Source organism: Mus musculus, chromosome 5 (genome assembly GCF_000001635.26).
Source record: "Mus musculus strain C57BL/6J chromosome 5, GRCm38.p6 C57BL/6J".
In the NCBI taxonomy this organism is placed as follows: Eukaryota; Metazoa; Chordata; class Mammalia; order Rodentia; family Muridae; genus Mus; species Mus musculus.
This window is the reverse complement of record NC_000071.6, coordinates 72,591,265-72,663,353: the sequence shown is the minus strand read 5'-3', so window position 1 is coordinate 72,663,353 and position 72,089 is coordinate 72,591,265. Positions and strand designations below refer to the sequence as shown.

The 72,089-nt window shown below is 42.7% G+C and overlaps 2 protein-coding genes and 1 pseudogene across 3 annotated transcripts in view; 2 read left to right on the top strand and 1 right to left on the bottom strand.

The window, feature by feature from the left end:
• The window catches only part of Nipal1 (NIPA-like domain containing 1), a 23,283-nt gene extending 7,725 nt beyond the window's left edge, over positions 1-15,558 (bottom strand). Inside the window, exons 1-3 of the mRNA NM_001081205.1 lie at positions 15,421-15,558; positions 4,406-4,672; positions 2,542-2,598 (exon numbers count right to left, since the gene is read on the bottom strand). Of these exons, the coding sequence (NP_001074674.1) occupies positions 2,542-2,598; positions 4,406-4,672; positions 15,421-15,466 (370 nt within the window). The 5' untranslated portion in view covers positions 15,467-15,558. The remainder of the gene's footprint in view (positions 1-2,541; positions 2,599-4,405; positions 4,673-15,420) is intronic.
• Positions 15,559-20,601: 5,043 nt separating this feature from the next.
• Positions 20,602-59,658, top strand: Cnga1 (cyclic nucleotide gated channel alpha 1). 2 transcript variants are annotated; one of them, NM_007723.2, is made up of 9 exons: positions 20,602-20,852; positions 44,222-44,342; positions 45,085-45,186; positions 46,570-46,632; positions 50,952-50,993; positions 51,083-51,193; positions 52,438-52,545; positions 53,793-53,899; positions 57,825-59,658. In NM_007723.2, the coding sequence occupies exons 2-9, from the start codon at positions 44,236-44,238 to the stop codon at positions 59,237-59,239; spliced, it is 2,055 nt and encodes a 684-aa protein (NP_031749.2). In that variant the 5' UTR covers positions 20,602-20,852; positions 44,222-44,235; the 3' UTR covers positions 59,240-59,658. The 2 variants fall into 2 exon arrangements, with proteins under 2 accessions (NP_031749.2, XP_006503772.1); XM_006503709.1 differs by lacking the exon at positions 20,602-20,852 and adding an exon at positions 33,766-33,844.
• Positions 35,324-36,593, top strand: Gm5297 (annotated as a pseudogene).
• Positions 59,659-72,089: the final 12,431 nt, after the last annotated feature.

Sequence of the window (72,089 nt, the reverse complement as noted above, 5' to 3'; positions counted from 1 at the left end):
TAAAATTGCCTGGTGGTAACAATGTATCAACGCTGATGGACAAATGTGTGCTTTATACAAGTTTCGATTGAGACTTGAGCAACTTAGATGTTGGAAACGTATTTGGTCAGTCAAATGGCATCTAGTAGAGGTAGCTTTGGAATAGATTGGAAATGACCCCACTTGCAATCTAACCACAGCAACAACACCAGCATCTTATAAAATGAGAGGGTTTGTAGGGGATCTGGTGTCTGGGTGGCAGATAGCTAGCAATCCCCACCACAGGCCCAAGGCTGGAATTTCTGAATTGGAGATGACCTACAGGCAATTGGTGGTGTCTCAGGAGCTCAAGAAGAGCCGAGGAGCTGTTTGAAAGTCCTAAGGACGGATGCCTACATGTAATCCTAGCTGAGAAACTTGAGATCTGCACCAAGTACTGTATTGCAAATAACTTTCAGAGTGCAGGAGACTCCCCTCAAGAGCTAGCTTTTGTGTGGAAGCCAGCTTATTCTCAGAGACTGCAATGGGATACATCTCCAGAGATTGTAGTATTCCACGCTGTCCAACTGCAACGTGCAAACACATAGTGGAGAGTATATTCCTTTTCTTTGAATACCCAGCATTAGAGCACCATAAAGACAGATCTAAATTTACAGACAAATTAGGAGACTACTCTCATAAATAAATAAATAAATAAAGCAAGCAAGCAAGCAAGCAAGCTGTGGTACCCTTTCTAGACTATTTAGTTTCCTTTGGTGACATTATATTGAGATGGTTTCTATTTTTATAGATGTTGTTCTACACAAATTTTAACTTCATATGCTAATAGCCAGATAGCACCCCAGTGTAAGTTCTTATCCATATGATCACAAGCTTTTTTCTCTTGGTATACATGGCATTGTAAATATAGCCATACAATTTTCTCCTTAGATTTTCATTTTAAGATTTGTTTTTACTCCATGTATGCAAGTGTTGGCATGTATGTATATCTGGGCATTTTGTGGGTGTCTGAAGCCCATGGAAGTTAGAAGAGATGGTCAGGTCCCCTGGAACTGGAATTGAAGATAGTTGTGAGCCTCCGTGTGGGTGCTGAGACGTGAACTTGGGTCCTCTGCAAGAGCATCAAGTGGTCTTAACTATAGAGCCATCATTCCAGCCCCTGTATTTTCCTTTGGAAACATGAGGGAAGGCTGAGGAGATGCAAGTAAGACATGAACACAGAGTAAGAAAATCACTCAGATCATTTTTACTAGAACCTTCCCAGGGTAGGCCAGTCAACTTTTATTCAGCAAATGGATATGAAAACACCTTAAAAAATAGAAAGGGCTCTGCAAATTTAAATATCAACCCTTTTAGCTCCCAACATTTATTAGGGAAAAGGTACTCGAGATGCTTCTTTTTAAAAATTAAAAAAAAATGAATTCTTTATTTTACGATGGGTGTGCTCACATGCATGTCTGCGCACGTGGTGCCTGTGGTACTCAGAGGAAGGTTTTTGACCCCCTGGGACTGGAGTTATAGATGGTTGTGAGCTGGCATGTGCTGGGACTCCCAACAGCCTGCAAGAGCAGCAAGTGATCTTAACTGTCCAGCCATCTCTCTAGCCCCCAGGTTTTGTCTTATAATAGGATTTTTTTTTTTCCAACGTTGAAATCAGTGACTTGGTTTTGGAAAATAGGGAGGCTTTAGGGTTCTGGGTACAGAGCGCTGAGCTATAAGCCATGTGAAGCTACCTGATGATGTCCTGCCCTTGGGAGACTTTTACTTGGCATTGAATCAAGTTTGCGGGAGATAAGAGAGGTGGGGAAGTCAGGGAGAGTGGCAAAGCAGACAGCCTGCCTCTTAGGAGGACATCATAGTAGCGTTTGAAAAGTGCTTCCAGTCTGCAAGGTCTGCTTCTATCCTAGAGTCCTGTTAAACTTGTTCCCCCCCCCCCCACTTTACCCCAGTATCAATAGCCAAAGAATTGTTTTTTTTATTTATCCATGCTTGGTCCTGATAAGGAAGACACACCCATTTCCAAGAGAATGTGCAGTCAGGATAGCCAAAAATGTCAAGTAAGAACTCAGAAGAGGGGCTGGAGAGATGGCTCAGTGGTTTAGAGCACTGGCTGTTCCTCTAGAGGATGGGGTTCAGTTCCAGCACCCACAGGGCAGCTCACACAATCTGTAACTCCAGTTCTCCATCGGATGTCCTCTCCTGGCCTCCGCATGCACTACATGCACAGGGTACACAGACAGCCACACAGGCAAAACACTCATGCAACACAAAACATAAATAAATAGATGAGGAAAAAGAGAACTCAGAAGATCCAGGAGGGAAGACATTTCTCAATTCTCTGGGGAAACAGGAGAGGTTTGTGATATAAAATATAATATTTGAAACACTAACGCCTTCACTTGCATTCTGGGAAAGCACAGAGCGGGCTCTGTCAAGAGAGTGAAATAACTCTTTGTAGATAGATGGATGCAATAGGTCACCACAATCCTTTGCAGATGTAGGGCCATTCTCCACAGGAGGGAAGAGCTACTGAGCATGAAAAGCCATGTGCTTCATACTTACTTGACAGCAGTCCTGCCCACCACAACCATTCCTTGAGGTAAGAATGTCCACCTTGCCCTGGGAAATACCAAAAACGAGAATCAGGCTTTCACCCCAGGAGATGAGGGTAGAAGCCCAGACTCCCAGGAAAGGTGTTAAAGCATGAGGGGAAAGACAAGGCTTTTGGTCACCTGTCTTCTCTAAGTGAGACTACTCTCTGTTCTTTCCCAAGGTCTTTTCAAGCTTTCTGCTACCTTTCATTTCTATGACAGCTATGGAAAAGTTCCTTTGACTTGTATGAAATTTTACTTAATCTTCAGGTTCTCCAACCATGTCAGTTGGCAGTACAGGCACAGGGCACTGTAAACTCTAAGCTTGTTTCAGCCATAGTTTGAAGTTAGAGCCTAAACCATAGCTTGCAGCTGAGGCTGGTCCTAGAGGGAAGAAGATAACTAACATGGAAGCCTTTGAGACTCTGGGAGAGCCAATGAAAGTACAGCAAGAATCAGACAGGTGGATTATCTTATCTTTATTAGCTTATCTTTCACTTTGACAGACTGAAAAGAACAAGCTTTTCTGAAACTGCCTGCAGTCATTTCGCCGTGAGCGACCGGTGACCTGAATCACTGCTAATATGCTGGCTATAGACAATGGAATTTCTCAGTCCCTAACCTGACTCTGACCTGGACAGTTTTGCATAACTAAACTAAGCAGGACACATAAGCAATAAAGATGATCTTGCAAGGTAGTTTATTTCCCTTCCTTAGTAGTTTCTCCTTATAACAGCAGTCGTCACACCGGATGTCTGCACCTCTCACTTCTGTTCTCTTTTGCGTGCTTTGCCATTATGCTAGGGTGTTTTTCTTATTGCCTGCAATTGCTCTTTATATATTAGGAATTCTATACCACTGTATCCTGTACTTCATAGCTCTCTCTACCACCAAGATCATCTAATTGTTTAGTTTCAAGTAAGTTATTTCCAAAGAGGATGTCTGTGTGTGACCTATCCATCCATTCACAGAATCTCTTAAATTACATAGAATACCTTCTTCCTTTACCCAGAACAGATTTATGCTTAAGAAGACTTTATTTCAAGTTCAAGGAATCTGACATATGTTTTGCAAAGCGGTAAAAAGTAGAATTCTCACTGGTTATCTCTCTACCTTTCCCCAATTTTATTTTTCCTCAACACTTTTAATTTAATAATTCATTTTCCTTCACTGGTCTGAAATACTACTTTTAAAAGTTATATATTAGCTGCTATATGTAATCTCTTTCCACTTGTATGTCTTCAATAATCCCTTTTTATTTAAATTCCAGTACCGAATTGTTTTCACTAAGACCATATATTTTCTGATAGAGCAAATCTCCCTACCCATTGTTCCTTCAGAAACTTATTTACATTTGTAGCCATTTCTTTTCCCATATTGACCTAGGAAAATACTTGAGTTTCTTATGCTATGACACTTCATGAAAATGAATATGAATGTGTAGGTAATAACAGTGAGACAGGCTACTCAGTGTCTGAAATGCCATTATACAAAGCGGGATGCTATCATTATCCACTCATTGACTCACCAAATATTTGGTGGGTGCCAAACACTGTGAGCGCATGGTTTATAAGTCTACTGTCAATAAACAAGTAAATGTGCTGACTAAACAATACACACAGCACAGGAAACTGGTCCAACGATAGACACTGAAGGACAGTGGTGAAGGAGACCATTCTAGAGTGGTGGACCACGGCAGGATTCAGTGGGATGAGTCAGCTGGATGAAGGGCAGGGGGAAGAGATTTCTGTGGCAAGGGAAGAGCTTTTAGGGTAGGAGGGAGCATGCTCTATTTCAAGAGCCCTAGCGAAGACGCTGTTGGATGTGTCCCTCACCTGCTCTGGTGATGCCCTTGTCGGCCAGTTGCAAGAGACCCTTCTTTTTGAGTATGAAACTAGAGCCAATGAAAACGCTGGAGCTTATGGCCAATACCAAGCCCACATACAGATTGTATTTGTTTTCTACACTTGCTGAAATGCTGAAGTTGGTTTTAGAGGAATTCAGGTTCGTGTAGACGACAGGATAAGGCAGCGACTCTGACACATTTGTGATCTCGCACGAAGCCCGGGAAGAGTTGGAGCAGACCAGCGACAGTACATACCCTGGTAAAAAAGAAAGATGAAGGGGATGGTGAGAATGCACGGGAGCTGTGCAAACGCGTACTCCTCTCTGCCAAAGAGAGACTTGAGTGGATGGAAACACATTTCTACTCTAAACAGGAAACCCCCGCCTAAGAGATGGTCCACGGGCCAACAGACACTTTCAACGAAGCTGTCCCACATTTAAAAAATGATTTAAAGATTATTTAGTTGTCATTGTTCAAAGAGGAGAGGTTTCACACGAAAGTTCAGGTCCTCTGATAAGCCCAGCAACCTGGCAGCCTGTGGGTCTTGGTTTCAGTAAGGAAGGGGCCTGCTGGAAATGGGAGCGCTCGCTTAGGTCTGCCGTCACCATAGCATCCCCACCCCCACCCACCCCACTCCTCATGATCAGTCTGCCTGTCTCTCAGAAAGCAGAGCTTGTGACAGGCGGGTGGAGAAGGCCACAGCAATGCCACTGGCCTATAAATTACCCCTTTATAGGAGATTTAGCTGGCCCAGTCATGGGGTATGAACTGTGCATTCCAGAAAATTCATTAAACTTTAATTTTGCATACCGCTTAGCCCAAAGAAAATCGTTTCTCAGTTTAACTAATTGACTTGCTCCTAAATGAGCAGAATTATTGTAGAAAAATGAATTAAACATCAGTAGGCTTTAACAAGAATAAGATTTTAGCAAGAATGCAAAAGCACTAGGACAGACCCTTTCTGTGCATTGGAATTTTTAGGCGAAACTCTAAAACATGAATGAGAGACATGTTACACACCCCGAGAAACTTCCGATAGCCCACCACCTGAACAGCTAACCAACAAGGTGGCATTGGGACTCAATCTCTACTTTCTCATCTTATTTCCTTTCTTAAAAGTCAAAGTGTCCCAACATCACTTATCCAGAACAAAAACAGACAAAGGTAGATCATGGAATTCAATGAAAAAACCAAAATCCACCGTGGTGAAGAGTCTCTTGGAGGGAGAGCCAGTCCCAAGTGATCAGCCAGAAGAGCAACACTAAGGGAGCCCAGCAGGCTGTATTCATACATTTATACGTATAATAACTAAAATAATATTTGAATAGGCCATGACGTTAAGAAGGAATGGTGTGGGATAGAGGGGAAGTTGGAAGGAGGAGAGGTTACTGCCAGTATAGTACTCACATAGGAAATTCTCAAAACTAATCAAAAAGGAAAAGAAAAAAACAAAACAAAACAAAACAAAACCGTAAAATCAAAACTAAAACAAGCAACAGCACTCTGATTTAACATCTCCGATTCCAAGAAGGTATACTAACACATCACTGACAGTGTCTGAAACACTTAGCAAGGAGAATCCCATAAGGGGATCTTCACATCGTTCTGAAGCGATCATCATTTATAACATGCAGTTAGGACATCACCTTGTCTTGAAAAGGCTGAGAAACTGATCTCAAACATTTCTTATTTCATATATCTGTGTCACTTAAAGAGGAATTGGCTTTACTTGAGAGATATAGAACCGATTCTGAGTCAAAACTTTTAAATATGCCAAGTGAATTACATTACCTAAGGGGTTTCTAAAAAGTAAAATAAAATAAAATTGAGACATGCTCTACAATGTCATCTTAAAAGAACAACCATGAATGTTCATAGTAGTGAGGTAGTCACAGTATTCTTACCTTTCCCTGTGGGCATCTCATCTAAACCCAAGAAATGAGCCAGGCATGTAATTCAGTCACTTGGGAAGGAAGTTCCCAATTTTGAGGTCAGACTGACTTACAGGAAGAGACAACAGAAAACAAAACCGCTAACCAAAGCAACAACAACAATCAGATGGAAAGCCAGCCTGAGCAGTTTTGCTAGTTACGATCTCGATTGCATTCATTCCCAAGAAAGCTTTGAACTGAACTTTCCACTGAATGCACGATTGTCCCTCACTACGAGCTTAACATAACCCTTCCAGAGCTTCATCTCTGAAATCAGGGTGGGTGGACCTCATTCCAGACAAACAATATGCCTTCTAAGCAGCTGACGAAGCAAAAAACATTTCCTACACGTCAGGGATGTGGGGACAGCGGTGCTAAGGGAACACAAGTCATCTTGTTTGCATTTCCCAAGTTCTCTCAAGACCGACATGAAGCCTAGGAGTTTTATGGCAGGAAGAATAATAAAAACCTTGCTTGGTTATTGACCTTAGAACTTAAATCGTTTTATGCTCTGGGAGTGTATTAGGGAGGAAAGCCCACAGAGGCTGTGGCTGGAGGAGGAGGAATGAGGGTTTGGAGGGACCCAGGGCACAGGGAAGAGAAGGGCAGGGCAGACTGTGTGGGCAGAGACCCTAGAGGGTTTTAGAGGATGCAAAGCAATCTCTAGTCACAGTGTCTCATGATTTCAAGAAGCAAAGTATTAAAGGACTTGAAGCTAGACTTTACTCCACACTGAAAGTCTGTAACAGTCATTTAAAGATTGTACTAGACAGTCACTTTGAAAGTGAATACAAGGGTGTATTTCTGTCAGCAGAGAGCTTGCTTAACTTCTTTGTTGCTATTGTTCTTTAAATATGAAGTAAAAAAATAGCAGATATGTGTCATTTGTAAAAAAAAAAATAATCATTCGTTTTAAGAAATATTACTCCTTACAAATGATGCTGACCCTGGATTCCCTTTAACACTTCACTCCTTAGAAAAGTGATTTCCTGGCTGTAGTGCCAAAGTTGGGTAATTGGAAATTGGTGTAGCTAAGCAACCCAAGTCAGTCTTTTTATTTCAGAAAATGATAAACATAACATAAGCCATTAGAGTCTTAATGCTCACAGAAAGGCGAAACATTCATCTCTCAAAGCTACGTACACCTACAGAGTGTCGTTTAATTGCACAGTTTATGGCAGATCATCTGATCGCTGGGAAGTCTGTGATTGAGCAGAGCTTCATCTTAGTTAGGGAAGCGCAGCAATGCCTTCCCAGGTTGAAGACAACACCATTGTCTGACCGTCTTCTGTGCTTGATGAGTCTTAGCCTTCCTTCCCGTGGTTGGCACATAGTTCTTCTCTCCGTGTAGTTTGGATGTTAAATGTCCATGAAAGGCCTGATCCCTAGATGGTACTTCCAGGAGGTACTTCCAGTGGCATTGTCAAGAGGTGGGGTCTAGTTGGGGTAGGAGGGCCTTTGGGTCAATGGAGGTGTGCCTGCCTGGGGGTGGGCGGAAGGATTATAGAACTCTGTCATTTTCCTCCCTCTTCCATGTGGAGGTGGGCAGATTAGTCCTACTGTGATGTGCTGCCTCACTGTAACCCCAAAGCAATGGGTAACAGGCTCTGTGCTGGAACCTCCAAAATTATGAGCCACAATGTATCCTTTTCCTTTATAAACTAATTTTCTTACTGCATTGGCTCGCTCACCAGTATCAAGAAGTCTGATGAGGTGATCTGAATTCAAGCTTCAACATGCTTATATGGTTGGCTTTTCTACCTCTTCTTCCCTCAGAGGTCCCATACATTCCAGGTTGGCTTTAAACTTGCCATGTGATCAAGCGTGACCTTGAACTTCTGATCTCTCTATAGCCCACCTTCCAAAAGCAGAGAATACAGGCATGTACCATGATACTGTATTCTGTGTACTTACTTGGCTGTGTGTGTACTTAGTAAGTACTCTGCCAGATGAGCAACGCCTCTAGCCTGAGTTTGCTCTCTTGCACATCTGTAACTCTCAAGCTGCTGCTGGCCCTTCAACCTGAGGCCCACTCACGAAGAAAACACAGAGAAGACCTGGGTACACAGGTAGGAACAAGTCCTAGGCTGTCTTAGTTAGGGTTTCCATTGCTGTGAAGAGACACCATGACCAGGGCAACTCTTATAATAAAGATGACAGCATTTAATTGCGGCTGGCTTACAGGTTCAGAGGTTCAGTCTGTTATCATCAAGGCAGAAAGCATGGCAGTGCATTGGCAGGCATGGTGCTGAAGAAGGAACTTAAGAGTTTGACATCTTGTTATGAAGGCAAACCAGGAAAAGACTGGTTCCCAAGGGGGGTTGGAGGAGGGTCTGAAAGCCCATCCCCACAGTGACACACTTCTTCCAACAAGTCCACACCCCCTAATAGTGCCACTCTCTGGGCCAAGCAAATACAAACCACCACATAGGTATATATACAGCCTGAAGCAGGAACCCAGTCCAGTCCACCCTCAGCTGACCTCAAGACACATAGACAGGAATAAGAGAGTACAGCTACCTATTTCATTGACATAGAAAATCTTTCTGGCCATCACAATTCATTCTGCAGCTGTGAGCTGCTGTCGACCAGGTCACACCTTCCTGGTTTGGTCTCATTGACTCCGTTGTAGTTTTCCATGCCAATTAAATAAAGGCTCAATTCCTGCCAACCCTAAATGTTAAAACCCAACGCGCTCAGAAACTTGCTCACCTCTGACCTACCTTTCGCTGCACTCCTCTTGTCTCATTCATCCCTCAAGCAGCACAAGCTACACGTTCATTCATTTATTCATTCATTCATCCACACAGTTACTGTCTTCTGGCTGCCGTGAATGTCTTAGACACCGAGGGCTCAGCGGTGAACATAAATAACTCTCTGTATTCTAATGGGGAAGGGCTAGAGACGTGAACCACGTAATGCGTTTAAATGCCAAGAGAAGCAGCAAAGCCTGCATACATGTACATGTACTTATACATGTACAGTACATATACATAATTCGAAAGCAGGATTAGGAAGAAATCTCTGTTACATATAAAAGACAAAATTCAAGGCAGACGTACGCGTGAGTGGTACGTCATCAGTGGGGTGGAGGGCAGGAAGGAGACGGAACAAGATGTAGTCACGGCTCAGTTGGGACAAGATCGGGTGAGATGGGCTGGTAAAAAAAAAAGAAAGACCAAGGTCCTATCCTGTCTTCCTCCTTCCCAAAGCTCTACAATGGCTTTCCTTTACTTTCAGAAAAAGGTGAGTCCACCCACCCCATACACAGGCTCCAGACCTGTGGTCCCGCTTCCTCTGTTCTGGGTCCCGCTCTCTCCTCCGTAGTTGTGTTAAACTCGTTCCTCCTCACCTTACCGCTTTTACAGTGGCTATTATTTAGCCCTTTACAGTGTTGACACACATAGTGAGCTGCTTCTTGGCACTGAAAAGCCTCCTCCTGGGTGGAGGTTGTAGCTCAGTGGCAGAGCACAGTACATACACGTCCACCATACTTCCTCACACAGCTGCTCTCTGCAGTCCCAGTCAGAAGAAACCTTCAATTCCCTTGCAGCCAATGACCCTATTTAGTGTACCCTACCAATCACAATTCTTCTTGCAGCTTATGTTTTTATAGCGTATGCACATCCATATGGCTATGGGTTTGCTCAAACAAAACAGCTGTTGAAACCCATACCACCCAAGGTGTTAGCTAAGCTATTTATTTGCTCACAGGAGAGTCAGCTCCTCTGGGAACTGGTGAGGCACAGGTCAACAGGACAGGCAAACAGAGCAGATGGTTTAAACGAAAGCACAGCAAGCTAGAATAAACAGAGAAGAAGGACACATCGTGTACGCCGATTTGGAGCCGAATAAGTGTTAGACATAAATTAGAACAGATTTGGAACAAAATGAGACCTTTGGACATCACAGCAGGCAGATAGATGTACGTGTAAGCTCTCATGCAGAGATGCTCATTATTTCAGTTAACCAAACAGAATTGAGGGCCAATGGTGTAGCTCAGAGGCACAGCGACTGCCTGGCATGGGGAGGCCTTAGTTTGATCCCCAGAACTTCCAAGCCAAGTGAACTGCAATGGAAAACTCCCACCACCATAGCCTGTGCAACAACCACAAAAAATGCTTCAGATCTTCACACCTTGAAGATGTTGCTGGTTTAAACCCCTCTGCCATCTTTTGTTGTTCTTGGTTGGTTGGTTACAGGGTTTCTCTGTGTAGCCGTAACTGTCTTGAAACTCTGTGAACCAGGCTAGTCTCAAACTCAGAGATCTGCCTGCCTCTGCCTCCTACCTGCTGGAATTAAAGGTGTGTGCCACCTCTGTAGCCTTAGGGCCTATCTTTAAAGTCTTCTTTCTTTAAAGGGCCTGAGGGAGCAGGGAGGAGCTGGGAGGATGTGGGAGGAGCAGGGAGTGTCAAAGGACTGCTGGCCCTGGTGTTTCCATAACTAGTCTCTGTTTTCACACTTTACCATCTGTAAGAAAGGTTACTCAAATTTTCCTCTTGGAGAAAAGTAAAAGGGAAGCCAGGTAAGGTGGCACTCACTCTGAATCCAGTGCTGGGAGCAGAGGCTGGTAAGTCTCTAAGTTCAAGGTTAGCCTGATCCTCAGTGAATTCCAAGCCAGCTAAAACTATGTAGTGAGACCTTGTCTCAAAACAAAACAAAACAAAACACCCTAAAAGTGAATAAATAACTAAACAAACAATTTTAAATGAAAATGCAGGAAAGGAACTTAAGAAACATTCCAGTAACCTTGCATGCATACTTTAAGTTTTTAAAATCATTTATAGTTCCTACTAAATACCAGGCTCAACAACCTACTGCTAGTACACACCAGTGTTTCCTGATCAGCTTTTAGTGGAGAATCTTATTCTGTTTTGGGGAGTTAGAGGGATGTTTTTTAAGTAGTGCTTAATTTTGGCACGCAAGAAATCTTTTAGGACTTAGAAACATTGTGTTTTAGTCTGAAGACATGGTGGAAATCTTTCAGAGCATTTGATAAACAGTTATAGTTTACAAAGAAAACCAAAGTGTCTTAGTAGCAAAAACTATCACCATTTCACAGACTTTGAGAAATGCCTATCACATGTATTTTTTGGAAGAGTGATGTGTCCAATGCTAAGAAACTTGTCATGTCTCAGAGGCCATGGGGTAGACTCGGGGTGTTGTGCCAGTCCCGTGTCTTTGATGATGTAAGCAGCAGTGAATTCCAGCAGCTCTGGAAACTGGGAGTCTGAAATCAGCATGGCCTCAGGGTTGGGCTCCTGGTGACAGCCTCCCCTTCCCCGTGTCTTCTTAGGGTGAGCTTTCAGGCCTCTTTCATACACAGCGACTTCAGGTTGGACATCTGTATTAGTCAGGGTTCTCTAGAGTCACAGAACCTATGGGTAGTCTTTATATAGTAAGGGAATTGGTTGTTGATTTACAGTCTGTAGTCCAACTCCCCAACAATGGTCAGCAGCAACTGTGAATGGAAGTCCAATGATCTAGCAGTTGCTGAGTCTCACAAGGCAAGCAGGCAAAGAGAGATAATCTTCCTTCTTTCAATGTCCTTAAGTAGGTCTCCAGTAGAAGGTGTGACCCAGATTAAAGGAGTGTACCACCACACCTGGATCTGGGATTTGCTTTGTCCCAGACTAACCTTGAAATCAGAGATCTCCAAGCCTTGCCTCTGTCTCCTGGGATTAAAGGCGTATACTACTTTGCCTGGGCCAAAGCATTTCATGGCCACTACACCTCAAGATCTCCAGGGCAAGATCTAGGTCAGAAACTTGTGTCTTCTAGCCTCAAGATCTGGATCACAGGTGAGCCTTCTAATTCTGGATTGTAGTTCACTCCAGATATAGTCAAATTGACAATCAGGAATAACCACTACAGCATCCACCATCAAAAAATTCCAAATGCTACAAGATAGATGCTTTGGTGCACTGATAGGACATTACTGAACAAGTCCACATCAGGAAACTCAGTTTTATCTAAAAATACTTCTGATCCTAAGCATTTTGCATGAAGGATGCTCGGGATGTAGTTTCTTGCACGATGGCCCCTGATCTTATAAGGTATTTCTCCGAGGCCCCATTCCTCACTCCAGCCACACTGGAATAAAGGCTGCAATGTGAATTCAGAAAAGATGCACCATCCAAAGTACTGTATGCACCTACAGGTGAAATACAGGCCCAAGGAATGCCATGTTTCATTGAACACTAACTATGAAGCCATTTTAAGTTCTCTGGTTCACTTTCTGTATCTGTAAAAATGGATACCAAAACTACAGAATTTAGTTATGCAGGAATGTGAACGGATATGTTCTATAGGAATGTTTTGAATTTTCAAGATACACACACACACACACACACAGACACACAGACACACACATACATATCAGTATAGAAACAGAAAAGGATACAGCCAATTCTGAGTCACTATTCCTCAATTGCCTCATCTTAAACTTTTCTGAAGTTATTTTTGTCTTATGTATATAGGTGTTTTGCTTGTGTGTATGTCTGTGCACCACATACATGCCTGGTATCCTCAGAGGTCAGAAAATGGTGTCTGATACCCTGGAACTAGAGTTATAGATGAGTGCGAACTGTCTCGTGGCTGCCGTAATCAAGCTCATGCCCTCTGAAAGGGCAGTCAGTGCACTTGACCACTGAGCCATCTCTCTAGCTCCTGATTTCTTTTCTTAAAACCAAAGACATTCAGGTCAGGAAGACAGGAAAGGTCAGCTTTAAATATCACAGGCATTTTCCCTCTGTTGTCAAGCTATGGTCTGGACAAGTGGCTTCACTCCATGAAAGAAAACTTTGAAAACCCTTGATTCTCCTCTGCCTGAAGCTTGCTTTTTGAACCCCAAGTCAGCTAAGAGCTCCTTAGACGTGAGAATTTATGAATGTCCTTTTGGCAGCCCAGGATATCTGCCCTTGAGCCCATCATAACATCACTTCCACGGTCCCTGACACAAAATGTGTGTTCCAGGGGATGGCTGTTAAGTCTGGCATTCGGTTTCCCCAGGGCCGTGTTTCCTCTGCTAATAAAAGCGGTTTTGGCTGTTGAAGTTGATTTGAGTTCTGTTAGAACACTTGCAAATAGTACTGAAACCAAATTAGAAAAAAAAAACTTTGAGTATTTAAGTTTGTCTTTTTATTTTGTGATAATTTGGGATTATAAGATCTTTTGAAGTATTCAGTCATGGTTTTAAAAGTCAAAATCAAAGTACTACTGTAACTTTTGGGGGGCATCTTATGAAACGACTTTATCCTCAGACTCCATGATTAGCTCATCATTTTGATCTCGGGTAGATTAAAAACTTTCTCTAGAGGATCTGGGCCACCCAATCTGCAGACCACCTCCAGCTTCAGTACATTGACTGTTAGACTTTGTCACAGCTCTACACTCTCAAGTCATTTGCTTCTCGGAATGTCCTGTCATCAGGGTAGTAAACAGATTGGGAGTGCTAGCATTGAAGGCCAGACTGATGACAGTCCTTTAGGACCTAGGCCAGTGCTCGGCTCACAGGATTCTTGTTCATCACCTCAAACAAATCAAGGAAAACCAGACTCCATTTAAGACCCGCCAGGGTTCTGCCCTGTAGATTTCCTGAGGTAACCCAGTGCTACCTACTCTGTCAACAAGATTTCTTCCTACTTTAGAGAGGAAGAAAGAGAGCCAAGTGGATACACTAGGCCTAAAACCTAGTCTCCTACTACTGAAATTACAGATTGGCCTCTCCCATCTTTCCCAGTACCTTCCTGCACGGTTAATCATCGGGTGACACAGAGCTCCAATACTTCTTGTAGTTACTAAATGCATGAGCAAAGCAGGAAAAATATCCAGAGGTCAAATGAGTGGGTGCAATCTGCTCTCAGATCCTTGAACAAACAAGGGCAGGGTGCATTAGTGACGATCTGACTTGGCAGCTCCAGAATTATTTAGAAAAGGGACCAACTGCCACTAAGCGCATGACTGTCTAGGAAACAACCCTAGATGCAGCTGCCTTAGGGATACCGGTCTCAATGTGGGGATAGTTTGTGAATTGTTGCACATTTTCTTTTACACACCTTTCCCCTTTCTTACTAGCTGGGATTTGATGAGTCCTCTCTCTTCTTCTGTCTCTCCCCCCTTTTCTTTCTATTCCCTCGTTAAGTTATAAGCTGGAAAGGCCAAGAAGCAAGGACACGAATCTCTACAACACGAGGAGCTGTAGTTACATGGTCGTAGCATTAGGCTGGGAAGCACTCACTGTAAGGCACAGGTCTTACCAGACAGCTTCTTTGAGTCGTTAGCAAGTAGGTTAGAAATGACCTGACACCAGTGGGGATTAAAAAAAAAACCGATAATTTCGTTTGCAATGCACATTTCCCAAGGTTGCCCCACCTTTCCCCTTACTTCCATTCAGTTTTCTCTGACCTTCTGTGTAGAGACTGCAAGAAGCCAGTGGAAGTGAGGAACATCTGGCAAAGGTCAAGGGGTGGGGCCCAGGGGTTTTACCAGGCAAGGTGTGGGCTGGAAATCCCAGTCTAGCCCTGAGGAAGAACTAACAAAAGGGCACTCCCAGTTCCCTGTTGGAGTAGTCACCCTACTCAAAGGATTGCCCAGTAAGTCATACCTGAGCGATCTCTCCGTGGGACTCAGGCACAGTGTGTTCAGGGAGCACTGTGGGAAGCCCACGGGATCCCCGGCACGCCCTCTGCCATGTACTCCGGAGTTGAGGCTGAGCCAGGAAACCTCCTCCTGGATCAAACCCTGGAATCTGCCCTCAGCAAGCATCCTGAATTTCCCTGCCACACACTCAGTAGGACGTAATCAACATTGAGCCAGCCGGGGGACTAAGTGGGCGTCACTTCTGTCCTGCTCCGACTTGGGCTTCCCCACAGAGTCTGGAGTGCAGTGGGCTCAGCTAAGTATTTACTGTCCCGTTGGTGGGACAGCCGACTGGACGACTGGAATACTAAATGATTAGAAGACGGCGCGTTAAGAATCCGCACATTTTTCTGAGTCTAGTTTTGAGACCTCGCATCTGGGCTCCCAGCTACCCAAGTGACCCAACTGTCCCACCGCTGGGACTGACACTCACCTTCATGGCAGGGCTCTCCGGGTGGCAGCCTCAGCTGTACCCCCATGGCCTGGGGACCGGGCTTCCTCTGTGCTAGCAATAGTTTCTCACACACCAGTGTCCCGGGACCCGCTTTCGTTCCGGCGGATCGGTGGAGTCAGCGAAGGGTGTGCGCTGCCTCCGCCCCCGTGGCAGGCTCAGCCAATGAGAGTGACTGGGTGGGGCATGGGGTGGTTTGAGGCTCATTTTCCGCCCACCGCTCGCTCATCGCCGCAGAAGTTCCTTCAGTCACCGGTGTCTGCAGGGTGGACCCGGGAGCTGCACAGGTGCTTAGTCCAGAAACACCTGCCAGGAGGAGATGAGGTTACAGCGTGGATGCTGCCGAAGTCACTCGGGGAATTTAGTGATGGAGAGGCTGTCCCGAGGCCCCCTTCTGGTTGTCCTGGAGCAGACGAAGTGCTGGCCAACGTCAGTGGGTCTTTCTCATCACTGGCTTTTGTGGCACAAGGCGCTGTCTGCTGGAGTTCTGTGCTGAGTCCATGCTAAAGTTTATTCTGGGATTTTTTTCGAACAGGCTTGGTGCTTCTGCTCTCTCGTGCACGCCGTTGTCCTCCTTGTCTTACAATACCCGTGCTTACCTGTTTTCAACAATCAGGCATTTCCCTCTCCACCCACCCAGCTGCCTTATCCCCACGCCCAGTCGTATATGAAATAAGCTTTTCAGGGATCAGCAATGCCCAAACTGAGAAGACCTGTTCCCACGCTGAAGTTCATGATATTCCAGCAGTACACTACATAACATGCATGAGTCAACTCATTACAATTTACAGCACAATTTATTAACTACAGTTTGCAGGTGAGGGATAAGGATAAGGTAGAGAAAGCGGTGAAGTAACTTAGTCACGAGGTATTTATTATGCCTCATGAAGTGGTCACACTTACTGCTGAAGCCCTCAGCCGGAAGAGCCGAGATTGTGTGTTTTTCTGGGGTGCCTTTGCGCTTGACTGCTGTACCCCCATAGGCTCTAGGTATTCACGAACAGCTAGAATTAACTTTATTGCCTAAGAGTTTCACTGCAGAGATCCATCTTGCTTTTCTTGTTTTCAGGTTTATGAGACAAAACTTAAAACCAAATTAGTCAGTAGTTTAAGATGCATACTTTTTGTCTATGGGCATGACCTGTGGAAAAAGAATGGGGGAGGGGCAGGATCAGGTGGAAGTGGCAAAGACGGTTTAAGCCAGTTTTGAATTGGAAGCCTTGTGAAGTAGACATCTACTTAGATGCTTTCTTTGGACATCAGATTTCACGTTTTGTCTTCACCATAGACTGGCAATGATAATAAATCTGATCCCAGGTACTTCTTACTATTTAACAAACATCAGTTACAATGTGGCAAACCCTAACCCTAAGCACTTTATAAAAAATTGTTTAATTTATATTAAAAGCATTCAAAATGATAATAGCTGTTGTTATTTTCCACTTTATGCTTTATATCTTCACTTAAAAAAAGCCTTGAGAATGTTCCTTTGAGATTCATGAGTTTTCTTTGTTTGCACACGAATGCACACGTGTGTATGCAGGTGCACATGCGGGTGTGCCTGTGGAAGCCAGAAGGGGGCGCTGAGTATTCTGCTCTATCACTCTTTACTTCCTCGATGGGGCCTGTCACTGAACCCAAGCCTGGCTAGTCAGCAAGCCCCAGAAACCCATCAGCGGGAAGGCTGGGGTTATAGTTGTATACCATTTTTACGTGGGTTCTGGTTCTCAGGCCCAGGCAGCGCTGTTATCTTCTGAATCATCTTTCCTGCACGTCGGGATGGCAGTCTGGTTTTGGCAGGAAGTACTTTGTTATAAATCTTATTTATTCCAGTTCTAAGTATGTGAGAAAACACTCTGGGGAAAAAAAAAAGAAGAAAACTTGCTCAAGATCACTGCTGTCCCAAGCCCAGTGTGTCCTAGGCAGAAATCAGTCATGAATTCCCCTCACCCATTATTTCTAGATGAATAGCTACGTGGCTACCACACAGGATGTCACCTGTGCACTAATTGGGGGCAGGTGTTATCCCTATCCAAGAATGTATTACTTAATTCAAGGAAAAAAATAACATTTAAACATCTCCAGTGAACTCACTCTTGACTTCGGGAAATCCTTTTATAACTCAAAACCTAGAATTCAACAGTAAATGAAACCCTCTAAAAGGTAGACTCACACTCACTGGGCTTTGTGCAAGGTCATGAGACCCAGTGATGATTGTGAAAATGGAAGCTGGAGTTGCCTCAGAGCTGGAGGAGGCAGAGCCACACTGTCTTGTAGCTTGGGCAGGTCTGCAGATAGCCTCCTGTGGGAGCCTCTAGCCTCCATTGCCATGCTATGGGGGGCGGGGGGAGTTTGCCATTCTCTGGCAGGCGGTAGGGACAAGGCAGAGGGGACAGCGGCTGGTAGGCAGGGTGGAGGGTAAGCTGTAGAATGTCAGGCATAGCACTAGCTTACTGCTTTTAGTTTATTATTGGCCCTGCCCCCAGTCAGCCTGCTTAAGGGGTTATAAATTTGAAAAGTCTTCCTGAAAGCAACTGCTTTTCTTTGCTGACTTAAAATTCACTGTCTCCTGTTGTTATTTTGAGTACTTTCTTCCTTATAGTTTGAATTTAATCTATGATCTGTATTTTTCAGTGAGAACTTTCCGATCACTGATTTTTAAACATTTGTCCTTTAATGTGTGTATTTGAGGGGTTGAGGGAAGGCTGTGTTGGAGAGGACCTGAGTGTAGTTCTTAGTACTTACATCTGACAGCTCATCACTCAAGGTTGGGTTCAGCTCAAGGGAACCCAACACCCTTGGTCATGAACCCCCACGAACTCCTGATTTAACTTCAAATAGTACAATAGCGTCATCTCGTCGATTTGGATAGGTTGTGCTTTTGTTAACACTCAGTTCACAATGGTTGATTTCCAGATAAATACCTGGTACTTTTGGAGCTGCACTCCCCATTTCTTTCGGGTTGAGCCTAACTACTAAAGCACAGCTAAGAACATGTGGGAGTCTTGTAGTCACTTAGTCCAGTGACTCTTAGGAGACACACATGCGGCTTAACTTCCCAAATCTCCCTCCACCCCAGTCAGTTATGATGGCCTTTCCATCCCGTCAAACTAAACAATCTCGACTTGAGTTGCTTTAAGTCAAACAAACCCGGCATCATCCTTGAGTCCACCCTTTCATTCACACCCCACATCCACCAATCAGCCGATCTTATTGCCTCTGCTTTAAGTCTATATCCAAAATCTGACCCCTTCCTCCACCCCTACTCACCTCCGCGTCCCCAACCCTTGTTAGAGTCACTGTCACCTCTTCCTGAATTACTGCCCCAGTCTCCTAACTGCCCCCTACCTCACCTTTCTTTTCAGACCCCACAACCACCCCTAACTCCCTCTTCCCTTTGCTAATATGCTGGCTTCTCTGCTTCCCTTTGACAATCCAAAGAGATCCTGTCTCTCCCCCAGGAAGCAGACACAGCTAGCTCAGACAGTGCACACAGATGTCCCCTAAAAGAAGCCTTCCCTGAGCACCCCCTCATGCTATCTCTCCCCCTTTATTACCTCACACCTGACTTATGTGTGCCCTGTTATGTGTGTTCTGTCTTGACATCATCAGAAGCCTTACTTCCTGAGGGTAGAGATTTAGTTTTGTTAGCTATTAACTTTCTAGTGCTTAGAAGAGAGCCCGGTGCTTCATAAGTCCTTGAATGAATAATTAGGCACTGTAGTGAGCCATACCCCACCTGCATAGCAATAGACAAATCATGGACACAGTCCTAAACTCAGAGGGTTTATGGTACTTACAGGGAGGATAATTATTTAGCTGTTAAGCAATTAATTACAGTCTTTAATGGTGATCATAAAGACCAAGATGTCATTAATTGGCTGTGCGGGCTGAAGGTCTTGGTGGTCTGGGACACAGATTATTAAATGCTTAAGAACATGGAGTGACGAGCCAGAATGTCTCAAATCACATCTTTTTTAAAAAATGAAAATCTGTAAACAATCAATTCCATGCAAATGGGCATTCTATAGTTACAGGCACTTTAAATAGGATTATAAAGACTTAGAGGACGCTGACAAAGCAGGACAGAGGGCCCGGTTGAAAGTAGATACTAAGTAGATAATCTGTGTGGCTCTGTTCTTTCTGTCAGTCAAGGTTACTGCGGGTCCCAGGGAAAGAAACTCGATGATAGGGAGACTGGGTCAAGCTAATCATGCCATGGAGGGAAAAAGAAAACTACCCCTAGGATTACTGTCGGTTTCATATATAGAGACAAAATTTCCACATAACTACAATTTCAGCAAAAATCGCACCTCTCCCCAAAGCCTTCTAGTTCTCTTTCCTTCCATCTCAAGAATTTGTGCCCCTTGCCTATGGTCCCTCAGGACTGTATCCCAATATGTCTTAATGGTGTCTGTCTCTCCTCAGCACAGTCTCTGAAGACAGGACTCCTGTGTACTCTTAGACCTCGGAACAGCTTCCCTGCTTGTTTGTCACAGGCGTTCAGGAGTGGCTGCTCCCAGCAGTTATTTAGTTCATTATGGCCACTTTGAAGAAAGTCCCTATGGCAGGCAAATCCGGCTGCATGAACACATCTGTTGGACAGATTTTAGTTGCATCTTCTATGTGTGAGGTAGGATTAGAAAAGACTGCCCCCAAACTAATCCTAGAAATGGGTATTTTGAGCTAGAAAAAGAAGAAGAAGAAGAAGAAGAAGAAGAAGAAGAAGAAGAAGAAGAAGAAGAAGAAGAAGAAGAAGAAGAAGAAGAAGAATAAGAATCTTCAGCTTTGAAATCAAGCAAGTGTGTAAGAACACAGGCAACTACTACAAAGTAGTTCTTCTCTCTCGGCGCTATGCGGCTGTTAAAAGTTATAGGAACACCCTGCCCAGCGTTTGGAGACTTCCACAGATAGCCACATTGCAGTGTCTCATTTTAATCCTAATGATAAACTTATAGTATTATAACCCTGAGGAAAATTGGCAAAACAATTTTAAGAAAACCCACTAGGCAGTATTCCTTTTGGCTTACTTTCAGACAGGTTAGGCGACCGGCTTTGAGAAAGGCCTTTATGTTTATCACTTGCATACATATTAATGAGCTCAGGTTCAAGCTAAGGATAATGATGACCTGGCGGCTGTTATTCTCATCTACACACAAATCCCCAAATCCAGTACTGAGCCACGAACATCCTCCCCTGCCAATGCCATGGACCTGTCTTTTCTGAGGAATAATTAATAAAAACGAGCCATTTGTGCTGCTTAAGGAGAGGAGAAACCACATCATAGTTATTACTAAGGAAAACTTGCATCTGGATTTTGACAATGCCAACATTAACCATATATCTGCGTCTGTTTTGGATGTACCACTGATTGGCCCTGCAAGAAGACAGAAGTCTCATTTAAACAAGCGCAGGTAAGAATCCAGTGGTAATTTCAGTTGTATTTTTTTTTTAATTTATGCTGACATGTGTTTTTGTCCTAGGTTTTGTGTTGGTTCTCATGATACAGACATTTTAGAAGTAGCTGATAATTGAATCTCTATAGAGTCTCTGCCAGAGATTCAGATTTGCCAAGAAAGATGCAAATTTAGTTAAAAATAGCAATAAATAAAGGACTTTGCTAATCTGAATATTATAGCCCTAGTAAATAACACTGAGTTTTTGTGAATCTAAAATTTGTTTTTAAAAGTCAAATGTAGTAACCACAACAGGTATGTGTTTTCCCTAAAGAAAGTACTAAATATTAATTTCTCTTTCTCTTTACCATATTTGAAAGTTGGGTATCAAATTCACATGAATGGTAACAATGAATTAACTGTGAAAATATAAATTCCTATTTGTTGGAAACTTAGACATGTTTGGTAGCTTTATAACTACTTTTATGACAACCTGATCCCCTATCAAGAGATGAAGATGTGGTCTTTGGAAGAGGAAGTGACTTACCAGGGCAGCCCTTTCTCTTCAGGGAGAGCCAAAATTTCACCTTCTTCTTTTTTTTTTTTTCTTCTCACCTTTTCAGTGTGGGAATGTGTGTGTGTGTGTGTGTGTGTGTGTGTGTGTGTGTTATACCTGTGTGTGTGCCTGTGTATATGGGTGTGATTTTATGTGTATATATGTGTATGTGTGTGTGGTATGTATGTAGTATGTGTGTATGTGGTATGTGCCTGTATGTATGGGGGTGTGTGTGCCTGTGTGTGTTTATCTGTGTGTATGTGTGTGTTGTGTGTGTATGGTTTGGTGTGTGTATGTGTGTGTTATATCGGATGTGGGGTGTATATGTGTATGTGTGTATGTATGGGTGTGAGCATGTATGTGGTGATTATGTGTGTGTTGTGCACATGTATATATATTTGTATGTGGTGTTTATGTTTATGTTGTGTGTGTTATATGGGGTATGTTATGTGTGTGTATGTAAGCGTGCATGTGAAGGACTGAGGTTGAAGTCCCGAATCATCCTTTCTTCCCCCTTGTTCATTGAGGCAGAGTCTCTCCTCTGAGATTGCCAGTATGGCTCACCTTGCTAGTTAGGTTAAAGCTCCCCTGCCGAGCCTCTTCTGGCATTACGGGCAGACCATGGTGCCCTGGTGGCGTTTCCATGGGTTTCTGGTTCCCCGAACTCAGGTCCTTACATTTGCACAGCTGTCTCTTCAACTGCTGAGCCATCTCCCTGCCTTACCACGACGTCGTTAACTCCCCACAGTAAACATGTGAATGTCTTCTTTTTCCCCATTAATTATTTATTCACTTTATATACTGATTACAGCCTCACCTCTCTCTTCCCATCCACCCCCTCACACAGCCCTTCTCCCTCCTTCCCATTCTCCTTTGAGAAGGAGGAGCCCCCTCCTGGGTACCAACCCACTCCAGCACAGCAAGTCACTGCAGAACTAGGTGCATCTTCTCTTATTGAGCCTTGACAAGGCTCCGTTAGGGAAATGGGATCCACAGGCAGGCAACAGAGTCAGGGACAGCCCCTGCTCCAGTTGCTGGGGGACCTGCATGAAGATCCGTCTGCACAGCTGCTATATAAGAAGCACATGCGTACTTAAATTAGGCCTTAGATAAATAACTCTTACCAACTACTACCAAATTTTATTTTTGTATATTTAAAAACTGCCATTTATCATTCTTATTATCTTTTTTTTATTATGGTTTCATGTTTTCTCAAGGGTTAGTAATTTTATTCTATATTAGAAAGTTAGATGCTATTCAAAAAAAGCTTTAAGAAATGTTCCTATCACTATGTGCCTAGTTACTGGCTTTGTACATTTTGGAGTTTCTATTTCTATGCCCACTGTGCTTGCTACCTCTTCTGTCATCAGCTGACGTGTGAGGTCATTTCTCAGTCCGCAGAGTCGTTGCTATCTCAGCCACCAAACAAAAGAAGTTGACTGTGGTGCATCAGAACTTAATGTGCTTCAGAGACCGCATCTTTAGCTGCTGCCCCTTGTGCCATTAGAGACGCTCCCTTTCCTCTACCTGGGTACTTCACAAATATGGATCATAAAGTAATTTCAGCAAAGCAAAATGTCTGTAGAGGACTGGAGAAAGAGTTCAGTGGTTAAGAACACTTGTTGCTCTTGCAGCCAAACTTCAGCTGTTGTGACCTGCTTGTCACATACTCACCCCAAGGTAATAAAGAGCTGTGTTATCATATTGGCCACTCCTTTGACTTATTGATTGGAGCATACAGCCAGGAACAAAGTTTCTGTTTAGGAAAATGCCTTGTGCTGTAAATGTGTAGTAAGTAAATGTTTGTAGAATATGTCAGCAAGGAAAAATATATGTATGTAGGGCTGTGGTAGCTTTTTGGAGATAGTCCTTGGACATTTATTTTCAATTTTTCTATTTTAATGGTTAGCCAGCTTATGAGGAAAAATTCTAGATACTGATAGAGTTCCAGATATAATATTATATATATATATATATATATGAGTGTGTGTGTATGTATGTATGTATGTATGTATGTATGTATTTGTCCTATCCAAAAAGATTAAAGATTAAGATTCTTAGATTCTTAATTTTTTCAGCCAGGGTCCCACTATGTAGTCCTCACTGGCCTGGGGCTCATTATGAAAAATGCAGAGCAGGCTGGAATGTAACTCTCAGAGATCTATCCGCCTGCCTGGTTTTTCTGAGTGCTGGGATCAAAAGTATGTGTCTCCATGCCTGGGTGCATGTACTGGCTGGTTTTGCATGTCAACTTGACACAAGCTGGAATTATCACAGAGAAAGGGGCCTCCCTTGAGGAAATGCCTCCATGAGATCCAGCTGAAAGGCATTTTCTCAATTACCGATTAAGGATGGGAGAGTCCAATCTGGGTGGTGCCATCCCTGGGCTGGTAGTCTTCGGATCTATAGGAAAGCAAGCTGAGCAAGTCAAGGGAGGCAAGCCAGTAAGTAACATCCCTCCATGGCCTCTGCATCAGCCCCTTCTTCCTGACCTGCTTGAGTTCCAGTCCTGACTTCCTTTGGTGATGAACAGCAGCATGGAAGTGTAAGCTGAATAAACCCTTTTCTCCCCAACTTGCTTCTTGGCCATGATGTTTTGTGCAGGAATACAAACCCTTACTAAGACAGTGTTAGATTAATTTTTGAGGATATTTACCTATGGATAATATGATCACAGGTCCTAAGTTCTCAAATGGATTATTTCAAAACCATAAAAAGTAATCAGGTTAGCAAGATGATACTTCACAAAATAAAATATAAATTAGTAATTATCCTTTTAGACCCACTAGATAAGGTGATAGCAGGTCTTATAAAAATGAAAATTTAACATGTAGAGTGCATTTAATGAAAATTACCAGAAATGTAAAGCAGGTTTTTACAAAGAAGACATCTCATGTTGGTGATTAAAAACTCATACGTCAGCATGTCAATTCTTCTAAAATCAACTTATAAATTTAATAAAATTTCTTTGTAAAGCACACCAGAATTTCTCAGGATCATCTTGCTCTAAGGACATCAATGAACATAAGCATGTGTTTCACACTCACAGAACAGTCACCATCATCCAAACACACCCTTAAAACGAGAGCTGAGTACAGGTACATATTTTACGTGACACATTTGTAGTGTTTGAGCAACAAAAGAGACAACAAAAGTTAAAAGAAAAGATTGGTTGCATATTATGGGCTGGACAATGTATAAGTTTGTGAGCAGTGGATCTCAACCTTCTGGTCACAGATCCTTTGGTGGGATCAAATGACCTTTCTCCAGGGGTCGAATATCAGAGATCCTGCCTACCATACATTTATATTATGATTCATAACATCAGCAAAAGTACAGTTATAAAGTAGCAGTGGAAGTAATTTTATGATTGAGGGGTCACCACAACAAACTGAATGGTCACACGAGTTAACATAAGAGAGGAAGCCTGATAGTCACTGTTATAGAGACAAAAATCAAACACCCCCAAACAAACAACAGACAGACAGACAAACATAAAAACAGGAGCTCACTGGCAATTGTTGTCAAGTCTGGTGGGAGAGAAGCTCACAGAGATGGACCATGGTAACAGTGAGTCAGTGCATTGATGGTAACTTCTGCAGACTATGATGCAGAGGAGGAGAAGCCATACCTGGAGTCCTTCATCCAACTGTATCGGTCTACTTGAGGGACCACAGCAAAATGCAGCCCGAGCCAACCAGCCGCAGAGCAAAAGTATTCAGAATTTGTGTCTGTGCTGAACATATAGATAGTTTGGTCATTATGTTGTAGACACTGCAATGCATCTCTGTTTCCATTCTAGTAGGCACTTTAAATAATGCTCAGGTGACTTCAGGAAGAAGTGAGGCCCACAGGCTGGGCAGCTGACACAACAGAACTCATCATCTCAAGGTTCTGCAGGCTGAGTACCAGAGAGCAAGGGGTCTGCCATTTGTTTGGGCTCTTGTGAGGTTGTGATCTTTGACTGGCAGGTAGCCACCTTGTGGCTCTTTCTGCCCGGCATCATTCCTCTCACATGTCTGTGAGCTCTCTACTTCACCTGACAACACCCTTTAGATTAGATCGAGCCAACCTGTCTTCCTTTTAATTAATCACAACCTCAAAGGCTCTGTCTTCCAGTTCGTGGGTACCAGGGGTCAGTGCTTCCATAGAGGAAATGTAAAAGTATACTGCTATTCACTTCCTGAAAGCACTCATGAAGATATGGAAGCCCAGGATGGTACACAGGCTTGTAATCCCAGCACTTGTGACACTGAGGCGGGAAGATTGCCACAATTCAAGGCCAGCCTGGGCTTCATGGTAAGTTCCAGTCTGGCCTGGGCTACAGAGTGAAACCCTGATTCAAAACTGCGCACACACATACACAACACACAAAGGGCAGAGGGAGAGGGAGGGGGAGGGGGAGGGGGAGGGGGAGGGGGAGGGGGAGGGGGAGGGGGAGGGAGAGGGAGAGGGAGAGGGAGAGGGAGAGGGAGAGGGAGAGGGAGAGGGAGAGGGAGAGGGAGAGGGAGAGGGAGAGGGAGAGGGAGAGGGAGAGGGAGGAGAGCAGGGTGGTGAGAGCGAGAGAGAAAGCAGGGGGCAGGGAAGGGTGTAAGGGAGAGACACTGGGCCTTTTCCTCATTAGCTACCTTTTTTTAATTTTGGTTTTGCTCCATGCTGTTTCCTCTTCCAAAAATGTCATTGCCTTTATTGGGCACCAAACTCCTGAATTTGGGGTGATTTTTGTGATTCTCCCGACATTAATAGTACCGGCCTATTACATGCTATACTGTCGGATTTGGTTTTTCTTTCTTTCTTTAAAAAGATTATTGTTGGGGCTGGAGAAATGGCTCAGAGGTTAAGAACACTGACTGCTCTTCCAAAGGTCGTGAGTTCAAACCCCAGCAACCACACGGTGGCTCACAATCATCTGTAATGGGATCAGACACCTTCTTCTGATGTGTCTGAAGACAGCTACAGTGTGCTTACATAAAATAATAAATAAATCTTAAAAAGAAGAGCACAGTAAAAAAAGTTTATTGTTATTAATATGTGTATGGTGTGGACTGTGTTCTCTCCTCCCACCTTTAAGTGGGTCCTGGAGACTGAACGTAGGGAGTCAGGCTTAGTAGCAAGTGCGTTGACCTCTGCGCTACCCCACTGGCCCTCCCACTTCCTCTCTTTTCTCCCTTTCACTACACAGTGTTATACAGTGTTGCTTTGAGACAGCAAATAGTCAAGGAAAGCCAAGAAGGAAAAACCAACCAACCAAACAAACAAAAACCACACCAACCAACCAACCAGCCAAAACAACCAAACCAAAACCAACCCAAAAGCTGCTAAGGAGGTACAGGTTAGGTTCTATACCATCTGCAGGTTATTTTCAACAAAATTACAAATATTTCAAACACGATCCTTTGGGGATAAGTATAGACTTACACAAGAAGGCAAACTGTTACACACAGTGTTGACTACTTACTGTGATGGATAAAATCTGCAATTAGTGTCCAGGGGACTTCCTGTGCTTCATGTACTTAGGGTTCTAAGTGCCTGACTGAAGTGTTGACTTGGCTTTATTACTAATATAAAATGGGATCGTGATAAAGGAAGGGAAAGAAAGCAAACTCCCCACTCTGGGGAACTTTACAGAATGCTGAGATAACGGGCCATTTGCCTGTGCACATAGACATGTGTGTGTAACAGGAAGTGGGCACCTGGGGCTTGCCTCTGTTTTTCAGCTGCTACAATAACCACAGACTGAGTTATTTGTAAGCAGTGGAAACGTGGCCTCTTGACTGTGGAGGTCAAGGAGCAAATCTTGGAGGTTCTGGATCCTTTCCCTTTTTGTGGAGGTGGAGCAGGGAGACGGTCTCCAGGCGTGGTGTCGTCTGTGTGTTTACTCGTGCTCAGAAAAACATACTGATTTTGAAGAAAACCTTTTTGGTGATGCAAGATCTGGTGACACTCCAGGGCCATAGTTTATATGCTATGGTTTAGATATCGGGTACCCTTCAAGGCCCATGTATCGAAGGACAGAACTCATGGGTGAGACTGGTGGAAGATAGTGGAACATTTAAGAAATGAGGCTTAGTGGGGAGGTTTGAGGTCACTGGAGTGTTCGTGAAGGAAACGATCAATTCTGACTGCTTTTCTATGGTTCTTGGCCCGAGGTGAGTAATTTTTCAGGGCTGTGAGCTTCTGGATTTTACCATCTGCTCTTCTCACCAGAGAACTCAAAGCGATAGCTCAGCCTGGTCATGAGTCAAAGCAAACCTTTTCTCCTATAAGTTGATTGTCTCAGGTATTATTTGTTATAGTAACAAAAGGATGACTAACGCGTTTTATATAAAAACACACCAAATATTAAAATGTACTATGATTACTTTCTCTGATACTTCATAGTTGTGTAAGTTTGTTTTTATTATATAATGCTGGCTTAAAAGGACCTTGGGGAGACAAACTCTTATGATTTTGCTAAATATTGCTCTTGGCTGAGATTTTTGCGTTGAGGTGGATACTTTATACCTTTTCTGTGGACTGTGAAGGTTGTGATAATGACCATGATAATAATTCACTTGGTAAAAACTGTTTCTTCCAAAGAAAGCATTGAGGGTTTCTTCCTACGGTGATAAGACTGGGCTTAGCGAGTTGGCAACCCATCTGTTTTTGAGAGGCATACATACAACCGTGTTGTGTCCGCGCTGGAACGATTCTTCACGGGATTTACAGCTTGCTTCTGCTACTGGGATGATATCCGTTATTTCTTTCTTACTCCCCTTGGCAGTTTTGACTCCCCAGAGTGCTGAGTCAGGGGGAGGAGCAGAGGGTTATTTTCGCTATGCCAGCCTTTCATTTTGAGGCAGGGACTCACTTTCTAGGCCAGGCTGGCTTTGGATCCACTTGTCACTCTTCTGCCCCAGCCTCCTGCATGCTAGGAGTATAGGTGTGGGCCACTGCCCCTGGCTTAGCATAGTCTGTGTGTTTATCTCAGTCTCTGAACTTGGATCTCAGAAAAGGAGGAGCCCAGAGGTCGAGGTCGGAAAGATCTAAGTTGAGGCTTCATAGTAATTTTCTGAAGCCGGTGGTTAGAGACCACATCCTTGATAAGGAGGTGATGACTGTTTCAGGTCGTGCCTTCCTCCCTGCCGTAGAGCAGGCAAAACCTGCTCTGGTTCTAGACGGTAACAACATCTTGATGTTGCTGCAGTAAGAAACAGCCCTGCCATTAAATACCGAGAAGGGCAAGACAGGAAACCATGCCTGGTTGGCTGTTGGGTATTTATTCTGCCAGGACACATTCTTTTCTCAGTGGACCTTCACTCTCTTCGGCCAACAGATAGCTCTTGCATTAGTAAAAATAAAAACGTTATTTTGAGTGAAAGTGCAGGGTTGGAAGGGCTGCTCAGAGGTGAAGAGCATTGGCTACTCTTTCAGAAGAACCAAGTTTGAGTCCTAGAGCCAAAATGGTGGCTCACAAGCATCTGTACCTCCAGTTCAAGGGAATCTGACGCCTTCTTCTGGCCTCCGCATGCATGCAGTGCACCAATATGCATGTAGGCAGAACATGCATGCACACATACGTAAGGAAAATCTCAAGATAAAACAAAGGTGCTTATACAGAGGCCATTTGTTGCTAAGCAGAATCTCATTTGTGAAATATTTTTCCCCAACAAACAAAACTATATATATATGCAATATGGAAGGCAGCTATGCTTGCTACTGTGACACCAGTGCAACTAGGGTACAGTGTGTACAAACATGAACAACACAGGAAAACTCCCAAGGAGTCCATGACTTAATGCAATACGAGTTAACATTGAAATGGTCATCCTTTCTGTGGGCATGCATATTGTTTTAATAAAGCGCTATTCCTACAAATATTACTTTAAATTCTGCTTTTTTCTACCCTATAGTGTATTATTCATATTTTAAAATGCTCTTGAAGTAATATGAGAGAAAATCCAACCAAAGCAGTAGACCAAGGGCATAAATATATGGTTAACATAAAACCAACCCAAGCTCTCATGAACATGAGAGCTTGCTCAACTTTATTAATGCATACAATCAAATGCCTCACTACCAAAACTTTCTCTTATCAGATGGAGGAAAACTAAATTTGACAGTCTCAAGCACTGGTCAAAAGAAAGTGGCAAGTTTGTATTGGGCTAGCCAAATGTCTAATGGGACAGCCATCATGAAAGCCAATAAACAGAGCTAAGATTAGCAATTCTGTTCCTGGACTTAGATGTTAGACACATCCTCAAAGCTGTGTCTATGGAGACATACAAAAGGATACTTACCTCAGCCAGACATGCCTCAAATTATTTACATAGCAAAAATCACAATAGTAAAAGTAATTGAAAACAAATTTTCATTAGTAGTCAAAATAGAAGAGGGAACAAAATATGCAGTTCTGGTAAGCTACAACATAAACATAGTATATTATGAAACTGAATGGCTCTGTTTCTGTTGGCATAAGCAATCTTCAAAGTACAACTTCAAATAGAAAAAAGGCAAGTTGCTGAATTATGTAGAGAGAAAGATACCGTGGTTGCTTATGTAGATGTTTAAAAAGTCACAGAGACCTGGAAGCAAACATACAATTTATCATAGTGACTGCATCTAGGGAGGAGGGTAAGAGAGATGACAAGAGTAGGACTGGAACTACACACACACACACACACACACACACACACACACACACACACCAATGCATGTGCATGCATACCCATAGATAAAAATAAATATTAAAAAAACAAGATTAATTAGGGAGTAGTTTGTAGACTGACTGGGGAAACATGAGATTGAGCTTGAATAAACACCTTTAAAAGCTTAGGCAAAGAGTTTGTAAAACACCAACCAACAGGTTGAAATGGAAGTTGAGGAAAAATCCTTGTAGGAGTCAACTGTGTTGAGACTTGATGATAGGGAAGGAAAGGGTCAAAGAGAAGCCAATAATCCCTGCTTTATTAAGCCTGCAGAGTAAAGACACAGAGAGTGTGAGGAGAGGCGGGGAGAAAGGAGGTTCTTGCAGTATGCAGAATGGGTGAATGAACCTGATGTGCTGCAGGAACTGAGCGAGTGCTTAAGGTTTGTAGGTGAAAGTGTATGGTGGGTTAAATTGACTGCTACATTGTGGACCTAAAACCACCTAGGAAGCAAGCCCTAAGGCATATCTGTGAGATCATTAATTGAGATGAGAAGCCCTGCTTTGCCAAGGGACCACACTATTCCCTGAATTTAGCCCCTGGATTAAATGAAAAGGAGAAAACAACACTATTGCACTTTACTTTGGGGCTAACCAACGGGTATCTAACTGGACTCATGGACCACTAAATCGGGGTCATTCAGGCCTGAGGATGGAATCCTAACCAACTCTCTGGGGCTAGGGAGGTCATGGGCCCTAGAGGGGAACCTAATCATGCCACTAGCCTAAACCAGGGAAGTTTCTTTTCTTTGTTTGTTTGTTTGTTTGTTTGTTTGTTTTGAGACAGGGTTTCTCTGTATAATGGCCCCGTGTCTGTCCCGGAACTTGCTTTGTAGACCAGGCTAATCTTGAACTCACCGAGATATACCTGCCTCTTCTCCCTTAGTGCTGGGATTAAAGGTGTGTGCCACCATGTCTGGCTTAAGTGTAACAACAACAACAACTTCTTCTTCTTCTTCTTCTTCTTCTTCTTCTTCTTCTTCTTCTTCTTCTTCTTCTTCTTCTTCTTCTTCTTCTTCTTCTTCTTCTTCTTCCTCTTCTTCCTCTTCTTCTAATTTCATTTCATTTGTAATTCATTTTTTACACTCAATATTTCATTCCCCGCCCCTCCCCATCCACCCTCTGACTGCTCCACATCCCACACCTCCTCCCCACCCACCCTGTCTCCACATGGATGCCCCCACCACCCACCCCACCTGACCTCCAAACTCCCTGGGACCTCCAGTCTCTTGAGGGTTAGGTGCATCATCTCTGAATGAACACAAACCTGGCTGCTTCTTTCAGCCTTCCCTAATTCAACAACAGGGGTTAGCAGCTTCTGTCCATTTGTTGGGTGCAAATATCTGCATCTGACTCTTTCAGCTGCTTGTTGGGTCTTTTTGAGGACAGTCATGATAGATCCCTTTTTGTGAGCACTCCATAGCCTCAGTAATAGTGTCAGGCCTTTGGACCTCCCCTTGACCTGGATCTCACTTTGGGCCTGTCACTGGACCTTCTTTTCCTCAAGTTCCTCTCCATTTCCACCCCTGTAATTTTTTCAGACAGAAACAATTATGGGTCAGAGGTGTGACTGTGGGATGGCAACCCATAAGTTCTAACTGCATTCAAAGTACTTAAACTTATGTCCACAGATAAGTGCAACTTTCAACCTGCAGATGGTAATAGTTTTCAACCTGTGCTTTGTGCCTCTTTTGGGATTTGCATATCAGATACCCTGCATATCAGATATTTACATTATAATCATAACGGCAGCAAAATTACAGTTACACACTCATCTTTTCCTATGGGGATCTGATCTTCTGCTCCCTGTCTTGTGTATCCTATGAGCTCCCTGGTGCTGTTCCACGTTTATCAAATTATTAGACACACGGGACACCCATGTCCTTGTAGCTGAGTGTCCCTGTCATTGTAGTATTCTCAACAGCTGTGCAGGATGTTATTGTCTTTCTGCACTCTGGGGACCACCGCCCTTCATTTCTACCATGGTCATGCAAGCTCTTGACTCAAAGATGCTTCCCACACTCAAAGGCATCCTTGATGCCCAGCTTCCCTCTTGCAGCTCTGTTCTTCTCGTTAGTCTTATCTATCACACCTGTTGATAGAGTTGTCCCCTTGACTTCTGTTTTTCTGTCATGTTTTCTATCATTTTCTAGCATCACTTTCTCAAAACCTAGAACATGCCTTTTCCCATTTAAGTATCACACAAGCTCCTTATTCCATCTGCATGATTGTATTTGACTTGGGCCACTCTGCCTAGCCCCAATCTAAGTTAATGTGCAACCTAGGATTTCCCCAACACCTGCCTTTTCCTGCCCTTTCTCATTGGAACCAGAGTGCTGTGAGACCAAGGCCATAGCATCCCATCACTGCCTGCCCTACCACTGTATCACTTGGTACCTACTGATATCTTATAATCCTTCCATTGCTTACTACTCTGGCCATCTCCTGTCACCTATGAAAGGAAGCTATTGTATACTTTTGTCTCTCCCTAAGTTACCATTATATTGTAAAATGGGCAGTGTCTCACTTAGAAATAGCCAACCCTTGCCTTCCTTCAGAAAACAGGCAACTCAATATATCAGTTATATTCTCTCTCTTAACTCTGTCTCTGTCTGTCTGTCTCTCTCTGTGTCTCCCCCTCTCTCTCTTTTCCTCTCTCTCTTTCCCTCTCTCTCTCTCCTCCCATATACCATACACTACTTTCTATTATTTGTGTGTACCTGTTGTGGTTTCTGAATGAATATTGTTTTATTTTCATATATAATTGTTTTTGTACCTACTAAGGCTCATACCTAGAATCCTGTTTGGATCAGTGTTCAAGGTTTTGTCTGAGAATGCCCCAGATTTTGTCCTTTCAGGGACTCAGGTTCCCCGAAGAGGAGTGAGCGGATCTCTTCTTGGCTCTTATCACGTCTCTGGACTGACCCACTTCTGTATGGGCACGATGCTTTTGTTCCTCTGTGTTGCTTCCACTATTTCCAAGTGTGCTCTCTGGAGATGAATGCTGCCTTCGCCAGTTATGTCTGTGTGGCCTCTGAGTCATCCACAGCAGAATTCCAGCAGGAGCTCAGTGTGTGGGGCAAGAAGAGACAGGTGGTGAGTCAGGGTACTGAGTGGCCTGGATGGGCCTTCACTATGGACTGGCCTTGTACAATCTGTGTTCTTCAGATTAAGTCATCGTTCCTGCATTGTGACCTGTGATGGTTGTTTTTTGTCAAATTGACACAAATCTCAATATATTTAAGAAGAGGAAATCTCAACTAAGGAATTGGTGTGGCAATATCTGTTGGGCAATTTTTTAATTGCTGATTGATGTGGGAGAGCCCAGGCCCTGTAGGCAGTGCCATCCCTGAGCTGGTGGCCATCCTAGGTGCTGAAGAAAGCAGCCTGAGCAAGACATAAGAGCAAGCCAGTAAGCAGCACTCCCCCCATGTACCAGTCCTGAAGTGAGTTCTAGGCCTGACTTTCTGGGATGATGAGACTGCGAGCTACAAGATGAAATAAGATCGTTCCTCCCCAAGATGCTCTTGTTCACGATGTTTTATCACAGCAATAGAAAGATAGCTAAGACCATTTCCTAATAATGTCTTATCCTCCACATCTCTGAGTCAGTAACATCACTATGTTCCTGTATAAACCACTGTATGAGGTTTTATAGAGTTCTGACCAATTACTAAGACCCAAATACTTCATCGGTGAAGGAACCAGTGTGGCTCAAGTTGAATGATCTCTTGGGAATGGAAGCTAGAAGTGGAGTCTGGGATGAAGGTAGGAGCTTTCAAACAACTTGTATACATGTAGGAATAGGGTTGATGACCAATATTAGAGATCAAGTTGAGATTCTGTAGCAAGAATTAGTAATGCAAATAATCTACTTTATCCTCTACACAGCTACCAGATTGGCCTTTCTAAAATTCATGTCAGATGATGCCACTCTCTTCTTTAAAATCTTCAGTGTTGTGGGAAATATTTTAAAAAAGAACTGCAAGTTCCCACGCTACGCCTGACAGGGGCAGGCCACATGGCTTTAGCGGGGTGTTCTCATCTCAGTAGATGCTCTGGCCTGGGGCTCCAAGACGTGTCCACCCAACTTGCTAATTTCCTTAGGCAGGTCATTGCCACACCATCCCCATGCAATGACCACCCACTTTGCAGTTAGATGTCACAATACCCAGTAACCCGGTAAAATCAAAACTCTAAAAGCTTATAATTAATCAGTCAGGTTTATATATCAATATATTCTCAATTCACAAGATGCCCACACAATAAATTCAGGGCCAATAGATAATGGTATAAGCTGCTCGCCTAGATTAGACAAGTTACCCCAATTACTCTATCCCTATATGATATTATAGCTACCTGTGGCTATTTAAAGCCATGCCAAATCTGAATCATCCTGTTCATCATTTATCTTGCTTCCTCCTTTCTACCTGTCTTCTCCATCTCCGTCTCTGCCACTCCTCGCTCTGCCTCCCTTTTCCCTGTCCAATCACAGGCTTCTTGTTGTATAAATAATTAAATTAATTGGACAGGGAAAAATCCTGCTCCACTTCAGATTCCTCATTTCCTTTGGGAAGAAAAATGAGCCCTATCTCAACAAAGTGCCCTAACTTTCACATCCTGTTCTTCAGAACCTCTCTGGGTGTGGAAACTAAATCAGACTAACTTCTATGATCCAGGTGGGTCTCCCTCTTACACCTTTTAGTTATGAGTGCCCATTTCCACTTGAAAACCCTTACCTACGTGTGCCCCTCATTTTTCATTTACTTTCACCGTTCCTCTGTTTATCCCATGACCTACTGATGAGTGAGGGAGGTTTGAAAACAACTTGACATTGGTCAGATGAGATGTGTATGTGTGTGTGTGTGCCTATGTCTCTGTGTGTTTAACATTCTTGTACCTAGGTATAAACTATAGCTTTTATAGTGATAATTTTATTCTTAAAAATGTCACATTTATTAATTTGTTCTATTTTTGGAGATTCTTTAGGCTTCTCTCTATATACTATTTTGTCATTTGCAAATAAGAGTTTTTATTCCTCTTCATTATTATTAGAATGGATGGTTTTCATTCTGCTCACCTCTAGACACTGACTGATCCTACCTAATTTGTTCAGAGATTTTGTATCAAGGATGCTGACTTTTTAAAAATGCCTTCTGTAGAGACTCTAGCTACAGCTTGTGACTGGGAAGGGAGATGGAGGCCGCAGCTCAGGGAAAGTGAAGCTGCAGTAGTGGCAGTAAGAAGATGTCGGGAGAAAACAAGCAGCAGGAGCAAACTATTGCCGAGGACCTGGTCGTGACCAAGTATAAGATGCGGGGGGGGGGGGGGGGGGGGGCGACATCGCCAACCGGGTGCTTTGATCTTTGGTGGAGGCTTCCAGCTCAGGTGTGTTTGTGCTGAGCTTGTGTGAGAAAGGTGATGCCATGATTATGGAAGCGACAGGGAAGATCTTCAAGAAGGAAAAGGAGATGAAGAAAGGTATTGCCTTTCCTACCTGCATTTCCATAAATAACTCTGTGTGTCACTTCTCCCCTTTGAAGAGTGACCAGGAATATATACTCAAGGAAGGTGACTTGGTAAAAATTGACCTTGGGGTTCATGTGGATGGCTTCATTGCCAATGTGGCTCACACTTTTGTAATTGGTGTAACTCAGGGGACCCAGGTAACAGAGCGGAAAGCAGATGTCATTAAGACCACTCACGTATGTGCTGAAGCTGCCTTATGACGGGTCAAACCTGGAAACCAGAACACACAAGTGACTGAAGCATGGAACAAGGTGGCTCGCTCATTTAACTGCACACCAATAGAAGGTAGGCTGTTGCACCAACCGAAGCAGCATGTGATTGATGGAGAGAAGACGATTGACCAGGAGAAGAAGGACCATGAAAAGGCAGAATTAGAGGTGCGTGAGGTTTATGCTGTGATGTCCTCGTCAGCTCAGGAGAAGGCAAGGCCAAAGATGCAGGACAGAGAACCACCATCTACAAGTGAGACCCCTCTAAGCAATATGGCCTGAAAATGAAAGCTTCACGTGAGGTGGAACGGCGTTTTGATGCCATGCCGTTTACTTTAAGAGCATTTGAAGACGAGAAGAAGGCTCGAATGGGTGTGGTAGAGTGTGCCAAACATGAGTTACTGCAGCCATCGAACGTTCTCTATGAGAAGGAGGGTGAGTTTGTTGCCCAGTTTAAATTTACAGTTCTACTCATGCCCAATGGCCCCATGCTGATAACCAGTGATCCCTTTGAGCCTGACCTGTACAAGTCTGAGATGGAGATTCAAGATGCAGAGCTGAAGGCTCTTCTCCAGAGTTCTGCAAGTAGAACAACCCAGAAAAAGAAGAAAAAGAAGGCCTCTAAGACTGCAGAGAATGCCACCAGTGGAGAAACCTCAGAAGAGAATGGAGCTGGGGACTGAGGTGGGTCCCCTCCCCAGCTTGTCATTCCTGCCTCACCCCCTCCCACCGCACCCCAGGCTCTGTCAAGTGCAGTTTGTCTTCTCCACCCAAGACTAGCAGCAGAGCAGGGGTCTTCAGTCCTCATCCCGGTCCCCAGCCCACCCACCCACTCCTTTCAACAAAAAACCAGCTCCAACTGACTCTGGTGTTGGGAGGCCAGGCTTCCCAGCCACTGAAGACTACTTTTAGTAGGAAAAGAAATTGAACAATAAAATCAGGAGTCAAAATTCAAAAAAAAAAAAAATGCCTTCTGTGCGTCCACTAAGATGATCGTATGACTTTTGTCCTTGTTAGTAACAAAGATAAAACAAGGTAATTCTAGCCTTCTAGAAAGTGGGAAAATTCCTTCCTCTTTGGTTTTTTAATAACTTAAAGAAACCTGACACCATTTCTTCATTAAATAATTGATCTTATTCATTTGCTCTAGACTTTTCTCTGATGGGAGTCTTTTTAATATTGATTACACATCAGTACTTGATAGTAATATGTTTAGGTTTTCTGTTTCTTCATGACTTAATCTTGATGAAATGTGTGCATCTATGGATTTCTCCCGCTTCTAGGCTATCGTATTTTATCATATTTGTTGCTATGTGGGTTTTTTTGTAATAATATTTTAGATCTTTTGCATTCTGTATTATCAGTTGTAATGTCTCTCTTTTGTTAATCTTTGATTTCATTCAGTAGATTTATTCATCCTTTTGGCTTACCAGGTTTGCTTCTTTTTTCAAAGAACAAGCTCTTTTGCTGTCTTCTGTAACTTTCAGTCTCTATTTCTTTTCTTTTGGCTTTGGCCTTAGTTCTTTCTTTCCTTTGTTAACATTGAATTTGTCTTGCACTTGAATTTGTTTAGCTCCTTGAGAACAGTGGGAGGAGCGAGGGATTCCTCTAGTGCAGCAATTCTCACGCTTCCCAGTGCTGCCACCCTTTAATACAGTCCCTCCTGTTGTGCGACCTCCAACCCGAAAGTGACTCTTGTTGCTACATCATGACTGTAAGTTTGCTACAGTCATGAATCATAATGGAAACATCTGTGTCTTCTGATGGTCTTAAGCGACCTCTGGTATTGTAACCCCCACGGATTGAGAACCTTTGTAGTAACAGTTGTTCACTGAAGGACTTCCTGACTCTCTGATGTGCACTGACTGCATAAGCTCTGCTTTCAGTTTTCTCTTCTCTGTATCCCACATAACTCAGGATGCTGTGCTGCACTTTTGTTTCAGGAAAAATGAAAATTTCCTACTAATTTTTTTCATTCAGCTGTTGACTGTCCAAAAGTAAGTTGTTTGTTTCCTATATATTTATATAGCTTCCAAAGTTTTTCTTGTAACTGATTTCTATTTGAAGTGCACTGTAGTCCAATAAGGTACTTAGTATGATTTGTTACGATTTGGTTTGTGACTTGTCTTGGAAAAATCTATTCTGCAGCTACTGGACAGAAAGCTCCATAGAAGGCTATCTGGTTCTTTTGTTCTGGTGTATGGTTTCTTTTATTTATTTTTTAAGTGTTTTCACTTTATTTTTTGTTGTTATTGTTTTTTTAAAGATTTATTTATTTATTTTATGTATACGAGTACACTATTGCTGTCTGCAGACACACCACAAGAGGGCATCAGATCCCAGTACAGATGGTGGTGAGCCACCATGTTGCTGGGAATTGAACTCAGGACCTCTCGAAGAGCAATCAGTGCTCTTAACCACTGAGCCATCTCTCCAGCCTGCATTTTTACTTTAAAAATTAATTTAGTCTTAGACCATTTCATATGTGCATATAATACATTCTGGTCAAAATCACCCTCATACCATCTTTGACACCTTCCCCCGCCCCCTCCAACAGTCCTACCAACAAGTACCTCATGACCATATCTTCTTGGTTTTGCTTTATGGCCATGGTGTTTAACCAAGGCTATCCATATGGGCATAAGTAGGGAGCACAGACAACTCAACTGTGACTATATCACTAAAGACAAAGACTCCCCATCTTCCAGCAGCAATCAGTTGCCACAGCTCCTTGGCAGCCGAGGAGCCCTAAGAAGGTTGACTGGTCCAGTCTTTTGCAGGCCTGGTGCAACAAGCACATCATGGTCAGAAGACAACATCGTATAATCCTCTTCTCTATTGTCTGCCTCTTACCTTCTTCCTGCTCCCTCTTCTGTGATGTTTCCTGATGTTGGAAAGGGTGATATGGATGTCCAGTTACAGGCTGGGCACTCAGCAGTCATAGATTCCCAGCCTTAACCAGCCATGTGTCTCTGCATTAACCACTGTTCACTGAAAAGAGAAGTGTCCCTGACAAATCTGAAAATAGAACCACTCTATCATTGTAGGAGGCTGTTTAACAACATATCCATAGAGCAAAACAGCATCGGTAGGTTTACCCTTAGGGTCTACAGTCTCCCCAGACACGGGCTTATGGACAGATCCACAGCACCAGATATGAGCTCCTTTCCTATAGAGTGGGCTTCATATCCAATCAGAATGAAGGCAGTTACATTCAGAGCAATCACTGATACCAGTGGGCCTGGGAACTTGGTATTGTACCAGGTAAGGCCCATAGCTAGGGATGAAGGCTGATGGCTTTTCTTCTTTAGCTGCTCAAATGTCAACTTCTATTCCATGAAAGCTGGGATCAGGGAGGGAGCTTCCAGCTTAGCTTCACCATGATCTTTCTGTCCAATCCAAACTCTGTGTTATCTTCAGCTCAAAGGTTTTGCTGTCTAGCTCTTGTGATCGACAAAGAAGAGCAGCAATAAACTAAACTATTGTTTGGGGGCCTCCTTGACCAATTGCTCAGAGGGAAATACCCCAAACCTGGCATTGCTGCTTCCATTTAATAACATGTGGCCTCTCCGACTCTATACGCTGTGTATTAAGAACCAAGGCTTCAGTAAAGCTTCACAAAACGACCGGGCTGCCAGAAACACCTCACTCTCATTATGCTTTGGATTTGGAACTAACGTTTGGTCACACTGAGAATCTTTTCACTGTGACCAAAAATGTTGTGACCCCAGCATTCAGTTGTGTTACCCTCAAGTGGGGTTGGAACCTATGATTTAAAATGCTTTCTCATGCCTGGCACTTGAAGTGCCAGGGTCAGGGGGACACCTGGGTGAGGGGCTCAACCAGCACAGAATAGAAGGGGAGGGAGAATGGAGAAAAGAAAGTGGGAGGGGTGACCAGAAAGGGGTCACTGAGCAGGATGTACAGTGAATAAGTAAAAAATAAATAAAATTTAAAAAATAAAATGCAATTTGAGACATTTTTATTTATTTAATAATATATAGATCTGCACATACCATTATTTTATATATAGATGCATACAGTTTCTTACTGTATATACTTAACAATAAACTGACATGTTTATTAAGCAGAATTTTTGATTTTATGCCAAATCTGAGGTTTTGAGTGCTTTAAGGGAGCGATGTTAGAGCTAGTATAGTTGAATGTTTTCATTGTATAGTTTATCTTGAAAATGATATTCAGTAATATTTCATGGAACATGAAAAAATAAAATGCTTCTTCAATGAGGGATAAAAGGCACCCTTATCAGCAGGTATAAAGATATGTATTTAGAATATAGTTAGAAATTATATTGGCTTAAGAAATGGCAGTAGTAGTTTCTTCTCTAGAGTCTATGACTTATCTAGCCCTGGTTTGTTGTTCTATAGTACCTACCTATTGGGTGGGCTTTTAGCACTATTAGACAGTTGTTAGTTACCCCCAAGATAAAAGTGTCATTATAGTACCATCTGGTCTACCTAGCTGGGCCTGTCCCTGTGGTCTATAGGTGTCACAGCTGGGTGGTGTTGACTACTTGCCTCCACTGGCACCTTGTACAGCACCTTAGATAATATGAGAATTAAAATTTAGGGTCTAGGGTAGATTTTACCTTCACTATGTCTTTGCTGATTGCTGGTTTAAGGATACAACTTATGCCCCATTTCTCTGTTGTTTGTCATGGATTGTCTATTACATTCCAGTTATCATTATTTTGTATACTCCTGTTCTTTTGTATTACAACTGTTATGGTTGTGTTGTATGTAATGGTTATTATATTGCATAAAACTATTATTGTATTTTCTCTTATTCCAGTTATATTACTCTCTGCTTCTTGTTGAGTATCTCATCGTAACAATGAATAAAGTAGATAAAATATCTCCTATGGGTACTTTCTGTTACAATTTTAATTTAACCCAGTATATTTTGGAGCTCAAAAATATTACTTTAATTCACTTAATCATTACTTTAAATTCACTTAAGTTCCCCCATGCTACATATTATCTAGGTAGTTTCTGACAGCTTAGTAAGTGAGGTTAAAGTTCTTGTTGCCTAGACTTTGTCTGGGTACCGTAGTCTTCCTAACTCAGCTCTGTGCTAAGTCAGGGTTTGTTTGCCTGTGTGGTCAGAAAGAATGAGAATAATACTTAAAAAGAGTCATCTGTTGCCATAGCAACCCTCTGGTGCCTGGGTGAGCATAGATATTGTGCTCATAGTTACCTGCTTGTGATCTGACACTACAAGATTTGCCTTGTTCCAGGAACAGTTAGTTACCATAGGTGGGGTTGCTTCAGTTCCTGTTTGACCTATATCAATGGCGCAAGTGCGACCAATCTGTACCACACTCAGGGCCTACAACACATCCAGAGCAGAACAACAACATCCACATGCACACACGCAAGTATATATAAGTAGAACCTGCTAAGTTCATTCTTGTTTCAAGGCTGATCACTTTTCACTGGGCAGCCAATAAGAGTGTTCATCCCTGGAAGAGGACAATTCTCCTCCCACCAGCCAATAGTTGCCTATAGTTTGTCTTGGGGGGTGGTGCACCTTGAGGACCTCCCCATTCCATGGTAACAACATGTCCACTGATGTTTCTATTGTTCAGCCTTGTTTATGCGGCCATTTCTGGGAGAGACTATCTCATAGCAATTTTTCTGGTATTCTTAAGAGAATTTTTGCCTTTGCAGAAGACCTGAGTTCAGGATTCAGCATCCAGATGACAGCTCACAATGGTCTGTAAGTTTAGTTCCAAGGGATGTTATGCCCATTTCTGATCTCTGCAAGCTCCTACATCTACATGGTGCACATACACACACTCAAACACACACACACACACACACACTAATAATTAAAACAGACTCTATGTTTTGGGAGCAGCATGATCATGAAGGTAAACATGCCTAATCACTACACTGTGAGACGTGCAATACAGAGGAAAGACCAAAGATGATCAAGGTTCTTAGACTTTAGAGACCTTAACATGATTTCTTTCCAGGGAGATTAATTCTATAGATGACAGAACATTCCTCAGATGGAGGGAGGGCATTTCTGGTTCACTGGTATCTTTACTTGTGTGTGTGTGCTTAGTGTATATGTGTGTACATGTGTGTGCCCAGGAGGTGCAAGTACAGGCGTGTGTGGAGGCCAAAGGTTGACACTAGTGTCTTCCTCAGTTACTGTCTGCTCATGGAATCTGGAGCTTGTCAATTCAGGGATCCTCCTGTCTCTGCCTGGCCAGCACTGGCATTGTAGGCTAGCATCAATAAACATAGCATTATGTGGGCTCTGGGGCTGATACTGTGGACCTCATGGTTGCATGGAAAGCACATTGCAACTGAGCCATCTGCTGGCCTAACTTCACCTTTCTTTAAATTTCTTCCCATGCTTGTAAACACAGAACATACTTTGTAGTGATTCTTTTGGACTTCCAGTAAATGACCAACTAATCCAGTTAAGGAGACAATATTCTCATTGTCTTGATAGTTTAGACTAGTATAAAACCATGCAGTAAGATCTAGAAGCTATTATGCACATCTTCAAACTGCAGCAGAAAAGTCTTGTCCATTAACATTCTATTTTATTATGTCTCTGTATATGATCTGTATATGTGTGTTTGCATGTATATGTTGCTATGTATGGGTACATGTATGTACATACATGTGGAGGCCATAGGTCAATGTCAGGTGTCTTCCTTGATCTCCTTTCACCTTATATTTTGAGGCAGAGTCTCTCTTTTGAATCTGGAATTCATTTATTTGGCCAGTCTAGCTAGCCATTTGCTAGAGAATCCTAGCCTTCCTGTTCTGGGATCTCAGGCAGATTGCTAAGCATAGATTTCAGGAGTCTAACCCAGGTCCTCATGCTAACCTGCCAAGTTCATTACCTATATACTGAGCCTTCTTCCCAGACACTGCATTACTCTCATATATTCTCCAGATACTAGAATCTGGACAATGCCTCAGGCCGTCTCCCTCTCACACTTCTCCACTGTCCTCCTTGTTTTCCTTTGACATCCTCCTTTCTGTCTGTCTCTTCCATACTCTCATTTTGACAGAGTTTTACAGTATTCTGTGTACTGGCAGTCGAGAAAACAATTTGGTCATGTTTTAGAAACGAGATGGCACAGTGTGTCTTCCTTGCCCTTACTCCTCTTCATAGCTTTAATTTAAGGGACTGGGACCTAATGGTCCTTGCAAGGTTTGAGGTAGTAGGCTCCAGACTGAGTTCTAAGCATGCTGACCCAAAATGGCATTCCAGATCTGGCCTGCAGAGAAAATCCTTCCTCCCTTCTCTCAAAGGCTAGTGAGAACCTAGCTACTTGAAGCTGCTCCACTGACAGGAACATGTCCCTAAACTATGAGCCCGAGCCTAAGGAGCCATCTTTACTGTAGCCAGAGCCAAGTGCCTCTCTATTCTTGCCATTCCCCCACTGCCCCAGTGTAAACCTAATGCCATGGTTTTTGGATGTAGAGGAGTTGTGATTGACTGCTCAGGGATTTCTGATCTAGTAAATGTCACTGGTCCCTTGTCTTTTCTTTCTGGATGTCATAACAAGGTGGAAAAATGTCTTTAATTTTGGCTCTGCTTTCCAAGTACCGTAGATGCATATACAACCGTTGACTCCTCAGTGACACTGAGAATATGAACTACCCAGGAATTGAGGAAATGCAGATGTTTTTAGTTCATTCTGTCTTGTGAACCACAAAAACACACCCCAGGGAGAGAGGACTGGCTGCTGTGGGCTGTCCACCATATTTAACATCTGAAAAGTCATTGCAAAGTTATTGCAGATTTTTGTAACTCCTGATGAAAAGTTATATTAGTATAGTTTTTCAAATATTAAGACCAGGATTTTGGGCTGGGAATAGAACTCAGTGGTAGAGAACATGTCTAACATGCACAAGGCCCTCGGTTCTATTCTCAACATCAAAGAAACAGCAGTACCATGTGCCCACCACGGACAACAAAACAGGATTTGTTTGATGAGTAACCGCTTCTCAGATGTCTATTATATACCAAGCACTCCTCCATTGCCGCAAAGGACTCTACAAGGGTTAGAGTTTAGCTTTGAGGATAGAATGCACAGTGATTTTGCATAGAGAATGAGTTAATGTATGCATACTTCGGTAGCAGAGAGGAGAGGGTGTGATTAACAATGTTAAGGGTGAAGAGTCTTGGGACTGGCTTTAAGAGATGGGCTGCATCTATCTAGGCTTAACCCCAGGAGTGCGTGTGCCAAAGCACAGAGGTGTGGGCCAGTGTGGCTCAGCTGAAGGACCACAGCTGGCATACTTCGCCTCCTCAGTAGAGCTCTGGTGTCTCAGCATTGCTGCTGTAGTGCAAAATGTGATTATATATGTAAGCATAAAAGTTCTTCTCATTAATAGGATTTCTGTCTTCTCAGATATTAAACTAACCATGAAGACAAATATTATCAATACGTGGCATTCCTTCGTAAATATTCCCAATGTGATCGTACCAGCCATTGAAAAGGAAATCCGGCGGATGGAAAATGGAGCGTGCAGGTGATTGTATGCACCTTCTTAGGCATTCTTAACACAATATCATTGTAACTTATCTAGGTTTGATTTCAATCATATCATTTGTAACTTTAAAATGTATAACCTATTTGATTTAGTGAATTTATTTATACTCTGGGACAGTATAACTTGTTCATCACATGAAATTATGGTGTGTAGTTTCTGGAAACATCTATTAAGTGGCTATGACAAATACTTCTTTACTTATAAGTAGGATGTTTCCCCATGGGAAATATAAAATCAGATGACATTCCTATACATAAATGCAAAAAATATATAGAATATGAAATCTAATATATAATAATGTAATCTAAAATAGTTAGCCATAAATGAATAGTGTGCTTGCAGGTGTGTGTGTATGTGTGTGTGACAGAATTTTCTTTTAATGGAGGGAAATAACAGAAGTGACAGTTTATTCATGAATATTAAATGACCTAAAATTAGATACTAACTTTCTATTGGACAAACATTGACCTCTACCAATTGTCTATCAAACAATAGTGATGGGGCAGATCTAGAACGTGTATGTGTATCTGAATCTTCGCTGGGCACACTCTGTATAGAATGCTATACTTGTACCTCACTCTAACTAAGCCTGTGCTGTGCGTTAGCCTGAGAAGAGATGGAGAGGGATAGAGTGAGTGCTCGCCTTGATGAGACGTGGTGCTCCTCCGAGCCGCTGGTTGACACAGGACCCTACTCACCCCTGCTTCCCTTTGTGTGGCAGCTCCTTTTCTGACGATGACAATGGCTCTCTGTCTGAAGAATCAGAGAATGAGGACTCTTTCTTTAGAAGCAACTCGTACAAAAGGCGAGGACCATCACAGAGGTGAGCAGGCGCATCCACCCTCCAGAATGTGTCTCTTAAACATCACCTGAGTGAAAAAACCTTCTATCCCATCTGGAGAGTGGGCGTGGCCAGTGCTCTTGCCACCGAAATATCATGCAAGATCTCACAAGTCCTTTGCTACTTCTGTTCCTTACCTTTGTCCTCTCTTGGAAAGCTGTAGGTGTCTAGTATTCACAAGCCACAGAGTTCTCAGAACTATGCTCCATCACACTCCCTGAGATTAATACCTGTTTCTAAGAAACTTTGCACCCAAATACCTCTATTGACCTAGGCCTGCAAGAAGAAGGGTCCCAGACAGCAAGATGTTGAGCATGATGACTGGAGATGGGAAATAAAGATGAGAAACAATGACAAAAGGAGTAAAGGAGACTAGAATGTCTTGCAATAGCCCATGCCTATGCCAAGTGAGTTTATTAAGAAGTATAGCATTGTATATACGTTTTGTAGGAGGAAAACAGCCAAGGTCAGTAGAGCACTGAATCAGACAGTGTTGGCAAAGAGAACACAGGATACCTCAGACAGAGCTGCCTTAGGACTGATAACCACAGTCCAGGGAGACGTTGGGTCCTCAGAAACCACAACCTTGACTCCTTCAAGGCACTGGCTCCAGTCTCTGACTGGCCTTGCTATGTCTGTTCCTGGACAAGGACACGGAATGAAGTTCCATTTGTCTTTTTCATCAGGGCCTCCTAGAAAGTGTTGGGTATGTTTGGCTCACCACACTCCCTCGATCCCTTGCTTCTCTTGAATGCATCCCTCAGTGTTCTGAAATAACCATCTACAACAGGGTGGGCTATCATCCTCTAAACTGCTATATCCAGTAGAGCCCATTCCCAGGAGATGTAGTGTGGGGTTAGGAGAGGGGTAGTGTAATAAAGGGTAAATAAAGCAATCACACTCAACTACGGAGCCTGGAGGGCACTGAAGGAGTGTGGGACGCGGTGGATCCGGGTTTCCAATTCTATGTAATGTATTTTCATTTTTGTTCTTTCCCCCTCTTTTTGCTTCTTTCTGTTGACTAATTCTAGATTTCCACTCTGTATTTTTAAAACTCTTCTTTCCCATCTTCTTCTCTTCTCTATCTGGGGTCAGTGGCATCTGTCTTGGTTCACTCAAGGCCAAGGGGAATGCTAATTTTTTTTGGTATGAACCTTGACCAATAGGTCTTTACTAACCATTTTGGTTCAATGCACTGCTTTCTGGCAAGCCATGCTTCACAGAGGTTTTATATTTTTTGAAATAGTCTTCTGGGCAATGTTATGTAGTGAACAGAAAACTGCAAGTAGTCTGTCTTTTAAAGACAATTTGTTTGCCATGGACATGGCTGCCACTGTGACCCCCTGTATGTTTTTCCTTTTCCAGGGAGCAGCACTTGCCAGGTACTATGGCTCTTTTCAATGTCAACAACAGCAGCAACAAAGACCAGTGAGTACATCGACAGAAGAAAACTAAAGCAAGTCCAAACACTAGCAGTATCTAAATTAGAGATATAGTGAATACTCAGCACATGAAATAACTTAATAGAGATGACGTTCTTCCATTTTACTACTTTATATCTTGAAAATTCATCTTCCCCTATTCAAAGTAATATGTATTTATTTTATTCATCTACTTGGATATATGTTTTTTAAAAGGTCTATGTTATATATGCAACTGCCTTTCCTTAGGACAACAAAAGTCATGAAACCCTGAGCCATGGACCTTGAGCCACATTCTCCAGGAGGCAGCCTCTGACATAGAGGTCTGTGTGCAGGCTTATTGGATGTGCTCTTTGGAGTGATACCTGGAAGGGAGTTAGGGGTGATAGAACTGGGCAGAGAAAGGCGCTGAATGTCAGAGAATAGGTTTGATCGTATGGGAATTTGGGGACATGGGTCTGCTTTCAAGCTGCTGTCATGCTCAGGTAACAGACCTGGGCCTTTGCAGTCATACACAGACATTCAATAAGGGCAGCCCTAACAAGCTGGGAGATAAATTTTAAAGTGCTGATTTCCATTACCCAGGCCTTCCTTCCAAGGGATAGGAGAAAGTGAGTGGTGGTCACTAAGGCTTGGTGCGTGGAGAGTATGTGCCTGAAAGCCAAGTGTATCCTTGCTGCCCACCTGTGCCCTGCTCAGATCCACTCTTTTAGATAGGAAATTATGGGGCTGCTCCCTCTAAGGGTTGGGGATGTTCTTTTGTCCCAGGGAAACGTATAAGAGGACAGTCAATGGAATGTAGAAAGGTCTCTGACAACTTTAGATGCTTTTAAGGTTTACACAGAAATTCCTTATCTGCTTTTATTGATTCTATAGCCACTCCTCACCATTGTGCAAAACGTCTTTTGGTCTAGGAAAATGCAGACATTTATCTGGGCATCATGTTTTCCTTTGGACATGGTTACTAGACTTGTCCATGCATTATCAAAGACAGGCTGGGGAAATTCCAAAGGATACCATAATGTGATTCTCAACCTTCTGAACTCTGCAATCCTTTAATATAGTTCCTCATGTTGTGATCACCAACCATAAAATTATTTTCCTTGCTACCTCATAACTGTATTTTTGCTGCTGTTATGAATTGTAAATATCTGATGTGCAAGATGTCTGATATGCAACCCCTGTGACAGGGCCCTTTCACCCATTGAAGGGGGTGTGATCTTTATGTTGTGAACCACAGCCATAATAGATCATATGCCTGTCAGATAGTTTTCTACTTTCTTATTGCATAACAGCAGTGCTACCTACCTTTGATGATCAGGATCATAAACTTTACAGTCTGATGATTCTTCTTTGCTAATTTGATTCTTGGAATGAGAAGTATTGCTAATTTGATTCCTGGAATGAGGGGTACAAAATGGCCAGAGGATAATTGTAGATTAATGTTTAATAGCACTGTAACTGTGCCTTTTTGTAGAAGTATAGACCCTCCTTCATGAATTGAGAATCTGTAGAACCACAAAACCTAGATGTGCAGGGATTAGAAGTATATTTTTCCTATGTAAAGTTCCCTTAATTAAATACCTTGGTTCCTAGACCTGTGCATGCTATTCGTGTATAGGCATAGAGCACCACCTAAAGACCATTCATGTACGCATACATGCATGTAAACAGTATCATAAAAAAATCATAGTCCCTAATCTTCAAGGAATCTGACTCTCTGGCAGCACTTCTGTGCCTTCGGAAGTTCACTCCATACCTGTAACAAGACAGAAACTTCTGAGAGGAGCAACATGCGATTGGACTATCGGATTTCAAACTCAGTATCTGGACTGGCTAGTTTTACATAGACTTGACACAAGTCACTAGAAATAAAGGAGCTTCAGTTGAAAAAAAAATGCCCCTGTAAGATTGGCCCGTAAGATTGGCAAGCCAGTAGGATATTTTTTTAATTAGCGATTGATGAGAGAGGGCCCAGTCCATTGTGAGTGGTGCCATTAGTGGACTGATGGTCCTGGGTGCCATAAGAGAGTAGGCTGAGGCAGCCATGACAAGCAAACCAGTGAACATCACACCTCCATGGCCTCAACATTAGCTCCTGCCTCCAGGTTCCTGCCCTGACTTCCTTCAGCGATGGACACAATATGGAAGTGTCAGCTTTCCTCCCTAACTTGCTTTTGGTCATTATGCTTTATCATAGCCATGGTAACCCTAACAAACACAGTATCCAACGCCACATTTCTTTTGCTATAAAGTAGACTCAAAGTGAGGCTGCACTGTGTTCTTTATAGGTGGGTCATACTTTAGAAATCCCTTAACAATAATACTGGTCAAGTTTGTGGCAAAAAGGCAACATATACCACAATATAAATTGGTTAGTATCAAAATATTTGAAGTCCTTTCTTTGTTGACAAAATTCCAGTGAAGTTAATTTACCATCAAGTGCTTAATTTCCTTAATAGCTAAACCCTGAAGCCACATCATACATAACAGCAAAGCTACCTACATGATCCACATGCTTTGTAACTGGAAGGGTGGCTGTTCAGCAACAGCCATAATAAGAAGTCATGTGTTGGGCCTTAAGATGGCCTTTACTTTTGTTGTCATGGAGGCCGCATTCATATTCACATTGTACCAGCACTGGAGATACCACAATGGGGGCTGGATTTATCAGCTAGCTGAATCCTGCAGTCTACTTGGTTGTTCTCTGATACGGGATACGAAGATTTTCAAATGTTCTGCTCATTAGTCTTTCTTTTCTCTAGAACTACTTTGCCTGATCATTCTATCTTTTTTCCAACTAGGTCCTTAACCAACTAGTTAAGCCCTTTAGGATTGCCCTAATGGGCATGAATACGTAAATCTTCACTTATTCTTAAGTTAGCCACATCTTTTTCTATAACATATGAGTCGACCACATGGTACTTGAAGCTGTGCCATTGGGGAGATTAACTTAACCACTCTGTTTCAAGGCCATCTTTAGACAGTTTCATGATATAGACATAGCCTGTTTGGGGTTCCCAACACAACCCATCCATGATCTGTGTTTCAACAGCTAGTTCCATACATGGCCATAGGTAGGCCATGGAGGTTGGGGCTGGTGAGACAGTGGACAGTGATTCGGGGTAGAACGGTGCTAACCCACCGTCTCTGCAGCTTCCTTTCCCTGTGCCGTTTATCCTGCATGTCAGATTTACTATTTGGTCATATTTGGAATTACTGTCCAACCTCATGACCGGAATGAATGATCATGAAATTTTCATGAGATTTTCATGAATTTTTCATGAATGACTCATGAAACAACAACAATAACAACATAAACAAAGCCAATGTTATTTCCTCAAATGAGAATACATGACATTTTCATGAGTTCCTTCATGTTTTAATTTAGCAATATATGAGAATGATATCATAAGCTTAAAGTAAAATAATCATTATTTTTATATATTAGAATTCTGAAAGTATACTCATTGAGGCTATTGTTTATTAGGTTAGTGATTTCTTTACATAATTTTCTTTTTTTGTTGTTGTTGTTGGCTTTTTTTATTTATTAGTTATTTTCTTCATTTACATTTCCAAAGCTATTCCAAAAGTCCCCCATACCCTCCTCCCCCCACTCCCCTACCCACCCACTCCCACTTCTTGGCCCTGGCATTCCCCTGTACTGAGGCATATAAAGTTTGCAAGACCAATGGACCTCTGTTTCCAATGATGGCTGACTAGGCCATCTTCTGATACATATGCAGCTAGAGAGACGAGCTCTGGGGGTACTGGTTAGTTCATATTGTTGTTCCACCTATAGGGTTGCAAACCCCTTTAGCTCCTTGGGTACTTTCTCTAGCTCCTCCACTGGGGGCCCTGTGTTCCATCCAATAGCTGACTGTGAGCATCCACTTCTGTGTTTGCTAGGCCCCAGCATAGCCTCATAAGAGATAGTTATATCAGGCTCCTTTCAGCAAAATCTTGCTAGTGTATGCAATGGTGTCAGTGTTTGGAGGCTGATTATGGGATGGAGCCCCGGGTATGGCAGTCTATACATTGCCCATCCTTTTGTCTCAGCTCCAAACTTTGTCTCTGTAACTCCTTCCATGGGTGTTTTGTTCCCAATTCTAACTCTGCCCCTTTCAACATTTGTTTTCTGTTAACTGGGGTACGGTTTGCTTGTTTGTCTGGCTACGCATTTGCTTCTGTCCATCCTGTGGGTTTCTTAGCACTGAGGCAGGACTTTAAATGCAAGGCTGAGAATTCTTGCTCAATGGAGAGGAAAGTAGAGAGAACCTGGGGCTAAAGTGATGTGGCTATGTGACAGATGCTGTTTTTCTCTAGAGAGCCAAAGGAGAAAAAGAAAAAAAAGAAGGAAAAGAAGAGGTAAGCCAGACGTTGCATCAATGCCTCTTTATGCTTGTCTGCCTGTGTGCTGTTTGCATATGGTAACTACACATACTCAACTTTTCCAGCAAGGCCGATGATAAAAATGAAAATAAAAAGGACCCAGAGAAGAAAAAGAAGAAGGAAAAGGAAAAAGAGAAGAAAAAGAAGGAGGAGAAAACCAAAGAGAAGAAAGAAGAGTAAGTGTTTTTTACTGGCATTGAAAACCGACATGAGATTGTAAAGCATTGTAGATGTAGGTAAAAACTTCCCAAAGCATAGAAAGAGCTTTACAGCAGGGTGCCTCAGATGAAGTCCTTAAATACTTAAGAAAAAACATTTTATATAAATTGCTATCCAACTTTTTTTAGGTTCCCTAAAACTAGCAAGTTTGAATTTTTCAATTAAAGAATGTTGCTGCATTAGTGAATTCTCTCTCACATGCACTGATGAAGAAACACTTCCCACTAAATATTCAAGTTAAGAATCACTGGGCTCCAAGGATCTCATCTGCCTGTAGAGGCCAAAATTAAAACTTCATAACTCCATTAACATTTTGACAAGTACCCCAAAGCCACAGTGCTTTTGGTAACGGCACAAGCGCATCCCAAGTGCTGGCTCTTGAGGAACTCCTCGTCAAGTAGACAACTGAAATCTAGAATTTCACAAAGGGAGGGCAAAGTCATATTTGCAAAGCTTTTAAGGAAAATTCTTTTAGATCAAAAAGAACTTGTTCTCTCAATTTATTTATACAAAATAACCCATGAACTGATAATAATTCAGCTAATTGCACCTGTTCAGAAAGTTGTTGAAGCTTTTGTAAGATGGAAAATTCTTAAAGATATAGGTTTGGTAGAATATTTCACATGCCTCTTTGATCACGTGTTTTATTCCTTTATTCTTTATGCCCGCTACAACTCTCAAAGATCATTCCTGCAAACATTTGAGCGAGTACTGTGCTGTGTTGCCCTTCTTTATGGACGAGATACTGAGTCACAGCTCCCATCCCTCAAAAGTGTAGTTCAGCTCATTTTGCTTCCAGATAAGGGGAAGAGAAGTGATGGGAAAGCCACTGCCCTATTACCCTTAACCTTACAAAGGTCTGTTGGGAAATCGATAGCTTCCTGTAATTTCTGCCTTTATTTGCACTCCATAGTTAGGGAATAGAACTGACTGCATCTTTGTGATAAATATAGGGTTAAAAATAAAAGTCATGATTCATTGTAAGACTGGTGATTTAACTATCTACTCACCCCCCACCCCCCCGCCACTAACTAGCCAGCTTCTTATGGTGAATATAATTATAGAGCTAATCTTCCTAAGTCAAGGGTATCCATCTTCTACTACATTAATTATGGGTGGTGGATTTAGCCATATTTGAGATGGTAAATATAAATATTTTTGTTTCTTAATAACTTTCCTTTTTATTCCTAATTGTTGCTAGGGAGAAGAAAGAAGTCGTGGTTATTGATCCTTCAGGAAACACATACTACAACTGGCTGTTTTGTATCACTTTGCCTGTGATGTACAACTGGACGATGATTATTGCAAGGTTTGAATATGTATCTTATGTGGATTTCAAAACACTTAGAAGTTTACTGCCAACATACTTTGACCTTAGGGCTCTTCAGAGCAAGAGAAAAGTAGGAAAGGATGGATGGCTGAATCCTTCCCAATGTGTCTGCCTGAGGTTAGAATGTCTTTTATTCTTAATGTGCTTAGACACACAGTCCTGGGATGGGATGGAGATGAAAGTAGAAGAAGTTTTCAAACTTCTGGTTGTTCAGTCAGTGGGAGAAACTATAATTTTTGGCCTAGAAAAAAAATATTGCCCATAGCGAAAAATAATGAAGGATGTAATATCTTGAACATCTTAGTTGTTGAAGGGTAGGAACATTTTCCCTGAAACTTTTTGGGTATAGATAGGGAATGCAAACTTTGTGATCATTGGGCTTCACAGTCCTGATGAGATTTGACTTTAGTTGTAAGCTAATTTTTATGTGTGTGTATGTGTGTGCATATGTGTGTTTTGTTGTGTGTTTGTGTCCATATGTGTGTTTTGTGAGTGTTTGTGTACACATGTATGTATATATATGTGGAGACCAGAGGTCAGCCTTGTGTGTCCTCAGGATACTATCTACTTTGCATTTGAGATAGAATCTTTCATTGACATGGAACTAGCCCAGTATATCTAGGCTGGCTGGATAGCAAAATGGGGTGTGATGGGGTGGGGAGGGCTGCTCCTCTCTGCTTCTCCAGAGCTAGGATGCTAAGCATATGACACTATGGCTGTTCTGTTGTTGATGCTGTTGTTAACGTGGTTCTGAGGAGTGAATTCAGAGCATCATGCTTACACAGCAAACACTTTATCAATGAGAGGATCCTCCCAGCTGAGACACTTTATTCTTTGTTGTGGTTGTTGTTGTTTTCCAGACAGGGTTTCTCTGTGTAGCCCTGGCTGTCCTGAACCTCTCCATTTAGACCAGGCTGGTCTTAAACACACAGATCTTCCTGCCTTGCCTCCCTAGTGTTTGGGATTAAAGGAATGTTCCACCATGCCTGGTTATCTGATATCTTTATAAACCCAACTAGTATTGGTGGAAACGATATTAGAATTCAGAAGTGTGAGAAAATGAACCATAACCACCCAAAAAGGGATTTAGGGAAACTGTGATTGACTAAATGTGTTCTTACAGACCTCGCTAACTTTAGCATGTTGTATGAAAAAAATTATACAAAGGGACCTTTGATTCCAAGTAGTCTCCATGTCTTTTATTTATACATTTCTTTCTTTTATAGAGCATGTTTTGATGAACTCCAGTCTGATTACCTAGAATACTGGCTCATTTTTGATTACGTATCAGATGTAGTCTATCTTGCCGATATGTTTGTACGAACAAGGACAGGTAAGTATGATCTGTTTTGAGTCTTTTGAAATTTCTTGCTTTTATCTCTACCACATAATGACGTTTCCAAACCCTACTGTTCTTCAGGATAAACTCACAACCTCGGTCGGGTGGGTCGGGTGGCAAACATGAGTAACATGGTCTTACTCATTGGCTTAAGTCATTCCTGCTGATCCAGGAAGATGTTACTAGGACACCTTATTTTTTTTCTTTACCTTTTATTTTTATTTTATGTATATGAGTGTTTTGCTTGCATGTATGTCTGTGAACTGTGTGCACCAAATGCCTGAGAAGGCCAAAAGAGGGTGTCAGATCCCCTAGACCTGGAGTTACAAACTGTTATGAACTGCACTGTGGGTACTGAGAACTGAACTCATGTCCTCTGGAAGAGCATCCAGGGCTCTTATGCTCTGAGCCATCACCCCGGCCTCCTAAGTAAGCTTGTTAATGTAGATTGGTGGTTTCCCTTCTTTACCCTATTCATTGGGTTTACGCCAGGCAGAAGAATAGAAAGAACAGAAATATTTAGTCAATATTGGTGGGTAAGGGGCAATTGCTGCCATACATGGAGATACTTAAAAGGGCACAAAGAAGCATGTCATTGATTTACAGAAGAGGCTTAATAAAGGTTTTATAGGAAACATAAACAAACGGTGTAGTTCATGGTAGTGTATCAGTCAGTAGGGAGTACCAACCGATAGCTCTCTAGTGGAAGTGTGTTTAGTAAGCAGGTGTAAGCTCACTGTTTCTACACAGCTCCCCACTGTAAAGGTAACAATTACACACAACACAGAAGCCTCTAATAATCACAAAAGGATGCTCTCTAAGTGTCGGAGCAGTGCTAAGTTGCCAGAGCTTCCTTACAGCTTTTGTTGCTGCTATGGGAGAAGAAATGAACTCTCCTTGTACTGCTGCAGCCCTAGGTTCATCGCACAAGCCCCACAGCACAGAAAAGAAGATCTGAGGGGGATTAGAGACAGCCTGGAGGATGAGATTAAGACGTGCAAATGTAGTCTGAAGAGCTATTTACATCTCACGCTGAAGGTGAAAAACATAACCATGCCAAGCGTTGAGATGGCAGGGCAGGCACCTAAGAGTAGGGCTTGGATTCTGCCAAGGAGTAGTATGAGTTATTAAGCATCTTTAAAAAAAGGATTTATTTATTTTATTTATATGAGTACACTGTAGCTGTCTTCAGACACACCAGAAGAGGACCATATGGTTGCTGGGAATTGAACTCAGGACCTCTGGAAGAGAGGTCAATGCTCTTAACCACTGAGTCATCTCTCCAGCCCAGATTTATTTATTTATTTATTTATTTATTTATTTATTTATTTATTTATTTATTTATTTAATCTATGAGTATGCTGTAGCTATCCTCAGACACACCAGAAAAGGGCATTGGATAGCATTACAGATGATTGTGAGCCATCATGTGGTTGCTGGGAATTGAACTCCAGACCTCTGGAAGAGCAATCAGTGCTCCTAATTATTAAGTATCTATAACACCAGCTGCAATTTAGTCAGTTCTGAAGCTACCTGGAGTTAGTGAGACTCCACAGGTTAAGGGCTGGGCTCATAAGGTTCGCCCTGACTTCAGACATCAGACACATGACCCAACTTGCATTTCTGCTCAAATAGCTCTACATTATGGTTCCTACAACCCCTCCCCAGGATCAGGTATTTGTTAGCATAGCACACTAACCCCCCTCGCCCCCAAATCCACACAATGGTTTATTCTCTTAATAAAGGACATGATAAGTGGTATGGCTGGACAAGGAAATGCAGTAGCAGAGAGGACCAGTGTGGAAGGCTTTGAGAGTGGGGGCTTCTGTCTTCATGGCGCTGGGTTACAACACCCTTCTAACTCTCTGCGTTTGCTCTCTTACTTGCCTGCTCTCGGCTTGCCAAAGTTGATGATTTTTATGGAAGGCTTTATCATATGGCGGTGACAGACGGTTAAGTTTCTTGCCAGCCCCTCTTCCTCTCCTGGAAGAAGTGGGGATGGAGTTGAAAAATCCCAAGCTTCTGAACATAGTGTGTTTTGTGACCAGCCACCCCTAGGAGCCTAACAAGAGTTGCCTGCCTCCATAGAACAAAGATACCCTTATCATCCAAGGAATTCAAAGCACTCTGGAGCTCTGCAGCAAGGGCTGAAGCCAAGACCGAATATTAGAACAAAGATACAGCTAGCACTTTGCTTTCTTGGGAAATCATAAAAATTGTTAACAATGGTATGCCAGAAATTGAGAACTGGAACCAAGTGTGTAACTTATCATATAATAATACTGCAGAATGTAAATGCAACTCATCAAAGAAAGGATTTTACCTGGGTGTGTAGTGTGTAAAATCATATAACAATCACTTTATATATCCATCTATTTACCTCTCTGTATATTACTTTTATGTCAGGAGCCATCTAGGATAGGCTCGGGCTACCTGGTGGCCTTCTTGGAGCTGGCCCATCATTTTTGCATGGTCTGGGATGGGTGAGCTCAATGGCAAGGTCCCAAAGAGACTTCATCTCAGGATCGTTTCCTGCAGCTGATATGCCTTTCCTGTCATTATTAAGTTAAAATAAGAATCCCTGGCCATTGGCCCACCTTATTGAGCAGATTTCCTGCAGATCATTATAGAGATAAACTTTCATGAATTAATGCTGTTTAGATGAATTGATGATTCTATAGAATTTCTGCACTGATTCAAATAGTTTTAGGAAGTTTTAAGAGATGGTTTTAGTTGCTTTGCTAGAAAGATGTAATAAGTTAAAATCAAGACTAGAATGTTCTCACTCCTTATAATAGTAAGAAAAGGCTATCACTATCACACTAAAAAAGGAAATAGACTTGAGACAAATCTGTGTTCAAGGAAAAACATTTAGGTCTAAGAATAAGTCCACAGGTGTGTGCTATGATAAGGCAAGGTCATATAAAAACTGTTGCTTTGAACTTATAATGAGCATTTAGAGTGAAACATTGCTTTGAACTTAATATCAACATCCTTCTGTAATTCCCATTTTATGTAACATTTTATCTCTGAGGTAATTTTCTAAAGAACATTTTGTCTAAGAACGTATAGAAAGTCCAGAGAAAATAAATAAGGTTGTTGGTTGGATAGTTTGGCTTGGGAGCTCTATGCCACCAACCCACTCATCCATTCATCCATCCATCCATCCATCCATCCATCCATTCAAATGTATATTTTTTCTGTTCATACATGTGTAGGTATATGTGTATGTATGTAATCATGCATGAATACTTGTGGAATTGATTGAGACAGATGGTCAGTCTCGACCAGATTGTGGGTGTGTGAGTATATGTGTCTGTGTATATTTGCCTGTATAAAGCATTTTAATTCTTTTCCTTTCCTTCCTTTCTGGTTCACAAAGAGTTAACCAGCCTAGTCAGAGAGGCTTCTGACTGCCTGGACAGAGAAGAGAATGATAGCATTTAAAAACAAACAAACAAACAAACAAACAAAGAAACAACAACTTAATTCCCTGCTGATAGGCAACAGGCCCAAGAGATCTTAACTACAGAGTAAGCAAGAAATTTTTGGGGCTTTTAAGGAACCTATCAGGAAGCATTCAGTATGGTTAGCAAGCTAGAAGGCCAGTGAGCACCAGTCTTTAAAACTACCTCGGTATCCAATGCTGTGTCCCACTTCAAACCATTCCAGACCACACTGACTCCTGGCACTTTTACACTAAAAAGTATGATTTTTTTAACCCCCTTTTTCTCCTGCAATAGACTCTTCTCTAACCACATGTAGATTTGATCTTATGGGATATTGTATCACTGCAGACATATTTATTGAAAAGTCTTTTGATTTTGGCCTAAACAAAGCTGATTAAGAGCGACTATATTAAACAGTCACAGCAACGTAATCAACAGACACAGCCTGTCTTGTCTCTCTTCTATTTTAGGTTACCTGGAACAAGGGCTGCTAGTGAAAGACAGAATGAAACTCATAGAGAAATACAAAGCAAACCTGCAGTTTAAACTTGATGTTCTGTCAGTGATACCGACCGATCTGCTGTACATCAAGTTTGGGTGGAACTATCCAGAAATCAGGTTAAACCGGCTGTTAAGGATCTCTCGAATGTTTGAGTTCTTCCAGAGGACGGAAACAAGGACCAACTACCCAAACATCTTTAGGATTTCGAACCTTGTGATGTACATCGTCATCATCATCCACTGGAACGCTTGTGTGTATTATTCCATCTCAAAAGCTATTGGATTTGGGAATGACACATGGGTCTACCCTGATGTTAATGATCCTGAATTCGGCCGTTTAGCTAGAAAATATGTCTACAGCCTTTATTGGTCTACTTTGACTTTGACAACCATTGGTGAAACTCCACCTCCCGTGCTGGATTCTGAGTACATCTTTGTGGTGGTAGACTTCTTAATTGGAGTTTTAATTTTCGCCACCATTGTCGGTAACATAGGTTCCATGATTTCCAATATGAATGCAGCCCGGGCAGAATTTCAATCAAGAGTTGATGCTATCAAACAGTACATGAATTTTCGAAATGTAAGCAAAGATATGGAAAAGAGGGTTATTAAATGGTTTGACTACCTGTGGACCAACAAAAAAACAGTGGATGAGAGAGAAGTCCTGAGATACCTCCCTGACAAACTAAGGGCAGAAATTGCCATCAACGTTCATCTAGACACGTTAAAAAAGGTTCGCATCTTTGCTGACTGTGAAGCTGGTCTGTTGGTGGAGTTGGTGTTGAAACTACAACCCCAGGTGTATAGTCCCGGAGATTACATATGCAAGAAAGGGGACATCGGGCGGGAGATGTACATCATCAAGGAAGGCAAACTTGCTGTGGTGGCAGATGACGGAATTACACAGTTTGTGGTGTTGAGTGACGGCAGTTACTTTGGTGAGATCAGCATTCTTAATATCAAAGGCAGCAAGGCTGGCAACCGAAGAACAGCCAACATTAAGAGCATCGGCTACTCGGACCTGTTCTGCCTCTCCAAAGATGACCTCATGGAAGCTCTTACAGAGTACCCAGATGCCAAAACTATGCTGGAAGAGAAAGGGAGGCAGATCTTAATGAAAGATGGTCTGCTGGATATAAACATTGCAAATATGGGCAGTGACCCTAAAGACCTGGAAGAGAAGGTCACTCGAATGGAGGGGTCAGTGGACCTCCTGCAAACGCGATTTGCCCGTATCTTGGCTGAATATGAGTCGATGCAGCAGAAACTCAAGCAAAGATTAACCAAGGTCGAGAAATTTCTGAAACCGCTTATTGAAACAGAATTTTCAGCTCTGGAGGAACCCGGAGGGGAAAGTGAGCTCACGGAGTCTCTACAGGACTGAAAAGCTGGTCAACAGCCAAACCCATGCACGGTGTGTGATCCTTTTGAGTGTTTGACCAGAGACAGCTGAGAATTGGGAGAAAGAGTCGTCTGGGAAATTTCTCTACAGTGAAAATGTGTGTGGGTAGATGACACAAATCGTTTGTGTAATACTGCAACAAAAGTATCATCTTCTCCTGGGATTTTTCACAATGGACACCGTGCGAGGACCTGAACTGATTAACGTGTCTGTGTCAGGATCTGTTTTTCTTCCCCACCGATGTTCCTTTGATGTAATATCCTGTAAAAGTGAGCAAGTACTTCTCCTTTTCAGGCCACTTGCTCTGTTGAGGAATCAAATGTACCCAGGGTCACTGTGTACCTTGTCTTTGAGATACAGTTATCAGAAGTAGAATGCAATAAAGTGAAATTGATTACAAAGCCAGAGTAAATGTGATTTATTTGAAGATTAAGTAGGGAGTAAGTAATGTCTTGCAGAGCTTCAGGTCATTTTAAGGAGACTGGCCTTTGTGGTAATGTAAATCTGGGGGCTGGAGGGAAAAACTTCTTATGGATAGATGCAAAATAAACCATGTTGTAAGATAAGGAAATACATATGCACATAAATACTAAAATGTTTATTGCCATTGCAAGATGATGTAGGAAATGTTAATTTTAAGCAGCTCTCAGAATATTAAGGCCTGACACCTGTGGCTGTTATCTTCCTTTTATGTCTAACCATGTAAGAAAAATCGACAAACGCAATACTGTTGGATGATTAACTAGGTCACGTGTCCTATCAGGAGACCTGATTGTTCTATGAGCCAGTACAAAGCTTCTTTGAAAGTCAGAATATGAAGGCTTTAACTCAGTGGCAGGGTGCTTGTTAGCGAGTACAAGGCCCTGGTAGATTGGTAGAATAGATGGGGGAGGTGGTGAAGGAAGAAGGGGAGGAAGAGGGAATGGGAGCTAATCCATTAACATTATACCTTCTACAGTTTGTGTAGTGCTCCTTCATTATCAGCCCATGTCTTACTCCTCAAATAAGTATATTATACATGATATGTAACCTGGTTTCTACCTGAAACATGTCATCCCTATTATGATCCTCCTCCTCCTCCTCTTCCTCTTCATCATGAAGTAGTATAGGAACGAGTGCTACACTCCTTGCTTAGTTCTGGCTTCTGAGAAACATGGTCAGCATCAGGGTGAAAAGATGCTTCGAGTCTTTTCTGGGCTAGCAAAAATGCCAAGTGTTCTTATTTGGATATCTTCAATCTCAAGCTGATGCTTGCCTTGGGCTGCTGATGGCTGATTGGTCAAAGGCTTGAGGTAAGGAAGCATGCAGGTCTGTTCTCAGGATTCCTCTAAACAGAGGGCTCAGACAGGCTAAGATGCTGGTGGTAGTTCGGGTCTGACACCTGAAAGAGTGGTACTGCAGAGATTCAGATGAGGCTCAGCCTCATCTGAGGGTTTAAAAAAAGACAGGATCCATGTGGCTTTGGGGAAACTCCTTTTAAGAACTTGGGTGCTTTGAGAAAATCGACAAGATAGATAGACCCCCTAGCCGGACTAACCAGAGGGCACAGAGACACTATTCAAATTAACAAAATCAGAAACCAAGGAAATTCAAAAATCATCAGATCCTATTACAAAAACCTATACTCAACAAAACTGGAAAATCTGGATGAATTGGACAATTTTCTAGACAGATACCAGGTGCCAAAGTTAAATCAGGATCAGATAAACCATCTAAATAGTCCCATAATCCCCTAAAGAAATAGAAGCAGTCATTAAAAGTCTCCCGACTGAAAAATATCCCAGGACCAGATGGGTTTAGTGCAGAATTCTATCAAACCTTCAAAGAAGACCTAATACTAATACTCTTTAAAATATTCCAAAAAATAGAAACAGAAAGAACACTACCCAATTCATTCTATGAAGCCACAGTTATGCTGTGTATTCTCCCTTGGAGATGGAACAAATTCTGTCTAATCAGGATCTTGTCACAACTTCCTTTCATACAGGACTTCATAAGAGATTTCCTTCTACTTCCATCATGTTTGATATTCCAAATAGATTTTAAAAACTGGTTGAGTGCATATTACTTTTATCTTCAGAAGACATCATGTATATTTAAGAGACATTTAACTATTATAGCTTTTTTTTTTTTTTTTTTAATGTTTTTCGAGACAGGGTTTCTCTGTAGCCCTGGCTGTCCTTGAACTCACTCTCTAGACCATCCTGGCTTCGAACTCAGAAATCTGCCTGCCTCAGCCTCCCAAGTACTGCAATTAAAGGCATGTGCCACCACTGCTTGGTTCCACGGCCGCTTTGAGAAGGAAGGGTTTATTTGGGCTTGCAGTTCCAGAGGTTTAAGAGTGTGGCGTGTAATTATTAAAAAACAATCCACACTATCACTGCCTACGTGCCAGCAACGTGGTCTCCCTGCCCCCAAATGCTATCCCTGAGTGGCGGTCAGCCCACTTTTACTCCCCCCCACTCCCCAACAGCTCTTATCTTTCCAGGCTATCTGACCCTGTTAGCCAGTGGCTTGACTGCCAAGACTGGTGGCCACTGATTTTAAATCCCTATGCCCTTATAACTAAGACTCCAGACTTATCAGCCAGATTTGTATCAGTAAATCTTCAACCCCCAAAATACCCACACAAAGAACTCAAAACTCAATTGATATTGATACAAGCTGCACATCTAGGTTGGACAAATCGCCCTGTATTATTCTATGCCCTTCTAAGATATCCGTAGCTATCTATGACTCTTTCAAGCCACGTGGATCAAGTTCATCTTCCAGTCTCCTCCTCCTCTGTTCTCTAAAACTTTCAGCCCCGCCTCCTTTTTCCATTGCCCAATCACAGGCTCTAGCTTTGTCTGACTAATTAGATTTCTCCCAACTTCACCTGCATTCAGACGGCAATCCGGTTAAGGAATGCCCAGCAGGGGGCATCATCAGCATCCCAGTGCAGGAGCAGGGCTGTGGTGGCAGAACCAGCTAAAAAGCTCCAGTCACAGAGAGAGCTAAGCCTCTGTAGTATTTTTGACCTGGCATTCCATCAGAGACTGTGTAATAGTTTACTTTTCAAGTGTCTGATGACATTAGGGTGGTGCTATAATTAAAGTGTGCACCCCAAATACATTATATAAACTTAATACCCGGATTAATAGTTTGATGGTGTTTGGAGATGAAACCTTTGGGAGATTATTCCAGCTATTTGCAGTCACGAAGGTGCAGCCCCATGGTGTGATTAATGGCTTTAAAAGAGAGAGGCCAGAGCTTGATTTTCTTGTTATCTAACAATTTAATGTCTCTTGCCATGTTATGACCCAGCAGGAAGTTCCTCACCAGCTTCTAGCACTTTCCCAAGCTATGAGAATAAATCTCTGTTCTGTTAAGTTTAACTAAGGCTCTTATAGTTACCCAGAATCCATCTGTGGCCTCGTGTATTGTTATAGCAACAGAAAACAGACAGAGGCCAATGTCACATTGCTTCTAGTTTGGAGCTATTTTGAACACCCTTCCAACAAACTCAGGTATATGCATTTATGTGTGTAGTTGCGTTTTGCTTTCTTTTGGGTATATATCCAGAAATGGATGGAACTTCTTTTTGTTTGTTTGTTTGCTTGCTTTTTTTAAACAATTTCTATTCGATATTTTCTTCATTTACAATTCAAATGCTGTCCCGAAAGTCCCTTATACCCCAGTCCCTTGCTCCCAGTTATTGCGGTAGTTTGGGTCTTAAAGGCCCCCAGAAGTCTACATGACCTTGGTCCCTGCAAAGTCTTATTGGGAAGTGGTAAGACTTTTTCAGAGTTAGGGCCCAATACGAGGACGTCTGGTCGTTGGAACCATGGAACCTGGTCTCTCCCACCTTATCTGATATGTCTCAGGCACAACGTGAGAACTTTTGATTAACCATTATGTGCTACCACGATATGGCCCGCAAACCCAAAGCAATAGGGCCAATGGTCCACAGACTGAATCCTATAAAACAGTGAGCTAAACTAACCATAAAACAGTGAGCCAGTTGTAACCACAGGAGGGGAGCCCTGGGCTTCGAGGCGAGCTTCTGTGATGTCAAAGCCTACATTCTTTCATTGACTGGAGATTTGCATTGTTTAAAAAATTATTTTTATTCACAGTGTGGTCCTGGAAGTGTCCGCATCAGGCATCTTCCCAGAACTTTTTAGGAATATAGGTTCTGGCCTGGGCAGGAAGCTCAGGGGTAAACACTCACCTCCCAAATGGGAAGGCTGACTCCTCAGCACCACACAGACAGACAGACAGAGCAAATAAACAAACGGCCTTTTCTGAAGCTCCCGGGCCGGCCTTGTGAATTACTCTGTAGTCCTTAGAGTAACACTGAGACAATTAACACTGTCTTCAGGTGATGTCTGTACACTGTGAAGGGTTGGAAGAACTGTGGATTGGTTGTTGTTACTATTTTATTCTTTTGAGCCCCAGAGCCATAACACAAACTCTTGGGCATGTTGGGCCAATGAAGTAGAAACTTAAGGGTTCTTTCAAAAGTCGGCTGGATGGAGTTTTGCTGGGGCAAACACGTGAAGGAACGTTCCGTTAAAGAAGACACAGGTGTGAAAGGCTAAGGCCGACTTGAGAAGGGATGTTTCGCTGAAGCAGACACAGGAGAGAGGATGTTCTTCTAAAGTAAGCACGTGAAAGGATACGTGATGGAGGATTCTTTGCTAACATCACACACGTATTGGTCTGCCTTATATTGCACAGTTAACTGCATTTGTCAGGACTCCATAGAGAGAAACGCTCCAAAAAACTTCTGGTGGTGTACTGCAGTTTGATGCTGATTCTGTGGACTCTGGCTGACTCCTCAGAGTTTGAAGGGCAACGCTTGTGGGTCTCATGTCTTTGCTGGTCTTCGCAGCTGAGAACTTCTGGTGTTCCTGTTGGTCTGGTCCCTCCTGCTGACTTGAGCCAAGGTTGAGGCCTGGCTGTCTCTGCTAGGTCAGGTCTCCACTGTTGCTAACCTGGCTCTACCGAACTGGACTGGTGTATCTGTGAAGTGTTTGCAAGTGGATTGAGCTACTACTGCCTGCTATCCTGTGAACTGAACTTCCGATTTCCAGACAACACAGATGGGAGTTGCTCCAAACAACTTTCTAAATAGGTCTACTCCCCCCTCCCCCGCCCCATTCTTTCTTTTCTACTACCTCTGGTGGGTGATGGCCTACAAGGGAGGTTAAAATGTTTAAGAACCATCATGAAAAATAGGATTTGAAAAAAATTAAAGTTACAGGCCAATGTTTTGCCATAAGCTACGCCCCCAGCCCCAGAAGACTGTTCTTAATATATGTATTTATTCTTCATTTTTGTTTGTTTGTTTTTGAGACAGTGTATATGTGTGTGTATGTATACACACACACACACATACATGTACATATATATACCTGCCTGTCCTGGAACACATTATGTAGACGAGGCTGCTCTTGAGCTCACAGAGATCCACCTGCTTCTGCCTCTGGAGTTGGATATAACTTATCCAAAGGAATCCCTCTATCCACTGATTCAAATATTTCTCCCACCTGGCTGCTTCAGAATAAACTCTTCATGAGGCAGCTGTGGGCCAAGTTTTTGAAACTTAGTATTTTTTTCTTTCTTTCTTCCTTCTCTTCCCTTCTCCTTCCTTCCTTCCTTCCTTCCTTCCTTCCTTCCTTCCTTCCTTCCTCCCTCCCTCCCTCCCTCCCTCCCTCCCTCCCTCCCTCCCTCCCTCTTTCTTTCTTTCTTTCTTTCTTTCTTTCTGCCTTTTTTTTTTTTTTTGAGACAGGATTGTAGCCCTGGCTGTCCAGGAACTCACTCTGTAGACCAGGCTGGCCTTGAGCCAAGAGATTCACCTGCCTCTGCCTCCCAAGTGCTGGGATTAAGGATGTGTGCCACCACTGCATGGCTGGAACTTAACATCTTCATGCTGATCTTTTAGAAACTACGTCCTTTAATTTCTTTTTTAAACAGAGGTACTCTATATAGCCCGACTTCTCTGGATCTCACTCTGTAGACCAGGCTGGCTCAATCTCACAGGGATCCACCTGCTTCTGCCTCCAACGTCCGGGATTCTGCTTTTCTGCGTCTTCTTTTCTTCACATCTGTAACTATGTGCTTATTTTGTTTCTTTTCAGTCTCTAGCCAAATTCTCTGTGTAGTGAGGCTCTTGGGACTCTAAGCTGGGTCTGCCCGCGTCTGGTAGCTCTTGCTGGGAATAAGCCATCTTCTCATGTCATAACTGCTGATGGGGAACTGTAAGGTCTGGGTTAGGGTAGGGGCTGCATTTATTTCTTAGTTCTGGTGCTCCTAGGACATAGTAGTGTATACCAGTATACATGCTGTTTGTTTGTTTGTTTTGTTTGAGACAGCGTCTCTCCATGAAGTCCTGGCTGTCCTGGAATTTACCATGTAAACCAGAGATCCTTCTGCCTCTGCCTCTCAAGTGCTGGGATTAAAGGAGAGTATAAATTCTAACTGACAAACTATGTCAAGTTAGGACAACACAATGGCCTTTCATTCTTAATGTGAAACCCTGATTGGCAGCAAACATCACTTTCTGGGGCAGAAACATGTACACCTCTGTTGATTTCAAAGTCCCAGTGTGACAACTTAGAAAGAGAAGCTTAGAAGCAATTTCCATTTTTAACTCATGCAGCCTACAGTAGACTGGCCCCAGCACTCTTCCACCAGAAAACATTTGAATTTTGTCACTTAGGGACCTGTGTGTCTTGATCAGTTTTCTGTTAGTATAATGAAGCCCTTCAGACTGAGTAATTGATAAAGAACAGGTATACTTATAATTTTGGAGTTTTGGTTTCTTCAATAACCATATAAATATTATGCAGATTTGTTTTTGTTTTAATCCCAGGCATGGGCTTGGGGCTGCTTCCGATTGTCCACAGCCGCTGACTATGATTTACCTGGTACTCCAGCAGGGGCAGGGTCTGGCCAGTGGCAGAGAGTTTTTGGAACTCTGAGACCTTTTCAGAGGGTACATAAATGCTAGGGCCCCAAGAGGTGGGGTAGGTTGTTGGTTGGTTGCTGTTGGTTGTAGTTTGTTACGTAGTTATGCTAGGAAGGAAGGAAGGAAGGAAGGAAGGAAGGAAGGAAGGAAGGAAGGAAGGAAAGCAAAGCAAAGCAAAGCAAAGCAAAAAGCAAAGCAAAAAGCAAAGCAAAAAGCAAAGCAAAAAGCAAAGCAAAAAGCAAAGCAGGAAGTTAGCTATCCTGACAGCGAAGATCAACTTTGCCCCAAGGAACTCAACACCCCTAAACAGTAGGAAGTAGTCTAAAGATAACATTGCCCCTTTCCTTTCTATCCTTTTTTCTTTCCTATTTAGTGCTAAGGGGTTGAAAGGGTAGAAGAAAATGGGTGGGAAACAGAGGAAGAAAAAACCCACAAAGTACCAAAAGGCAGCTACAAATAGGAGTTCATCTGGCTCCTGGTCGTGGAAGAGGGAAGTACAAGAACACAGCACCAATATCTGCTTGGCATTGAAACAGGACCTTACTGTGCTGTGACATGGTGGGTACATCACACAGGGAGGTAGTAAGCTAACCAGCTTTCCTCTCTCTTTCTCTTCTAAAGCCCTAATGCCCTCTTGGCTAGACTAGACTTACGGCTTTGTCTGACTCTCTCTCCCAGATATACATTATTCCCTCCACATACATTAACTGATAGGTGTTGGGATTGCATTTATAACACAGGAAATCTTAGGGGACACAGTCAAATCATAGCTCTGAGACAGGTGGATTTCTGAGTTCGAGGCCAGCCTGGTCTACAAAGTGAGTTCCAGGACAGCCAGGGCTATGCAGAAAAACCCTGTCTCCAAAAAAAAAAAAAAAAAAAAAAAAAAAAAAACCTCTTATTTTTCTGAGCTTATAGATAGATTTCTTTTTTTCTATTTCAGTCTTTTCCTAAAGGGGTAATATTTTTGAGGTTTCAGTTTTCTAGCTTTGGAGGGTTGTGTTTGTTTGAGTCGGAGTCTAGCTAGGCTAACCTAGAACTTGAAATTATCTTCTCTCAGCCTCCCAAGTGTGGAAATTATAACTGAGTGTTTCCTGCGTTCCAACTTTGCCTGGGGATCAATACTATATTGGTGGCATTTCTGAATGCTGTGACAAATGCCTGTCCAAAGCAGCTAAGGGAGGAGGGGAGGGAGGGTTTGTTTTGACACACAGTTTTAGGGAGTCTCTCATGGAGGAGAGGGCATGGTAGCAGGAGCAGAGCCTTCTGGCCATGTTGTGTCTGTGATCAAGAAACAGAGACTAGGCTGGGATGGCTCAGTGCTTAAGGGCACAGAGTGCTCTTCCAGAGGACTTGTGCTTGATTCTCATCAACTGTGTTAGCTGGGGGACCACCATCTGTAACTCTGGCTGCTGAGGACCTGAAACCTCTGGCTTATTCAGACATGGACACTCACATGCACACACCCTCACAGATGCACACACACACAATGGGAAGAAAAAAAGAAGGAGAGAGAAACTCAATAAAAAGTCTTTTAAAGGCAAAGAAGATGTTTCAGTTAGGGTCACTATTACTGCAATAAAACACCATGGCCAAAAAGTAATTTGGGAAGGAAAGGGTTTATTTGGCTTACACGTTCACATCATTGTTCATCAGTGTTCATCACTGAAGGAGGTCAAGACAGGAACTTAACCAAGGGAGGAACCTGGAAGCAGGAGCTGAAGCAGAGGCCATGGAGGGCTGTTGCTTACTGGCTTGCTCCCAATGGCTTGCTCAGTTTGCTTTCTTATAGAACCCAAGACTACCAGCCACCACCCACAATGATCTGGGCCCTTCCCCATCAATCACTACTTAAGAAAATGCCTATACCTGGATCTTATGGAGGCATCTTCTCAATCAAGGCTCCCTCCATTTAGGAGACTCTAGCTTGTGTCAAGTTGATATAAGATTAGCCAGCTCAGAAAAGGAGGAGGGTAGTGTGTGTTCATGCTTAGCTCTCCTCTTCTTCCCAGATGTCTTAGAGTTTCACTGCTGTGAGCAGGCACCGTGACCAAGGCAACAACATTTAGTGGAGGCTGACTTACAGGTTCAGAGTTTCAGTCCATTATCATCATGGTAGGGAGCACAGCAGCATCCCGGCAAGCATGGCTCTGGGGTAACTGAGAGTTCTACACCTTGATTCAAAGGTAGCCAGGAGCAGACTAGGAGGAGCTAGGAGGAGGGTCTTAAAGCCCACCCCCACAGTGACACACTTCCTCCAACAAGGCCACACCTCCTCCAACAAGCCACACCTCCTAATAGTGCCACTCCTTGGGCCAAGCATATTCAAACCACCACACCAGCCTACCCCACCTTTACTCCACTCACCTCAGTTAATCTAACCAAAGAAAATCCCTCACAAACATGTCCAGAAATTGACTGGGCAGTGGTGGAACATGTCTTTGATCCCAGACCATGGTGAGTAAAGGCAGGCTAGACTACAGAGCAAGTTCCAGGACAGTCAAGGCTACACAGAGAAACCATAACTCAAAAAACAAAGGAAACAAAAAACAAAAACAACCAAAAACAAAAAACCAAAACCAAAACCCATGTCCAGAGATTGGTCTCCAAGGCAGTTCTAGGTCCTGTCACATTCACAATGTAAACCCAGCTCTCATCAGAAAAAAATCTCTTGTCTCCATATGGCCATTAAAGGGAAAGCCAAGAAACTTTAGAAACTCTGGCCAGAAAACCCCTGCTTAGCGTTTTTATCTTCTTTCCTCTGGTTCTGATTCCTGGGGATTTCTGTGACTTTACTGAGGCCTCACCACACCTGTGAAAGGATGCTTGCTCTATTTTACTCGGCAGAGCTGGCTTTTATTTATTTATTTATTTATTTATAGTTTTTTAGAGGAGGGCCCACTGAGTCATCCATATTGCCAGGAATGGGAATTTAAGACATAAATTGCTTTTTAGATGAATGCTTTTAATGAACTAATTATTAATTTAGTACTTGTGCACACATGTTTATGTGTGTGTCAAAGCATACCTGTGGAGATCAGTCTGTGTGAACAGCCTGTGTATTTGTGTTCCACATTCACACCTGGTACTAGCAGAGGCCATTGTGTCTGTGAATGTCTTCTGTGAACTGGAGTTACAGACAGTTGTAAATCACCATGTGGACTCTGGTCATTGAACCCAGGTCCTCTGGAAGAGCAGTTAGTGCTTAAACCACTGAGCCACCTCTCCAGCCCCAATTGAACCAATTTTAATCATCTTCTCACTGAGCTCTCAGTAATCCTCTCTTCAAATCTTGAAATATGTTTTTGTAGAAATGGAGAGAGTGTGTAGGGCCCATCTCCATCCACTTTCCCTTGGTCAATGTTCAGTACTAACCAGGGCACCGGGAGCAGTGATGGACAGGTTCTAGGGCATGGCATTGGTTACCAGGGCACTGGGAGCAGTGATGGACAGGTTCTAGGGCATGGCATTGGTTACCAGGGCAATGGAGCAGTGATGGAGAGGTACCAGGGCATGGCATTGGTAGGCAGTAACTGAAAGCAGCTCTTGAATGGCAAGATAAATCCTGAGAATAAGAAGAGATGCAGAAGAATAAAAATGACCAAATCACATGAAGCCAGTCTTCTATAAAAATTCCCAGCAGAAAGAAGAGGGTCAAAACATGCTTCTGTGACCCACTTCATACAAACAGAGAAAAGTTTCAATAAGAGAAAATGACCTTTGCATATACTGAAGATAACATTTCCATGATAGCTTAGTGATTAAGAGCACATGATCATCTTCCAAAGGACCTAACTGTTCCCAGTGGTCATGCTGGGTGGCTCACAGCCACCTGCAGCTCAGCTTCAAGGAGTTCAATTCCTTCTTTTGACCTCTGAGGACATGCAACCACATGGCCTAAATTAATATAGATACATACATTCATACATACATACACATGTATATAAGTAATAATAATAATAATAACAAATTATTTTGGTGGTACATGCCTTTAATCTCAGTACCCTGGAGACAGGAATAAGTATGTCTCTATGAGTTTGCATCCAGCCTGGTCTATACAACAAGGTCAGGGCTATGTAATGTCTTGGCAGAAATGTTAATTCCTTTCCTCCGTTGTATAGAGCAACAGAATATAAAACAACCCAATTCAAAACCCTCAGTGGAGTCTGCTTTTAGACAGAGGTAATGTTTTACTAGTAAGCCTTGAAAATATCAGTGGACAGTTTCTGTATATGTTTGTTGCCAAATACATCTTTCACTTTAATATCCTGCTGAGGCTTTGTTTTTGCTGGTCAGTTTATCAGATAACAGACCTCTCGCCTTTCCTTCTTCCTTCTTTTCCTCCCTCCTTTCTTTTTTCTCTCTCTGTTTCTCTCTGTTTTTTCTCTGTCTCTGTCTCTCTGTCTCTGTCACTCTCTCTCTCTCTCTCTCTCTCTCTCTCTCTCTCTCTCTCTCTCTCTCTCTCTGAGATATGGTCTCACTGTATAGCTCTTGCTGGCCTGGAACTGGCTTTGTAGACAAGGCTAGCCTTGAATTAATAGAAATCTACTGGCCTTTGCTCCCCGGGTGCTGGGGTTAAAGATGTGCACCATGCCTGTGCCATTTGACTCTGTGCTACTTGAAAGGTGTGAAGTCCCTAGAAAATTCCGTCAAATTCGTCAAGATCAGGTTGAAATTTTAGGTTAAAATATAAGTGAAAGCAAGACTGGGCTAATTGGGCAACAGAAGACTAGCAGAGAAAGGAAGGGGGAACTAATCTTAGTTAAAACACACACCTGTTCTTGCCTCACCGCTCAAGACCAAGGGCTCCTCTCGCACACACACTTGAAGATAACACGGAAGGAGATCTGGGTTCAGTAACATCTGTATTGACGGGCTAGGAAGTGTACAGTTGCATCCCACAGAATCTGACGCTTTCAAAGGGAACTGGAAAAGGTTCTGAAAGCAACCTCTGATGTGGGAAATGCAGTGGGAGACAGAGGGCTGCTGGTGGCCATGCTACCACTTCTGTGGGCCCTGCTGTTTCTATTCCCAGTATCCCTGTTTCCTCCCGTTAGCAGCACTCAGCACTCCACCTCATTCCTGTATGAAACCCCATAGCTGCTTCTGAGTCTTTTGTTTTGAGGAATCTTGGACTACTCTGAAAGCTTGAGTAGGATGCCTGCTCTCTGGGCGCACGGTTGACTGAGGATAATTCTAGCTCTCTTGCTTGGACCAAATGGACCATTGGGGAAGACTATGGAGAAGAAGCAATGACTCTTGCTGCAGCTACATCTAAGCTGGCAGCATTCAATGGAAACTCCCTGGGCCCCCTATAGAGAAAGTGGAGAATGGACATAGTTAGGGTCTTCAACTTAACTCTGGGATCCAGCCACATATAGAGAGTAATCATTTCTGTGAGTCAGTAACCTCTTTCCAGCTTAAACCGAGTTGAGTCAGAATTCCTGGCACTTCACCTGAAATAATCCTCATTTTAAAGACTGTCCAGACATTTAAATATGTATATAGACCTCCAAAGTGCATATATGTTTGGATATTTACTAGCATGTATGTAGACACATATATACACATACATACATTTGTAGGCTTATTTGCATTTTAATATTTCACTTCAAATAGTAGTGTTTTCTTCTTCATCTTCTTCCCTTTTTTCTTCTCCTCATCCTCCTTCTTCTATTATTCATTCTTCGAAACGTGTCTTGGGACCTCTTAGGAATCAGAAAAGGCAGTGATCCACTCCCCCCAAAACAAAGCAAAAGTACAGACACAGAAAAGCACACACAGCACTTTAGTTGAATCCCAGGTTTGTTCATGGGGCTGCAGAGATGGCTCAGTGGTTAAAAGCCCTTGCTGCTTTTTCAGAGGATCTGGGATCGG

Excerpts from the sequence above, each read along its gene's own strand:
- Cnga1 (XM_006503709.1), top strand. The coding sequence starts at position 33,814 with ATGGAAGCTAGAAGTGGAGTCTGGGATGAAG. Across the intron at positions 45,187-46,569 it reads AGGCGAGGACCATCACAGAG|GGAGCAGCACTTGCCAGGTA; the intron begins GTGAGCAGGCGC and ends TTCCTTTTCCAG. Across the intron at positions 52,546-53,792 it reads TGGACGATGATTATTGCAAG|AGCATGTTTTGATGAACTCC; the intron begins GTTTGAATATGT and ends TTTCTTTTATAG.